At 42.1% G+C, this 72,089-nt stretch overlaps 2 protein-coding genes and 1 long non-coding RNA gene across 6 annotated transcripts; all 3 read left to right on the top strand.

Moving 5' to 3' along the window:
* Positions 1 to 15,776: 15,776 nt before the first annotated feature.
* Positions 15,777 to 60,381, top strand: hoxb3a (homeobox B3a). Of its 4 annotated transcripts, XR_013801863.1 has the most exons (6): positions 18,821 to 19,670; positions 22,634 to 23,325; positions 27,921 to 28,771; positions 56,608 to 58,464; positions 58,902 to 59,076; positions 59,226 to 60,381. XR_013801863.1 is itself a non-coding variant. In XM_079645885.1 (4 exons), the coding sequence occupies exons 2-3, from the start codon at positions 22,749 to 22,751 to the stop codon at positions 28,766 to 28,768; spliced, it is 1,425 nt and encodes a 474-aa protein (XP_079502011.1). In that variant the 5' UTR covers positions 18,821 to 19,670; positions 22,634 to 22,748; the 3' UTR covers positions 28,769 to 28,771; positions 40,286 to 40,486. The 4 variants fall into 4 exon arrangements, 3 of the variants coding, with proteins under 3 accessions (XP_079502010.1, XP_079502011.1, XP_079502009.1); XM_079645885.1 differs by lacking the exons at positions 56,608 to 58,464; positions 58,902 to 59,076; positions 59,226 to 60,381 and adding an exon at positions 40,286 to 40,486; XM_079645884.1 differs by lacking the exons at positions 18,821 to 19,670; positions 56,608 to 58,464; positions 58,902 to 59,076; positions 59,226 to 60,381 and adding an exon at positions 15,777 to 15,843 and having other exon boundaries at positions 27,921 to 31,735.
* On the top strand, positions 35,827 to 41,833 carry hoxb2a (homeobox B2a). Its single transcript, XM_079645886.1, has 2 exons — positions 35,827 to 38,861; positions 40,501 to 41,833. The coding sequence occupies exons 1-2, from the start codon at positions 38,378 to 38,380 to the stop codon at positions 41,280 to 41,282; spliced, it is 1,266 nt and encodes a 421-aa protein (XP_079502012.1). The 5' UTR covers positions 35,827 to 38,377; the 3' UTR covers positions 41,283 to 41,833.
* A 3,894-nt stretch (positions 60,382 to 64,275) lies between the features above and the next one.
* On the top strand, positions 64,276 to 65,503 carry LOC307017250. The gene is made up of 3 exons (XR_013802087.1): positions 64,276 to 64,502; positions 65,215 to 65,272; positions 65,361 to 65,503. It is a non-coding gene; the product is annotated as an uncharacterized lncRNA (long non-coding RNA).
* Positions 65,504 to 72,089: the final 6,586 nt, after the last annotated feature.

Below are 72,089 nucleotides of genomic sequence, written 5' to 3'. Positions count from 1 at the left end.
GGGAAACACTATTCTTCTTCTTCTTCTTCTTCTTCTTCTTCTTCTTCTTCTTCTTCTTCTTCTTCTTCTTCTTCTTCTTCTTCTTCTTCTTCTTCTTCTTCTTCTTCTTCTTCGCTGCTGCGCCTTCCGCATCCCTCTCAGTGAATCATTCTAACAGCGTGGTAAATATGCTCCCCAAAAATACCCATCTTGTGCCGTATTTTCTCATCGTGCATGTTGCTGTCGTGTTGTTTACACATCACCCCCCACCCATCATCATCATCAGCAGTGTTTATAGCGGTGCAGACCGGGGGAAGAGAGAGGGAACAGTGCAACATTAGCCGATGGCTGTTTGTATTTTAGGAAGCACTCTTTGGGATATTCTTCTCCATCTTCCTCCCATCAGTCTGCCTCTACATCTCTCTCTGCCTCCCTGTCCATCCCTCCCTCTCTCTCCCTCTCTCTTCCCCTTTTCCCCCTCCCAGCCAGCTACTTCTCTTGATTTATAGTGAGGCAGGGTGTCAGCGTGCGGCCGCGGCTGCCATTGTGTGTTTGTGAGGGAGTGCTGTTGTTTACGGTGCCGGCCCCGATAAATCACATTTTCTCTCCGCTGTGGGGAAAAATGACGGTCGATGGAGCGATGATACACCGGAACGCGGAAGAAGATGAGGAGGAAGAGATCCCGCCACGGCCGCCGGCTCTCTTCCTCCTCATCTGCCTCCGCACACACACAGCCTTTTCACTTGATTATTACTACGCCTGTTCTCTTGCTCAGTATGACTGTCTGGCTCCGGGTCGCGAATTACTGCGGCGACCAATTAACGAAAGATTTGTTTGAATTTGGCACACCGGGCGCGCCTCCGCCGCCATGAAATCTCATAAAAAGGACCTGCCGGCCATGCAAATCTCATCCATCTACCACAAAGTGTGAGAGGAGCCAATCTGAAGATCGAAATTAGAGTCTAAGGCGGATTAAACTCCATCATCGTCTTGGGTTTTAAGCGTAAATCATTAAAAATGCTTAAGCACTGATAGTAGAATCAACTTCGGAATGTGTATAAACTTTATTTATATCACAGTAACAACCCTCATATTGTTTTAGTGTGGTGTTATACATCTGGTGCATGGTTGCATGTAGTGGAGAACAGTGGTGTCTTCATGGTGTCCAGACTGTACTCTGACTGAGTTCATTTTTTAAGAAGTTGTCTCCATCTTTCTCCAAGCAGTTTTTTTTAACAGTCTTTTCTTTTGATGTCTGCTGGAATGGAGCAAGGCGCCATTATTCATGTCAGCACTCAGAGGCTCTGCCTTAGCTCAAACCCTTCACTGAGAACCTATTCTTCTCTTAACATTAGGGAAATACTAATAGGGATTTCTTATTTCCATCTTTGCTTCATATTTCTGTTGCGTTTCTTCATCACACATGGCTATGTAAACTCAATGACTCATTGTGAATTGGTTAGCATTTTTAGCCCTTCCCATTGAGAGTAGCAAGTGGGGTGGGCTCAGGAGGGGAGGGATGGTAATTTCATCTGCTAATCTCATAACTCATATACTACACATGGTTGTTGTTTTGGTATGGAGCCAGGTGGTAGAATATGCAGTGCAGTCTTTCATAACAAAATCAAACATCATTGAATTAAATAGATAGCATACACAATTAGCTTACAATACTTTATTTATTGGCATTGTTGCAATAGCAGAAACATGGATGGAGTCAGTTTACAATTACTATTCAAGGGGCTGAACTAACTAGCCTTCAATAGCAGTGTAAACCTTAGTGTAACCAAATTAAAGCTCAGCGGAATTCCATCCCCTAATAATGGGCGTTTTTTTCTTCCAAAAAATGTGTATTCCTGCCCGCCGCGTGTCAAAAACAATATCCCGCCTCATTGCTGTGGACATGGAAAGGGGGTGGGAGACCATTGGGGATTGCTTCTTCCTTTTGTCATACATATGTAATTATTTGGCTGCTATAGCCTCGTGTCTGATTGAGGTGAGGTTTAAAATAAATTCCGAACACTCCACAATTTAAGAGGGGACACACTAATTAAATAGTCCCACGGTGAGGGAGCACGGCAGCAGAGTTTATCTTATCTTATCCCAGGCAAGTGTCCACTGTTGAGTGTGTTTTGTCTTCTGTGATAGTCCCGGATCAAACACAGCTGAAATTGTTCAAATATTTGAAAGCGCGTTGAGAAATGATACCACTGCCTGCCTGCCATCCATTATAGCTGCTGGGGGGGAGGGGGGCAACTCCTCGCTGAATTTGGCTAAATACATGTCTGCTGCACTATGATTCACAATCCAGATGTTTGTGAGCTCGGTGTGGGAAACACAGATAGATAGATGGCGTTAATGCTTCAATGCGCTGCGTCTGCACACAATCGGCGTTATATTGTGAAGCAGCAAACTTTTGAAGTCGGAATGAATGTTTACACCGAGACCTGCTGCAGGACAAAGGCGGCATTGTGCATCCGGAGAATAAAGGACACAGATAGAGAACAATAAGACGGGTAGCTTGATCGTCTGTATGTTAGGCCTAGTATGCGTTTTTCTGAGCTGGAGCGGAATCGTTAGATGGAAGCGCTTAGGTGGAATTTATCGGTATTTGCTGAATGAATGTTGGTGATTTTTCGTAGATGTGTACGTTATTGTAATTATTTTTCATTTCATCGTCCCCACTGGTCACGGCTTTAACGGCGATCTACTTCAAAATGTAGCCTTGCTCGTTTAAAATGTGTGTGCATGAGAGGGATTTACAAACACGTATTTTTATATCGACATTCAACCTCTTTTTTGCATGAGTTTAATCTTGGCCTAGTGGAAGACCATTTGGCATTCCCACAGTGCTCTCTTTTTCGCTACGCTGATTTTTTTTTGTCAATTTCACACACAAAAAAGCACTAGTAGGAGTTTGTTGTTTTTGACGGCAAGATTGAGTTTGGTTTTAAATGGTCAATGACAAGGTCGGTGCGGACCCACGCGTCTGACTGGCACGCGCTGTGGCAGACTCTCACAAGGCTCATCTTCCCACTCAGCACTGTTTCTGGCAGCCATATTGTCTTCTTCTCTGTTATTTTCCCACGCAAGACATGTTCGGCGCATTTGAATGCGCCGAGCGGCAATACATGGCCTACTGCTACATAGAGAAAATGCTTTCGATTAAATACAAATAAAACGTTGCTGTTTTAAAGTCCTACTCTGTTCAAATCCATCTGATTAAACGAAGCCCGTTATTTTAGTCTCTGAAACGTTGCCCGGTTTTGCTTAACAAAAAAGTCAGAAAACGGAATTTAAAATCTTGAATACAGCGAGCTTTTCTAACACGGCTTAGACACATGAGCAAAGACAGCAAGCATGCGTTTATTTAAGGCTGTCTTCATATACATTCATAAGCAAAAACCCGTCTTGACCTACATTTTATGAGACATTGTTATATACAATTAAAAAAGAAATCTAGAGAAAAACAACAAAATATAGTGTATAGTGTTTACCCTACATTTCACATTTTCTGAAGTGTTCCTTTGAAATCCAGCACAGGGAAATCATCCATAGCCTATACGTAAACTAAAGATGTTACTTAATCTACTACATTCTGTGAATTTAAGTGAAAATCCAACATCATGGGAGCAGTGAAAACAATTCGGCTTGAAAGCAGGAACGGAGCAGAGATTCTTCAAAAACATAAATGTGAGCAGCGCGTCATAAATCTGCTGCCGGACGTTAACGAGCGAAAGATTTAAGAGCTGGGGAAATAATCCTAACAAAACCCCTTAACGTGTGTTTAAATCAACCTAACAAGGGCCACATTTTAGGAACCATGATTTATTACAGCAGTATTGCTTTGCTAAAAAAAACAATGTAAGGTTATCAATATTATAAAATAAGCATTATTAATATTGCTGAACCTTTATCATGAATTGCCTTATATCTTAAAGGATATCCACGCTCGCGCTCCAGGTACATCCGGGCTCTTCTCCGCGCGCAGATGATTACCCGTTCGGAAATAAATCAATAAGAAGCCTCGCACTAATTTATAATCGTCTGCGCGAGGGCAGTGATTCAAAGCGCGTGAAATGAGCTGCGGAAAGTGTATCCAGAGCCCGCGAGCCTTTTCACTTCAACCCGGCCGCAGAGCAGCATGCACGAGGGCGATAAGAAACTGAGCCTATAGAACCGGAAATGTGTCCGCGAGGAGGGGCCCGGGTGCGAGCCTTTGCCTGCCCGTTCGCTTTCTTTTATCATTGCGGCTACAATCTAAAAATAACGGCTTTCTCTCTCTCTCTTTATTCCTACTGGCTTTGTCTCTCTCACTCTCTTGTCGTGTGTGCGTGTGTTGCAGTGTAGGCATGTCTATACGCGTGGGCAGATAACACAAACAAACACAGAAAGGGGGGGGGGGGTGCAGGAAGATAAGGAGAGCAGAGATTCATTCATGGTCTAAATTTTACCTGTAAATAACGACCAATACCAACGAGACATATGCGCTCAAAATGTGTTTAAATATAAAGAATAACAAGCCAGTCAAATGTCCAAAGTGTCCAAAATATCCTTAAATCGTGTCTTCATGCAAGGCTCAGAAGATACATGTGGCTATTTTGGTTATTTTGGTTATTAAAGCAGCAATTTACAATGATTTGAGAATTGGAAAAATCATTGAGAATACAGCACCATTAACACATATTAACAGCTGACGTGGTCCGGGCTCGGAATATATACTTAGGCCTACTATTAAAAAAAGAAAAAAAAAAAAGTCGTGGTTATGTACACGAATCTATTAAATTACGTGCCCATTTTACGCACTGGCGTGACTGGGTTGATGGTGGAGTTTAGGTCATTGTTGGAAAATGTATTGTGATTACAGAAATGGTTAGGCCTATTTAATTCATGTATAACTCCAAAGTTGAAAAATATATTAGTTAAGTTTGCTTCCGTTGATATTAATGCACGGATTCGATATCTCCCCTCAAACTGTCTGGATAAACTGTGAACGGCTAAACTCATGTGATGTGTAAACACGCCAAACACAGGTCAGATCACAGCGGAATGTGTGCTATTCCTCCCCTCAGCCTCTCCCCTCTTCCTCTCCTCTGATCGCTCTCAGTTTGACGACATGTAATATCCAACATCTGGCCGACGCGCATGCAGCAGGATGGACAGGCAGGTCACACTGAACCGCGCAAACCCCCCTGGCGCACCTCAACCAGACTCACTGTTGAACAGGAACGCGAACCAGAACAGCCCCCCCCACCCCCACCCCCTCCCAGACGCCATAGGTTCTATAGCTGTCAGTCCATAGCCTGGTTGAGGCACAGTTAGCGGTGTCATCCGTAGGTCTTAGCTGCGAGAAACACTGGTGGAGAGGTGCAACAAGAGCCTATGAGGAAGGGGGAGAATCAGCTTCAGTGCCTTAGGGTGTTCTTCAACTAATCAGTGATACAATTTAAATGCAACATAAGTGGAAGTTTCATTATTTTGAAGATGCTCTAGAATATTTTGGCCTGCAGGTCAGCAAGAAAGGCTAGCCAGATAGCAAAACAACCGCAGTGCTTGTTTGGAAAGTTGAATAAAAAAAATAGACAGGGACTTAAAGAAGAAGCGAGGCAAGTTCTGCTCATTTTGGCAAATTGGTAAAGGACGGGAAAAAAGAGGACAAATAGGCGGATAAAGGAAGAGACAGAGGAGAGGAGCCCGGGGAATACGCAGCGCTCTGGAGAGGAAACGGCTCGACCGTAGTACGGTCTGCTATTCGGGGGGAAATTTGCAGCACAAGCGAAAGGGGGGGTGAGCGCGCGCACGCGGTGAGTTCTTTAGGGTGAAGTAAGCACCAACGAGCCCCAGACCCAGCAGTCCCCGGCAGCCTGTGCGCTGTAGGTAGGCTGTGATTGTTGGATATTTATGGCGGAGACGACTCTAGATTTATAGCTGTTCCCTAAACCGGGCGAGTAAAACGCTTTAGAGGCGTGCTAATGGACACACCGGAATTATAACTGCAAGCTCTTCCAACGCCGTGCTATACATGCTATAGTGCCATTTTGGACTCAAAACCACGACAGAAAGTTGCCAAACCGCCGGTCATTACGCACGAAATTACGTCCAAGGATTTCTTCTTCTTTATTCCGATCGTGTCCAAACAGCAGCAGATCCAGGAGGAGAGACGCGGACAGAGAGCAGGTAAGCTCCGCCGGGGATGCTTCTCGCTCAGTGTCCCGGTGTGTGTTCCCGAGGCGTCCCCATCCCCGCGCGTTCCACAGCTCGATATGTCATTAATTATCTGTGTGTGACCGTGGTCTGTGCGCCGAGGCATCCGCGGGGTGTGCCAGCTCTATTGCTAGCCAAAAGCTTCTCTTTTTACTATGCGCGTGCGTGCGTGCGTGTGTGTGTGTGTTTGCGCGTTGAAGTCAGATACTCAGAATAGGTAACGGAAAATGGCTCTTCTCTCTCCGTCCGTCTCACTCTTGTTTGGACAGAGAGGTGTGCGTCCGGTGAGTGCGTGTGCGCGTGACTGGCAGTGAATGGACCTGACAGCTAGGTGTAAAGAAAGAAGATGCATGCTAGCACTGCTGTGATTTATTATGGTGTGAAAAGATTGCTTACTCAAAGGCCCCCCCCCCCCCTTCTCTCTCCCTCTTTCTACCCTCTTTCATAAACCCCCCTCTTCCAAAAGACACAACAAGTCCACAAGTGGTTTTATAAAAACTGATTTCTCAAAAGCGAAAGCTGGCAACGTGGTTATTAATAAATGAATAATTTTACAAGAACTATATATAATTATCTAAATACTGTGGCCATGAGTCCTGAATGAAGCTTCACAGATGTGAAGAGGAAACATGAATAACCTGTTGCCTTATAATAACATATAACGCTTTATTTGTTTAGCACTATTCCTATCGGTGTGGCTCAAAGTGATGAACAACATGGCGCACATGACAAATTAAACAGAAAGAAATCAAGATATTCAATTCAGGTCAAACATTAAATCCTGAATAAACCGAATTTAACAATTCAAGGAACCCATATACGTAAAGGACAGTATTATAATGCAGGATCATCAGCGAATATTCTTTTAATCTTATCTACCTTGTCAAATGCTTAAAGGCCATGGTGATTTTGATTATAAATGTAACAAAAAGAGCTAAACTTGGCTTAAATAAGTAAGCTATACATTGTAACTCTCTGTTAGTGTGCCCCCAAGACACAATTTTTTTTAAACTATTCACCAATAGTGTGTCAGCAACACTAATGGCGCATTTTCATTGCAGGGCCTCGCACGGCTTAGTAAGGTATAGTTAGGCCTTGTTAGGACAGGCTCACTTCTCCGTTTCCATTACAGTTTAGTAGCTGGGGCAGTAACTATAGTAACGCAGTGTAGGCGGAGCCGTGACGTCATCTTCAATGCGAACCACAAAACCAACATCAGCCGTTAGCTGTTAGCACTCAGAGCTCACAGCTCCTCATATCTGTTCAGAAACTAGACAAAAGTTAAACAAGTACAAACTACAGACTGTCTGTGTCATGGCGAATACAGTCGCTGCTTTATTTATGTCTGTAGGCCGTTGTTGTGAGTGTGGACGGTCAGAGCATATACTGCGTTAGCTTAGCCAATCTCCATTTAGACAACACACATTTTAAAAGGTTTTTCTGCAGACTTGTCAAAGCATTAATTCATGGTTTTTACTAACCGGTATTAGTATGTTGTCACTTCGGCATCATTGTGAAACGTGTATTACAATTTAATCACGGTCAAATATGTTCATCTTGTTGTAGCCTAGTTGTAGCCCCCTTGCAAGCTATTCTCTCTCTCTAGTTCAGCATACTGAGCCCGACTCAGCCTGGTTGTTGGCCCGCTAAGAACCTCGATTTTATGGGCCCAGAAAAACTGTGAAATAGTACCCGCTAGCCGGTAGTAAGCTAAGTGGAAACGCAACCAAAAACGGGCCGGGCACAGCACGGCACGCTTAAACCGCGCTCTGTGCTGTATTGGAAATGCGCCATAAGACCCAACAAGTGTTTAGGACTTACAATATGGTTTCCCGTGTACTTTAGGGGTCACTAGCCAAAATATGGAACAGCTGATATCTGGGTGTCATATCAAGTATCCGGACAGCTCCTCTGGATGCTCGCTTGACCTTGGTGGTTTTCACTAATTTCCGGGCAAAGAGACTTTAAAGTCATGAAAAACCAGACCACAGCTGTGATTTAATTGATTTTTTCATACATCACTGAGAAAGTATAGGCAAAACAGCGATCAGATTAAAATAGTGTGGGAAGCGCGCCTTACACTGTCATACTGTATAAGACTGACAGCTCTGGCCCAGATCCATACAGACGCTTTCTCCTCGAAACAGGTCGAATAGCAGGCTGATCTGCTGCTGGGCCAAGTGGCCTGATTATATTACCACCCCTGGCTTCTCTTTCTGATCCATGTGTCATAAGAGGAGCATGTTGTTAGGATATTGATACAGCCTTGTTGTACTGGTACAGGTTGTTCATCACTCAGCATAATAAGGCCTCAAAAATATAAAGAAGCAACTTAGGGAAATCGTTTTTTAAGGCGATGCAAAACCACAAACGACTACAGATACTAAAGGATGCGTGCTAATGTAACTGACACATGAAGTGATCGTAATAGGTAGCCACTATATTTCCTGAAGTTTAACCCGTTGGTCACACAACAAAACCCCTGAAAAATGATGATCAGCCATTGGACAAGGTCAAGGTCAGGCTTATAGTGCTGCAAGGGATGAGGTATTTGTGTAGGTTGACCCGGAAGTTAGCATCGCAAAGGCTCCTTCGCATAAAGCATTGGGATTTTTCAATTGGATTCTGAAATATTGCAGAAAAAAATATCTTTCAAATGTAATTGCCAGATGTAAAAAAAGCTAACGCGAGGCAATAATCGAGCTACATCACAGATGCATCACTTCTCGTCTCCACTGCTAAGCTAAAGGCTGCTAATAATCCGGTGTGATGATTTATAGAAGTTTCATTAAGTCACTGGTTGGAAATTGCCTTTATAAAGCATGCGTCTAACCCAAAAAGTATTACAAAAACATTCAGTTTGTGACAAGACCTGAAGTGGTAACATGCTAACTAATTACTGGGTTTTGGGACTCATTCCTGCCCCTTCCTTTTGGCCTCCAGAGTATACCATATGAGTAACTGCTCACTATTCACAAGACATTCTTAGAGTTAAACATTGACAGGATCCCTCACACTTCTTGTAAAATAAACCGTCAGCTTTCATGATATTCATTGTTTTTTAAAATCAGAACAAATGTAAGCTGACACTGTCTATACGCTTCGATTGCAGCATATAAATACTGTTGGTTTTAAACTTGATTTTACATAGCTTTTAACACTTAGCACACACACACACACACACACACACACACACACACACACACACACACACACACACACACACACACACACACACACACACACACACACACACACACACACACACACACACACACACACACACACACACACACACACACACACACACACACACACACACACACACCACTATGCTTCTAGTGCCTGACAGACTTGGTGAGCTTGGCACTTTTTGTGCCCCAGGAGCAGAAAGGGCAAATTGACCACGTCCCTCTGAACCCCCAAACATCCCCCCGCCCCCCTCTCTCTTTCTCCTGGCGTCAGGGCTTTCTTTCAGTTGGAGGTTAAAGATTAGCATCTCTAATAAAGATTAACTCTCTGTCAAAGGAAGAGCTGAAGGCATGAGTTTCTGGTTCGGAATTGTTGGCGACACAGGGCATGCTTTTGCAGCAAGAGAGGAGGAAAGATATCGCGCTAACATGTTTGCTCGACGCATTATTGTTGTGTCCTTTAAGGTAATTAAATGTGTCCGGCAGTGGCTCAGTCAGTAGGGCTTGGACTGCATGGGAGCTGTAGGGTCGCCGGTTCAAGTCCCCGACCAGACCTAAAATATGGAGTGTGGACTGCTACTTGGAGAGGTTCCAGTTCACCTCCTGGGCCCTGCCGTGGTGCCCTTGAGCAAGGCACCAGACAACCCCCTTCCCCCCTCACTCCCATTGCTCCCCGGGCGCTGTACAATAGCTGCCCACTGCTCCTAGTAGGCCTACTACTAGGATGGGTTAAAAGCAGAGAACACATTTCACTGTGTGTGCTGTGTGACCATTAAAGAGGGGTTTCATCCCTTCTATTCTGTAAAGTTATGTCATACCTGCTTGTAAAAAGAGGCAAATGTATTCCTTTTTCAATATGGTTTGTTTCATAAATAACAATATGCACGTGACTTGTTTTTTATTTAAAGAGGAAGAAACCAGGTGTAACATAACTGAATTGGAGCGTTGATGAAATCAAAAGTTATAACCTAATGTGAATATGCTTAGTTTGAGCTAAATCAAGTAAAAATTAACCCCAAAAAAGAGGCTATGCATGTCCAAATTGGACTCATTTACTTTATTCTCATTGACTCAGCATGATGCATAACATTGCATTAAGTTTGATTCTTTAAATTTAACCTCTTAGAATTCCAATGTTTTCTCTTATTTGAACACTTCCCAAATTAACTGATTGATCGTTCAGTTCTGATTGTTGGTAAACGTGTCCAAACCAAGACCATACTGTAAACAGAATTGGTCGTCTTTGACAGACGCATGTGGCTAACCCTAACCCTAAACTCATTCAAACTGATCTTTTGTGCTCTGGGTGATCATAATGCCTCAGTTATGTGACATCTGCATCCACCAACAACATAGAAGATTTGTTCAGATGCCACAAGCAGAATGAAAATAATATGTTCAAATAAGAGGATGCATATCCTAACAGCAGAAAATGCCTGTCCTCTAACATGCTTCATTTCACCGTCCGGTGTACAACAATATGTAAACTGTCCAGTGTCAGTCTTTAGACACATGGCTGTACGCATCAATAGAGGTTTTGAAGCCTAGACTGGTTGTAAAAGGAAATACACATTTTTCTCATCAGTACATATTGGGGGAAATTAGATTATAGTTAAAAATGCAAATTATGTAATTTTTTACTACTAGAGCTATCTTAATCAAAATAATGGGAAAAGCTTGAGTTTGTGTTGTGGTGAAGCAGCATGTGATGATTGCAGCTTTAGCCCTGAGCTGATTTTGGTTGGGATACCTTCAGTGTGGATGGTTAAGGAGGTTTTTACCCTCTCCTCTCATTAAAAGCTGCAAAAACACTGAACCAAGCAGTTTTATGTAAAGAATCGTTGTTTTTTCCCCGGACGCTCTACTGCTGCCGCTGAAGTTTGCTCAGCTTGTTTTTCTCGGATAATTTAAGAGTCAGACGTTAGAGGTTTTTACCCGGAGCCGAAATCATCCACTGAGGTCTCCTCCTCTCCGAAAAAAACGGAACTGATGATTAAAACATTTAGAAAGGCTAATTAACACAGTTTCAAGAAAAACATCTGTGTTTTCTTATTGCAGTTTGGTGGGCTAAATGCTAATGTTGGAACAGCTTGTTTCTCTGATAACTTAAGATGCAGAAGTTCAAGAGGTTTTTAACCAGAGTATAATAATAATAATATAATTAAAAACAGAGGTCTGCTCCTCTCCTCTGGTATCAAGTGGTAAAAACAGTGAATAAAGCAGTTTCATGTTCAAATCTGTGTTTCTCCCTGCTTGCTATTCGGCTTCCGCTAACAGCTTGTATATGACTGAAATCTTGAAAACATTTATAAAAGTCATTTTCTGACAGCTATTGGCAGACAATGCATGCTCAATGGAGATAGGAAACCATTGCAGGACACCAGTTGACTGTTGACGTTACCTTTATTTAAATTACAGATTGCCGAAAACATTTGTGATTAAAAAAGTATACAACTTCACAAAATATAGGTTGTATTTTAAGAACTTGCATGCGGTTTAGCCTAAAATGAAATGTTTAAGAATTAAAATATTTGAGTGTGTTAGGTTTGAGTTTAGGGTTAGGTTTGAGTTTGGTTAATTGTTCAATTAAATACAAATACTCTTCAAGACAAGTTGTCAGTGCAGAGATAGGTAATTGTTTTATTATAAGCTTGGGCTTTAATTCTGTTGCATTATATAACTTATTACTGAGTATATCTGCCGCTGTGTGGGCAACAAACTGAAAAGCCTTAATTGCTCTGAGACCGACACTTTACTTTAAAAAACTGGAAAGCCAGGAACATCTCCCTCTCAATTCCTCTCTCTGAAAAGCGGTGTTGAAACTTGTTTGTCGTTGGCTCAGATCAGGAGGCAGGAGATGAAATGTGTTTCAGAAGAGATTGTCGTCGCTTGCCCTTTTGGTGAGGCTGTTGGTGATGATGCTGCATGGCCGTTCACCCTCATTACACTTCAAGGAAAGCTTCAGATGGACTTGATGATAAATGGATGGATGGATATTGACTGAGATTTAGGGAAGCAAACTGTGATGGAAATGGGTGCTATGGTGGCTTAAAAAGGTCAACAATCCAATGCAGGGACTGACTTGAGCAAAGGGGAAGGAGAGACAGCAGATTTAGTGTTTTCCTTTTTTCTAAGTTTGTTTGTTTAAGTCAGCAGTTTGTCAAGTGTTTGTTAGCCAATGTATTTCTTATGAGAAAATGTAGTTCCCGAGAAAAAGCTGCAGGGGAAGTTGAACCTAATATATATATTTTTTAAACGTAATACAATTGCTTTCAACCAACCTGTGAAATTTGAAATAATAATAGGCTACGTTTAATTAAAGTCAACATTCAGTTGTTTCAGTGCAAGTACATGCACTCTGAATGTGAAGGTTTTCCTATGTGGCTTTATTGGCATTGAAGTGGGACTGGAACAGGGGATTGAGCTCCTGGAAAACGAAACGTGATTCCAACCCGAGATCATTTGAGAGGAACGTCAGTGGAAATGACGTCACGTCCAGAAATTGGATACACATGGGGGGATGTGTCCAACAGATAGTTTGTTTGAGGCCAGGAAATGTGAAAATCTGTTAAAGGTATTACTATTAACTTTTTGTATTGTTATTATATAATTACTACAACTATCTCCAGGAGTTCTGTTGAGTCAAAGAATGCTCCTTGTTATGTCAATAAGTCTAAAGAAATGCAGTATTGGCTGCATGAAACTTGTTCTCCTGACTATAGACTGTATTTAAAATGTAAGCTAATGGAGCTCTAACACTGTGTACTGCAACATCAAATATAGAATTTTAGTCTGAAAGAAAAGAAATCAACCAGTTTTTAATCAGTATGGAAACAAGCTACATGCAAACATATATTTAAGGTGATAATATTGCACTCAGTATAATTACCACATCAATGCTTTTAGTTTGAGCTGATAGAGAACACTTCAGGAGACGGTGGTTTACATGTTTGTCCATTCTGCTGTTTTACATCTCCAACACACACCAAAACCAATCCTTGGCTCATATTGAAAGTAAAATGTATTTTCATTAAATCCTGTCTTAATTGAAAGGATACCGATTCAAGGATCGGAGCTAGAACATTAAAAAGCCATTTTTCAGCACTTGGCCAGTGGGTGGATCATAAAAAAGCTGAGCTATTGCTCCTTCAGGTCAAAAGTCACGTTTGGAGAGCAGTGCGTCGATATAACAGTGAGTGCTCGAGTGTTGCTGTAATACCACAGGATACTTTTTACACCATCTGTAAAATAGCAGCGATGATACTGAAAGGTTTGTGTGTGTGTGTGTGTGTGTGTGTGTGTGTGTGTGTGTGTGTGTGTGTGTGTGTGTGTGTGTGTGTGTGTGTGTGTGTGTGTGTGTGTGTGTGTGTGTGTGTGTGTGTGTGTGTGTGTGTGTGTGTGTCTGTGTGTCTCTGTGTGTCTCTGTGTGTTTGTGTGTGTGTCTGTGTGTGTCTCTGTGTGTGTCTCTGTGTGTGTTATGCAGGCCGGTGACAGCACCACCAGTCGAGGCAGAGATAAGAGCAGGGAGTGGTGATAACGTTTGTCCAGGTCATGTGAGACTTTAAAATGACACCACAGCAGAGTGTAGCATTGTAAATCCATCCAAATCCATCTAACTAAGGATTTAACGTCTCAAAAAACGGTACAGTCTCAAGTTCCTTTGAAAAAAAAACGTGCTTAATTTGATTAAATATACTTTGGAATGGTGTTTTCCAATCCAGTCGAGTCCAATACACATTTGGTTAAATTACTCACGGACAGACCCTCTGCTGCTTCCGCATATGAATGTGCCATTACTTCATGATTTCAAACTTTCACTTTATCTATCCTGAGAAAAAAACAACTCTTTAGATTCAGGATCCTGATCCAGGATCTCATGTGAATCCCCCTCTCTCCCTCTTCCACTCAAAACTTGGCTCATCAGCTGTTCTGGGGCCCTGGAGGCGGCCTCCTCCCTTTGTCTCGGCCTATGGGCTAGCTGGCTAAGCTAGTCGGCCCCTGCATCACTTTCTGGGTAACTTTAGACTAGTGCACTCCTGCTCCGGAGCGCAAAGTTCCGACTGACCCGCGGGGCTAAAGGGGGGACGCAGGGAAGGAAACCCCGGTCGGTGCTGTAAGGAGATGGACGGCAGCCAGAGCTGTGCGTGAGTGCGTGCGCGGAAACATTAAGTGACTTTATAGTAGTAGGAGTGGAGGTGCTGATGGTGGTGGTGGTGTAGGCTGGTACGGGGAGGTCGGGGGATCCTTGCTTTTGATTTATGTGTTTGGGGGAAGCTGTCAGGAGCAGAAACAGAAGCAGGAGATTTTATTCCAGCACTTTAATAACATTTATCAGCAGCTATGCAACAACACGGACAGCCCTTTTCATCCTGCGGTCTTGGATACTATTATACAATTATTCAATTTACCTTTAAAGGATGTTTACCACCACGGATGGATGTGGGTCCGGCCCGGGAAGCGTTCTCCCGCTCTGGGTGCTCTGGATATACCCGGGCTGGAGCTCTTCATGGTGTCCGGGTTTTCTCTCTGAATCAGGCTGGAGTTATTTATGGGCCCCATGGATGCAGAGCCGCTGGGAAACAGCTGTTCTCCTCATGGGCCGCTTCTCATTTTTGCTTGCTCGTGCGGCCGTTTGGCAACATTTGGGATTGTTTTGCTCATTTGTGATTGTTATGGATTTGTTCAGTAGTCAATTGGAGAGTTTATGGGTGTCACACTAGGCTTTGGATTATATTTATTGTGCTTTTTGAACTTCAAAATAATCCGAATAATATGTGTTCGATTGTAATCATTTCCACCCTTTGTGCTCGGCGTATTAAAGCACCACTTAATGTGTTAACCACTCCACCACAAAGTTCATCCATTAAGTTATTAATATACAAATAATTAAGTAAGCAGCCTGTTTCATATTTTAAACTTTTATATTATATTTTAGAAATATCAAACTATATTTACTTATTTCTGAAGTAGCCTAATTCCACAACATTTAATTTTTAGATTATTTCGATTCTTTCTGCCTCTATAGCCTACTTTCTGACTTTGATCTGGATTACATTTTTCCTTGCTAGTCTAATTGTTTTCCATCAGCAGGCAGAGCAGATATGCACACGGTTTTTAAAACGAAGGGGAAACACGGTGAATATGAAAGGATGTAATATGATAAGCAAAATCAATAACATGTCAGATCACTCCACCCAGCCCTTATTCCTCTCTCTGCTCTTATTGCTTTTATTCCGGGAAATCACCAGGAATAATTTAGGTCAGAAATACCTGTCAGCAGTTGACCGTTCGATTAGACTACAACAGATTCTGTGCACTGTATCAGATTTTAGCGAGACCTTCTGATTGCATCTCTCTATTTTTTATCCAACCTTTTTCCCCCTCCCTTCCCCTTTCCCCCAGTTCTTAGGAGCTTTCTGGAAGCCGTTTTCTGCCATCACAATATCAGAAAATAAGAGGAAATCTTTCGGTGAGTGCTACTTTTTTTTTTTTTTGGTGATGCTATACAATATGAGGAAGATGTTTACGGCATGTGAATCTGCAGTGACCGTTAATAGACTTTCGAGGATGTGAATATCGATCACAATCTTGGTTATGCAGAATTATTTAAGAGCATATTATTAAATCTGACAAAATTACAGCACATCTTAAAATGGGGACGGTGATTTTTTTTAGGGTTTTTAGAGCGCACCTTATAGTTCTTGTGCGCGCAGTCTTTGTATGATGGTGCCATGTTTTACGCCTTTGTCCAACACTAGATATTATAATTTTTGAGTCATAATTATTGTTAATATTCTACTTTTACATTTTGATGCAAGATATTATAAATCCAACGATTACAGAAAAACTAAAGCAGATAATGAGTGTATACATGTTGGTGGTTCTGTCCCATTAATAGGCGATTATATCATTTGTTTCACAGCCTGAATTTGTAGAGATGGGAGATGAATGCATGGGAAATGTGTATGTGTTTGATTGATGAAAAATCATGTCATGACATGTGCTAATGTAATATGATCCAGAGGATGACTTCATCATTTGATGCGACAGTTATTAAAACAGCGCTTATGACCCCCACCACTATACCGGTATTATCAACCTAAGAACAGTTTAACAGGTCACAGTCAAAGAAAAGTGATTTTCTTTCAGAGCACACAAACCTCACAAATACTGATTCAACCATCAATAGTATGAAATATTGTAGCCTAAATCAAATCGAATTTTATTTATATCTAGCCCAATATCCCCACAACACATTTGACTCGTGTCTTCTGTTGTTTTTGTAGATAGATCAATAAACATGAATGAAAGTAAAAAGTTATAACATAATAATAAATGAAGGAAAAAAACACAATTGAAATATAGACAATCCTATTGACACAATGGTAAGGCTAAATAAAAAAAAAATATATAGGACCCAGGAGTTCAAGGTAAGCCTGAGAACGCACTTTTTTTGTTTGTTTAAAAAACAACATGCTTTAACCATTAAAGCAACACCTTTCCGCACAGTGCGTAAAATAGGCTTTTAAAAAATAAAATAAAAGTCCCGTATAGGAAATTCCTTTGTGTCATCTTCCGTGGCCTAAATGCCTGATGTCCTGGGGGAGAAAAGCAAAATTGAAAGAGGATTTCCATTCCAGAGAGTTTCAGTTGTGAAACCCAATACCCGTGACTCAATCCGAAACACGGAGCCTTGTATCATGCCTTCCAAGGAAAATAAAGCAGAAGCTCCGGCATGATTTTGCAAGTCAACATGTAATCCTCTGCTGATTTAACCACGTCTCTTCACACACTGTTGCTCAGTAGGAGGAGAGAAAAAAATACAGAGACAATAAAATAGCTGATTAGTGGTTTGGTTAATAAGTAATGGTGTTGTTCAGCAGCAGTTAGCAGATCCTTTAGTCCTCACAAAGGATGGTTTGAAACTTGCAGACAGACACATTTCAGGATCCCACCTTCCTCCTACACCGAGCTCATCCTCTTTCAGCAGCCCACAGCAGTGCTATCTGTTTAAAAGTTGGCTGTTTACACACACACACACACACACACACACACACACACACACACACACACACACACACACACACACACACACACACACACACACACACACACACACACACACACACACACACACACACACACACACACACACACACACACACACACACACACACACACACACACACACACGTCGCTGCTGGGTGCGAGAAAACTCATAAATCTTACCATAAACGACAGGGGTAGCGTCCTGTCCTGAATAATACAAATAGAGGGAGTGGATATGTGTGCTATGACAATATAGGGAACATTTATAGTTTCATTTATAGGCTTTTCTCTTTCCCTCTGGGTTTTATGATCACTTTTGCTTCCTTTTTAAGTCACATTTTTCTGCTAATCTTGTTGCACCTTGCCCCTGTCTCCGATCGTATTTCCCTTTATGAAGACCTTGAAGTGCACTTTAAGTCATGCATATTCGTTTTACTCTTTAATGGAAATGTTACATTGTTTATGTACCTTAATGTATGTCTCGCTCACTGTGACCTCCTTTTCTTGTTTATTTAGCCTACCATATTTTGTGACTATGCAGCAGCAGCGGGGGACAAGGTGTTGACATATTCGGGAGGGGGGGGGTGGCACGGAATGAGCTGCAGAAGGGGCTCTGTAGATAAAATGGTCATACAATTTAAAAAAGTCTAATTTCCTGGCAAAGTGGAAACAAGATCTTCTCCCACTGCCTGTAAACATGCCTCCACATGATATCAAATGAATTTGCCAAATTGCCACAAACAGTGACTCTTAAGTGATTGGCCTACCTCCTAAATAACACTAAACATATCATCTATGTCTGCACTCACTTAACTTATGTATCTGGCTCTTTAAATGAATATGATTACAGTAAAGTATTATTTACATTTCCAGTGAAAGTCAAATGTATTGTTAGCCATTCGTTAAATATAATCAATTACCATATTTTGATGCAAGCCTTCACAATGCCATCGAAATAGACAGTAAAGGCATCAGCTGTCAGCTTTAACCACTTTAGTTTGGCACAACAACAAAAAAGATCTTAATTATATTCTGAGGTTAGCCTAGCCTACTTGTAAGAATGTGTATTTATTATTGGCCTACTTTGTTTTCTTAATGTTAAGAGGCATAGTTGGTAAGATTGAACTTTGTATAGACCTATCTATCAATTGTAATCACATGGTATAGCTGAGTTTAAACAACCCAAACCACGACCTCCTCAGCAAGAAGTCCTGCCAGCTCCTGATTGGAAATACAAATATGGCTGATATAGACCCAGTTGTGGGCTGTTTGTTGACTGGTTATGGAACAATTAGGATTTGAAAGGCTATCAATTAGTGTTGCCACGTGAAAAGAAGCTCCATGCTTTATGCCTGGCTGCAGCCTGGTAGCCTATATTAGCATAATGTGAGAGTGACGCTCAGATGTTTGATGGGGGAATCAACGCGTCCGCGAGTCAAGCCCCGTTATTTCCTCCGTTACCCCCGTGAGCGTTACCCGGGCTGATTGTCAACATGATGAGAACACCTACTGGGAAACTAGCACCACCATTAGCCTACTCCTAGGCCGGCTGCAGACTGCCAGTGTGGTGTGGAATAACGGCTTCCAGAGACCGAGGAGAGAGCAGGTTACACACCGAAGACAGAGAAGAAGACGCTTAGGCGGGAAGACGGAAAATAATAGCTCGCGTACAACCCAAACATGCAATGGGTTGACATGTTGTGGCGGGGCAGCTGCTCACAGGCTGTGCGAGAGCTAAAAAAGTGAAACATTTGAGGCCATTGTTAACAGCCAGCAGCGGTGCAGGCAGCGCTGGTGCTGGGGCGGGAGGGTGGGGGGCGGGGGCGCGAGCTGGCAGCAGGCAGGCTCCCGGTAAGCCTGAGCAGCTCGTGCGCTAGCTTGCCTGCCTGTAGCCCATTAGCTACACCGAGACCCGTCTTTTAATTCGCCCCCCCCTCATCATTCACTTCTGGGCACCGTCGCTCTCTCTTATCCGACAGCCGTTCATGCCACACGGTCTCCGGCGCGAGCTTGGTCCGCCGCCGCTGTCAACTCCAGGAGGTGTTGTGGTGCTCGCGCTAGTGTCGAGACAGCAGCGGAGAGAAGAAGAGAAGAAGAAGAGGAGAAAACGAAAGGGAACGCAAGCGGATTTGTTATTAATTCAGTCTTTTATTATTTGTTATTGATTAACCTGCGTGAGGACTAATCTGTAATGCGGTGTTGCTGGGTCCGTGCCGGACTGGACCGGGACCGCCGGGGCTAGAAAAGGTAAGCAGCCTCACCGGCAGGCAGCAGGCCAACAAAGCAGAAACACGGAGTTAGTTCGCTGTGCACTTTGAGTTGCTGGCTCAGTGATTTATGGCCCGTATGACTTCAATCCCGGTTCAAGAAGAGTTCACAATGCTTTAAGCTGCCGCAAGCAGCCCCCCCTCTTCTACCGGCCTTCCAACTCTGTCCTTTTTCTTTTTGTGCCTCTCATTTCTCCCCTGCTCCTCATTTAGAGCTATTTATTTACATCATATTTGCTGTTTTGGATGGACTACTTGTGCCTGGTATTTATCGGCTACCTATTTCTCTCCCACGGCCCTCCTTTTTTATTATTATACTATTTTATTCCACACTTTGTGATGCTGTATTTGGATTCATATTCACTGTTTGTAACAACAATAGCTCTGATGTGGCCAATCTTTTATTGTTTCTGGCCTCTCTCTCCCCCCTCCTCCCTCTCTCTGTGTCTGTTAATGGGATAAGGAATACGTGGACTGTCCAAGTTAATGCATTCTCTCTTTGAGCTTCTCATGGCAGGCGCCATTTGTAATTTTATATCCCAGGATAAAACACAGACACTGGACACCACAGGCTGACCTCTCCATCTCTCCCTGTTGTTTTTGTTTGGGTGGCTGTTTCTCTTTCAGTGTAAGTGGATTATTCGGGGAGGAGTCTAGTAAAGTTGGTGATTGTAAGCTACAAGCAAGAGCCACAGACATTACGTGTCCCGTTTAATGGCAAAGCAGCAATATGATTTAATAACATATTCCTCCTACACTCAGTGCCACGGCCTCCCTCCCTCTCTCCCTCCTTGGGACTATTCCTCAGAGTAAATAATTAGGATTCCAGCTTGTCTCCCAGAAAGATAAATGGCTGACATGTGTGACGTGCTGAGAGCTAGAGTAGGGCTGGACTGTCTAATCACCAAAAAGAAGAATCGTGGGCTAATCTGCATTTTTTTAAACGAACGAACATATTTGTAAAGGCTAGTTTGCACAATTCCATCACAATAGGAAAACATTTGCACCTTAAATAATCTATTTTTCGCATTCAAATAAATCAAAAACGGCATCTGTTTGATTAGCAAACGAAACATATGTTAACCTTACAATTAATTACATTGTAATGTTAATTAATTGGGTCGGCCTTGTAAATGTTACATTAAATATTATTTAAGAAATATTTCATATAGCCTAGGCCTCGTGCTCTGCTGTTAAAAAAAACAAATCAAAAATAGCACGAGCCATTTGCTACAAGTAGACAACTTTTAAAGTTATTTTTTTTAACGTAGGCCTATTTCTTTTCAACGTAATGGTCTCACGTTATTTTTGTCACACACTTCAGCTGGACACTTCACTGTAGTTTGGTGGCTACTAGCTTAATATCTGTGTTATCTGAACACATTAGCCTGTTAGCTGTAGCTAGCACACAGCGGCTCAGTGAGTGTCAGATGGCAGATCTTCTTCTTCTTCTTCTTCTTCTTCTTCTTCTTCTTCTTCTTCTTCTTCTTCTTCTTCTTCTTCTTCTTCTCCTCCTTCTCTCCAAATGATTGCCAGGTGCTCTCTCTGCCTGATACCCGGCCACAGGCCCACCCCGGCGGTGAGGCAGATAGGAACCCTATCGGGGCTCACGGCTGGTTTTTTCTACTTGTCCTCTTTTTCTCGGGGCCGTGATAGAGCACTCGACACTAATGAATCACTGACTCGTGAAGCTTCTTCCTGGCTGTCTTGCTGTCCTATCTGTCCATTGTTGGCCTGTTTTGTACCCAAGTCCAAGTGTTTATTTTTGTATTCTTGGAAGAGTCTAGGAATTATTGACCCCGATTCAACCTTCCTTTGCCTTTAAACAGTCAGAAATCCTTTATTCGTTTACAGCGTTATAGCCTACATCTCAATAAAGCATTTGGTGTAGCCTTTATTATTATAAATCACGTGCAATAATATGCGTTATTTCTACTCAAACATGATGCAGGAGTATGTTGTTATTGTGTTTCCGGAGACTCTGTGAGTGAGGTAACAGCCGAGCAGACGGAAAACAGTAAATCATGTGTGGAAGGCAGAGGTTGACAGAAATAGGCTACCTACATCAGTCACAAAGGAAATATATACAGGCCACATAAACTGCCGCCATTACACAACGAAATGTCACGTTCAGCCTGAATAAAAACAGACACGGTGGGGTAGTGCTTTATTATAAAAACATAATTCTCACTGAAATTAAATGATCGAATAATACAAATGGATTACTTATAGTTATGTTAAGTAGTGAACACGGTGTTATTCCATTTTTATTTTTAAATTGAAAGGTGAAGCACTGTCATTATTCTTGGATTACATGATGGAACCGAAAAATAATTAGTGATAGATAATAATAACAATAATAATGTATAAGTATACTTATACTTAACTATTAACCAGGATTCATAATATCATTAAATGGGCAAATATGTTACTTGTAATTGCTAAGTTTGTAATAATTATAATAATATTACAATTAGGATTATAATATGAATAATAGCAGTAATAATAATAATAATAAAGCTGCATCATTTGAAAAAAGACATAAACAAAAACGAAATAACAATAACAATGGTATTAATAATAATAATAATAGTAATGATAATACCACATTTAAATAATACAACAAATAATAATAACATGTAATGTGTGCATCACTGTGAATAAATTATTGTGTGTGTGTTAAATCATGTGTGTGTGTGTGTGTGTGTGTGTGTGTGTGTGTGTGTGTGTGTGTGTGTGTACGTGTCTTTGTTAATGTGTGTGTGTGTGCCTCCTCCATCAGAGCATCTGCAGGCTGTGCACTGGGCTCAGAGGGGAGGGGGAGGGTAGAGGGGGGGTGAGGAAAGAAAAGCAGTGGTTTCTATTCATGTCATGGTGCCTTTCATGGCGGAAGATGGATTTATCTCTCTCATTTCTTCATTCTGCCTCTCCTTAACCTTTCAGGTCAGATTGCAGGAGACCGTTGGAGAGACACCGTCACGTGACCCCCGGTACCAAATGGTCTTCCGGCAGTGGCTCTCAACAAGGACCGGAGCACAAGACCCCACTTCTCTCAGAAATGCAGAAGACAACATACTACGACAACTCCTCTGCACTTTTCGGTGGCTACTCGTCCTACCAGGTGCAGGGGGCAGCGGCAGCCGGCAACGGCTTTGGGGGCTACGATGCACCGGTCCCAGTGTCCCACCACCAGCCGGCCTTCCAGTCAGCCCCCCATCTGGACGTGGATTCGTACCAGCGCTCTGCCTGCTCTTTACAGTCACTGGGCAGCAACAGTGGCCATCAGCAGCAGCAGCTAGCCAAGACCAAGGAGCTGAATGGCAGCTGCATGCGGCCCAGTTTGCCACCTGAGCACCTCCCTGGCCCCCAGGTGTCCCCCCCACTGCCCCCCAACCCCAGCAGCAGTAGTACTGGGGCTCTGCAGCCAGGGGGCAGTGCCGGGGCCTCCTCGCTCACTAAATCAGGCCCCAATAAGTCGTCTAATTCCTCTTCCTCCACGTCATCCTCCACGTCTTCCTCCTCCTCTTCGCTGCCCCCCAACCCGACCATGTCCAAGCAGATCTTTCCCTGGATGAAAGAGTGTCGACAGGCAACCAAGCAGAAAAACTGTTCGCCCAGCAACAACTCTGGCAACGGTGTGTGAGACCGCACCTGTCTCTGTCTCTCTGTCTGTCTTTGCTTTGATTTCCCCCCATAGCCTCACTGAAACCACATGCAGAATACTAATCCCCCCTACACCAAACTCTCTCTCCTCATCTCCCCCTTCCTCGGTTCCTTATGTCCTCCTTCTATTTCATTTTCCTTCCTCATTAGCGCCTCTTTCCTATTATCCTGCCTTCGCCTTCCAATCACCACACCCCTCTTTCCTCACCTCTCTTATCAACATCCTCTTTCAAGCCACAGATCCCCAAGGATTTAAAAAGGTTTCTCAGACTGTTATAACAAAACAGGTTTCCACAGGCAACCGGTCATGTTGGTTATCAGTAGCTGGGGAGTGTGTCTGCTCTGATCCAAGGTCATCCTCAGCATCTAATCCGGCTTTAAGGTGAACAAAAGTGACTGGTGAGCTAGATTCACTATAAAGCTTTTTTCATCTCCCTGAGAAAGTATGATCAAATGGAAGCTGAAAAGCTTGAACCTAAAATTTAAATTCTGCTACACACTTAGTTAACTGAGTCTTTTGATGACTCAAACATCAATAAAGTACCTGAATGTTCTGAGCAGTAAAATAGGCCAAAGGTCAGAGGCATGGCACCATACAAGTGATCAGCAAGAGAATACAGTAAATATACACTATATATTCATTCATATTTCATTTTTTAGGAAGAGGATGGTTAGTTTATTTTAATGTATGTATTGTACCAACAAAATATTTTCTTCCAATATTTGCCAACAAAAAAGAGCACTTTGTTTTCTAGGAGATCCATAATGAACACTGAGCTGTATGTCTGTATGTAGGGCAGAGGGGCTGGAAACAAGGACGCCTGGTTTTCAATCCAAGAAACACACCGAGCAACACCTCTTCATCTCACCGATACCAACCAATGAGCACTTTGTATCATTTTTATTTCATCACTTCATCTTGTAAAAACAAATAATTGTTTGTTTTTTTAGAGGGAGCAGCATGATAGAACCATTTATTGGCAAACAAAAAGCCTGGTGCAGATTTCCCTGAGGCTTATCATCATAATGAGGCTGGTTCCATCATGCCTGCATGGAGATCTTTACTAAACCTGTGATGGGTGTGACAAACTGAATCAGCACAGACACACAGCACGTGGATACACTGCTCTTCATCCATACACAGTTTGACATAAATCTCCCCTTAAAACCACCAGCGCTGCAAAGCACAACAAGGAAACCGTAAACATTTGAGAAAGTTGCATCTAGGATAAACAAAGTAATTGGAGGAGATATAGATCTGGTGTTCCGACAGTAATTAGTCAAATCTTGCGTAGAAGGACCTAAAAGTAGAACTGGATAAAGACACAATCAATGACAACTGATCAGTGCATCTTCCTTCATCACTTACCTTCCTCATCACCTCCTACACCCTCTGGTTATCACTTGCCTTCTGATTGCTCTCTCTATCTCCTTTTGGCACCTTTTTGGTAATCCACAGATATTAACAGAGTGAATTTAAATGTCATGTACGATAACAGATGAATAGATCTTTCAGAGAGAGGAAGAATGACGTTTGCACGTTTGAAATGAAAGATATTAGCAATGGGGAAGAATACAGCATGATGAATCTGAATATCATGTCTGATAACAGGAAAAGAAAACAGTCATTGAGGCAGACAGATCTGTTATTAGAATTGGTAGTTATCAATGAGAAAAGAATATGTTGTGCCATAATGAATATAAGTATTAAGAAAGCTTTCAGATGACTGGGAGGAGAGTTGGAAAGAGATTAGTCTGTTTATTAACGAGAATTTGATACAATCCTTTTGAGAATGTCCCCGTTCTGTGATGCCCCTTTCACACCAACATGGTTCCAGGGCCTTTTCGCAACTAGAGCCTGATAAACACCGGTTTTTCCTGTTCACACCGCGGCAGAGCCGGTTCTAAGCACCGAAAACCGGTGCTTACCAAGCACCAAAATTTTTTCGGTCTACAAGCAAGAACCGCATACGTCACGCTTACGTCGGGTCAGGGGCGGGATCAACCTGAGCTAACAGTTTATGGCGAGTACGGCAAATGAAAGTTGTAACAAGCAGTAACGCTGAGCAAAGTGACGAAAACGCTTATTAAAAAAAACCACAATTTATAAAGTCAGGCAACACTAACCAGGCTTCATGTGATTCTGTTTATTTGTACCTTACTTTGACCATCCGTTTGCTGTTATTGATCATTGTGGAGAGCAGGCAGACGTTTTGTTTTGTATTATAGCAGCTATCAGATGGAATCAATACATGGGCTGCACAGGTTGTCGTGTCCGACTATCACAAGTAGAATCATAATGAAAAATACGCCGGTAAAATGTGCCTGTAGAAAACGGCTTATGCCGCAATAGGATAGCAACAAGTAGTCAAGTAGTCAATTTAGCTTCGGTTGCTATGCTAACATCATCCATTTTATACCAGAGAAACTTTCATAACAGCGTTGTGATGCCAAACAGCGAGCAGCACTGCAGCGGTCGGTAAATGCCGCTGAAACACATTAATAAACAATGAACCACGGAACTCTAGAGAAAAGTACAAGGGTTGAGAAGTAGTTATTTAATTTAATCTGGCTCCGTATGATTAAAAGCAACATGATCACAACCTTGATTCTGCCTTTGAGCCGCTTATGCTCTTAATACGTGCTTCGTATTCGCTCCCTTTGCACAACAATACTGTGAGAAGATGAGATATAATTCATTGATCTCAATTTGGGATCTGTTTATGAATGGAGGACCCTTTAATGTTTTGAATATTTACCAGGAGTGGGGTTTGAACCCACGAGGGCATATCCCCATTGGATCTTAAGTCTGGCGCTTTAACCACTCGGCCATCCTGGTTATTTATCACACAACTTCCTGTGTCCAACACTTTTCCTTCATATTAGCTCCCTTTGTGCTTCACAAACACTTCCTATGCCCTTAGCATTCACTTAACTTGTTCTTCCAATGCACTTACGATTCAACATGCAATTTTACTTTGCATGCACTTAACATGCCTAATATTGTTCTTCCACTATCTATACGCTGCACTTCCAATGTTCATCATTATGTTCTTTCTATGTGCTTCTTACCCTTTTACCAATAGGCTTTCCTAACCCTAACCATCTAGTGTACCAGTTACCGCTGCACACCAAATAAACTATATGTGCCTGTTTGTTAGGTATGCAATAGCTACAATTAATTTTATGGAACTTATTATATTAAGGTGTTGGAGGATGTGATTATACTTCAAGGTGTTTTATTTACTCTACCCTTATTGATATATTTGGGGTTGGAGATAATATTAGAAGCACCCCTCAGAGCACCAAACTGCAGCCTCCGAAACAGCCGAGCAGTTGAATCAACAGCTCTCAGATTTCAACAAAAACTGAACACCATACCCTTCAGGCAGGACTGTTGCATAACGTGAACCTGACTGACTAGCAACAGAGCGTAGATAATCCGGTTTATCAGGCAGCTTCTTCACAACCTGACTGATCAAACAGTGACGCTTGTTCCTATTTGTACTAATGTTGCTCCTTCCAAGAGCTCAGCAGTTAAACCTTTCCATTTTGTATACAGGCTTCTTGCAAACTTTTAAGATCTAAACTTCTTTTGTTAAATATTTAAGCCAACATTATTTTTCTGTCTTTTCTTATTGTTAGAGTAAAAGGGCATGTGTGAAAGGGGCTTAACAATAGTCAGGACAACCCGTCTGTTGTAAGGTGTACAATTTTTGTTACTTGCTGCCAAATTATTTGAAGCACCTTGCAAGAATTTCTTTTGAATAATTTCTTTGCGGAAATAATGAAAATATTTGAGGATAACCATAGATTGTGACGGATAGCCAAATATAATCTAGTTGTATTCCTATTAACACACCAAGTCATTATAGCAGCGGATTACTTTGATGTTAATGGACTCAATGGCCTTAATAACAACATTGTTTCCTTCTGAAAAGAATGTATACATTGGCATTTTGAAAACTAATGTACATGTATTTAGTGGTAACAGTTGAAGTGTATGAGCAAATCTCAATATTTTCCAGCTGTATTAGTAGTTAGTTTATACTAGGGTAACTAGTATCACATACATGTGGTGAGAAGCGTGACTGCAGCTGCTGACTGATCAGCTCACAGTCTTCAGCTGCAGCTGCTGGTGCTGTGGGGGGTTTGTCTTTTCTGCTAAGATGCAATTTAGCTGCCCTCGGCCAGTGTCTCTTAATAACTGCCACTGTTATGAAGTGTTGACAACTAATATCAGGGGATAATTCAGCCAGCGCCTGGACCCCCCTCTGCTTTATTAAGAAGCTGAACGCTTTCAATTTCCTCCAACATGCAGCCTGAGTGGCTTTATTCTCTCTTCCTTTAGGCTCTTTTCATCTTCCCTTTACCTGTTTCTTACTATATCCTGCTTTTTGCACATTTCCACTCCTCTTTTGCACATTTCTCCCATTTCCATTTTTTTCATTTCCAAGGCCTTTGGTGCTCCCTTGTTTTTGTTTTTGCTTGTATCTTATCAATATCATTATGCCATTTTATATTGACTTGCCCTTTCTCTGTTCAACCCTTGTTCTTCTCTCCTCAGTATCAGGAGGAGCAGAGAGTGGCAGCAGTGGGGAGAAGAGTCCCACCAGCGGGTCGTCAGCCTCGTCTAAGCGGGCCCGTACAGCCTACACCAGCGCTCAGCTGGTGGAGCTGGAGAAGGAGTTCCACTTCAACCGGTACCTGTGCCGGCCGCGCCGCGTGGAGATGGCCAACCTGCTGAACCTGTCCGAGCGGCAGATCAAGATCTGGTTCCAGAACCGACGCATGAAATACAAGAAGGACCAGAAGTCCAAGGGCCTCAGCTCCAGTTCCGGAGGGCCCTCACCTGCTGGCTCCCCCCCCCTGACCATGCAGTCCTCCGCCAGCTTCCTCAACTCCATGCACCCTATGGGAGGGGGTGGGGCGGGCTACGACGTCCCATCTCCGCCATCCTTCGGCAAACCCCACCAGGGAGTGTCCTACTCCATGTCCACTGCCTACTCCAACGTCCCCATGAAGGGCTGCCCCCCCCAGCATAAGTACGGCTCCCCAGACCCGGACTATGGCGACCCTCACCACGGCATGGCCAGTAACGCTGGCTACGGAACTCCCAACAACATGCAGGCCAGTCCAGTGTACGTGGGGGGGGGCAGCTATGTGGAACCCATGCCTGGCTCTGGGCCCTCCATATACGGGCTAAACCACCTCGGCCCCACGCCACCCCACCACCAAAACATGGACTACAATGGTGCAGGGCCCATGTCGGGCGCCAACGGGCACCATGTGGGTGGAGGGGGCCCCCCGGGCCCCTGCGACCCGACCCCCCACCAGACGTACACCGAGCTGTCGGCGCACCACACCTCGACTCAGGGCAGAATCCAGGAAGCACCCAAGCTCACTCACCTGTAGCAGGTTTGCAACAACACGACAACGTAGGAAGACGACAGACTAACAGACTAACTAACATGTGGGGACCTGCTGCTGCACGGGGACAGCAGGGGGGCCACAAGGAGACAGACAGGAGCCATCCAGTGGTTTGTCCTGTGCCCTACAGCCTCAGAGAGCCCCCCCCTGTTTACACTGCCTGACCAGTATTAGGGATTTCACTGCTACTTTGAAAGTGCAGTTAACTGTAAAAACACAAAGGTAGCCTGTAATAAGCCGCAGCAAGGGACAGACACTTTCCAAAAGAGACACTAAAATCACTGCAGTGTAGAATTAGAGGAATCAATGGTAGTGGCTAAAACACTTTATATTTCAAACAGGGACCAATCTTACTATCCGCTCCTGAAACATTACATTATCCGACAGGAAATTATGATTGTTCATACGAAAGAGGATGAGTGCCACGTTGACAACATTTTTGACATCTTAATTTATTATTTTAAGTGCTGAGATTAAAGACAGAATTCAGACTTTTCTCAGAACTAAGAATTCATCATTTTTTTCACAGGTATCCCTAATTTTCTTTCGTATGTTCAAGAATTAAAGCGAGCATTATCAGATTTACCCATGAATAATTTAACTTACACATTAAAACTGCCTAATATTTAAGTATACTTTATCAGTGATTTTTCCATTAGAACTCTTGATTTTGTACCCACGTTTAAGCATCTCACATGAACCCTTTTTTAGAGCAGTTTACACTCCACTCTGTCCCAGGGCAGTGAGGCATATTGTACATTACATTACATTGCATTTAGCTGACGCTTTTATCCAAAGCGACTTACAATAAGTGCATTCGGCCAGTAAGATACAAACTTGACCAACAAGATACAAACTTGAGGCGTGGGAGAAGAGGTTTACAGTCAATTGTCTCCCACGTCCCCTGGGGACAATACATGTCAGGAAGCTCATCTTGTGGTAGTGTAGCAGAGACATATCGGCAGCTGTAGAGCACAACAGAATTTATGGTGAGCACCATTGTTTAGTCAGTGTTAGACTGATCATCTGCACAGTCAATCAAAAAAAAACATATACTGAGTACTAGATATGAAAGACCATCTCTAAGTATGATGTGTCTGTGTGGGTGGGGCAAATTGCCGCCCAGCTGGCATGCTGTTAGAGCTTGGAGTATGGGGTTTTAAATGTGTATTATGATAAGGAAATCTTCCCCCTAAGACACACATATACAAACTCCCGGCTACTAAATGAAATAGTTTTTAATGGGCAGTTAACGAGGTGGTTAGATTTATGGCGCCGGGCTCTCTCCCCCTCCAGGCTACACATGTTGTTGTCAGCCAGGCTGAGCTATGTGGAGAACCGTCCTCTCCATCAGCTGAGAGAGGGAGAGCACAAATATGTCTCCCTCGTCCCACAGAGCATAAAAACTACTGGATGTTCTCCGTCTCGTTCTCCTCCTGCTGTCCCCGCCTCTCTCCGATCCACTACTAACACTCTCTCCTGTCTGTGGCAGCAGCACATGGCTTCTGAAGGAGGCTACACATCCCACAACCCGCCACAGACCGCCCCCCCCACACACACACACACACACACACACACACACACACACATCCATCCCCACACTTGCACTCACCACCCCTCCCATCAATCTAACAGGGTTTAAGAAGCTACACAAGGCTAAAGTAGCTCCCATAGACACACTTCTGTGCTAAGCTACTTTAGCTAATCACACACACACACACACACACACACACACACACACACACACACACACACACACACACACACACACACAGCAACGCTAAGCTAGCTTCCTTTCGTTGCCACACACCCACAGCGGGGTCACGCCAGCTGTTGACATCTTTGAACAAACACATGACAGGACAAGGAAGAGACATTTTTAATGTTCTTATTTTAGCACATCATCGACACAGGGTAAATAATAAGAGTGGAGAACAATATTTATTTATGTTTGGCTACGTCATTGTCCTCTGTTTCTCCCTCTCTTTCTCTATCTCTCTCTTTCTATCACCTTATAATATTGTTTTGTTTTGTTCTCACATATCTTGACTTTTAACGTGGATACAGGGTATATATTTGAACAGAAATGCATGTCCCAGGAATCTGAGCTGATGTATTTCACACATATTTAAAACAACTGGGTTTATTTGTCAGTGAGGACAGTGGGGGAGAACACACACACACACACACACACACACACACACACACACACACACACACACACACACACACACACACACACACACACACACGCACACACATGAAAAGTGTGTGTGTTGGACCCCTATTTCACTCTCTGCTCTTCTAGAAATAAACCCTCTGTATGGTTTTAAAGTGCAGATCTACACACATGCTTTCCACATCTGGGCATCATTGTTGCACTTAGAGTTGACATTTTGATGGTTAAAAGGTAAAAGATAATAATAATAAAATCTTATTTTGGAGACGGAAGGCCCTCCAATCAAAGCGTCTTTCGTCAATGTGTGTTCGAGTGAACATTCATATATAAATATTTATTTGTTATAGCCAGTTTAAAAAGACTTTCTGTTTTGTATTATTATTATTTATCCTTCATGTATTTATATCGAGAAAAAATACTGTACTTTTTTAGTATTTACCTGTTATGGAAGAAAAAAAATGTTGTGTTTCTTCTTGTCCGATGTACTGAAGTTACATTTTTTAGTTCTTGTATTTTAGAAGAAGATAGGTAGTTTTTATGTTCCTAAAATGACCCTTGTACATACATGTCTTGGCTTGTACAGGGAGCAGGCTCGGTGGGGATTGGTGACTCATCCGAGCTTAGTCGGAAAAATGTAGACAAACTATTAGCTGGAAAAAAAGTCTTTTTGGAGAAAAACAACTTCTTTTTTGTCCTTTGTAGCTCCTTTTTCTTTCACTGTTGAGAGAGTTGTCTGTCGAGCAATTCTTTAATAAAATGTTACGTTATTCAGAGCTATCGTCAGTTTGTCTATGATTCTCAGGTGTGGTTGTAAATAATCATTAAAGAAATGAAAGGGCATTTCTGATTGGTTAGGCAGTGTTTCTGTCAGGAACACAATAAGAGCGATGCGTTGATGACGTGTTGGCCAAACAGGAAGTTAGCATCCCAAGGGCTCCCACAACCAAAATATGGGATTTCCCCATTTGATTTCAGGATATTGGAGAGAAAATAAGCTCTGTGGCAAAGACACCTTTATGATACTTCTGAATACTAAATCACCACATATTAACGCCACGTTATGATATGTTAAGGTTAAATGCAGTCGGCTGAAATAAAAAGCTAACATAATGCTGTAAACCACATGTGTCAAACTCAAGGCCCGGGGGCCAAATCAGGCCCTTGGTGGATTTAATTTCGGCCCTCACGATAATTTCTAATTACCATTAGATCTGGCCCGCCTGTATATTGAACGCACACCTTCACTCCATCCTGAGGGTCTCCTCATCTCAGAGCCTGAGCCCGAACATTGATGAACTTGCCCCCAGATGAGATACCAAGTATCTGAACTAGCATCACAGAGCAGCACACTGAGTTTACATGGATGTTTCCTTCTGCACTTTTTCTCTCACGACAAAAGGGCATGTTTGGTTTTCTCTTTGAGGGAAATCGTTTTTTTGAAGCTGTTGTTGGCCTGTGGAAAAATATACTCATAAGAAATGACTCAGGAGAAGCTGCAGATAGAGCCATAAGAAAGGAATGCAACTGATTATTTAATGTTTAATATTGTTTTTATAGGCAATCATTTAAGCTTTGTTAGTTCCAGCTTTAATATGTGCAATAAGTTCATTTCAATACGTTTTGCAATAGACATTGAACCAGTCTGGCCCTCGACTAGTACCCATTTTGAAATGTTGGCCCACTGTGTATTTGAGTTTGACACCCCTGCTATAAACAAACTACAACACGTACATCACCACGCACATCACCACGCTTAGCAAAAGGCGGCTAATGTTTGGCATCATGGCGTTTATCTTATTTAGTCACTTATTAGCAGTGGGGTATTACCGACGTGTTTTATGCTGTAGAACAAAATGTTAAAATCTTGTGTTAACCACAGACCTTGTAACCAAAAACACGTAAAAAAAAAACATTGACTTCATAACGAAGTGGTAAAATGCTAACTCATTCCCGGGTGTAAGGACTCATTACTGCACCACTATTTTTGTGGCTAACATCATTATTAAATATGCTAATTATTGAACAGCGCTATCAGAACTCAAGTCAGGTTCTGTAGTGGTACATGTTTTTATATTATGTATTTATGACCAATACAAAAAAATCACTACACTCGAAAATCAACCCTCTAAAGATCATCTGGCCTCAGTGATAGCAAATAATAAAGCCTTAATATGCTATCTGTGTAGACTAATCCTTTTAAAGATAAATGTCACCATCAATATTTCACCTATAAATCTTTTCAACATTCAAATGACTTGCTTTGAGATGTTATATGATTTGTGTGGGTCTGCCGGCCATATTGGACCTCAAGTTAATGATGCATACCTTTTTGAGGGCAAAATGGTACATGGTCCCAGGCAGAAAAAGGTACAATAGTTTTATAAATATTAAGGAACAATATACAAATACAGTGTGGGTTAGGCTAGGTTTCAAGCAAATCTTAACAAAATATAAATGTCTTCCAATTGATATAAATATTTTCCTATTTGCTTAATATAAACGCCAACCTTTGAACTGAAAAATACTGAAATATTGACTTTAATTAAATGTATTATGTCAACAAATGTCACATAACTGTATTAAAGGTGGGGTAGGTTTGGAGAAACCAGCTAGAGTGCAGTAGAATTTGAAAATACACAGCCGGAAAAAATCTGCCCCTTCCTTACAGAGCCCCTCCTCCAACACACACGAACGCGCACATGACCAATGAGGGCACGAGATAAGTTTGTGCACAGATGGAAGGCTGACAGGCAGGTAGGCCATCCAGTTATTTTAGCCGGGCCGGCTCAGATGATTGGTCGTGCTTTATACAGCACCACGGCTTCCACAGATGAAATTTTTTATGGATTTTTTGTCAAAGCACTTCAGATATTCATTGCTATCGGGATGTTAAGAGCATTCCATGGAATATAACAAAAAGTGTATCTCGAGCTGGTTTCTCAAACTTACCTACCCCACCTTTAAGTTAGTTAAAAGCAATAATAATAAGTTGAACCTAATATTTTGTATTTAAACGTAATAGTATTGCTTTCAACTAAACTAATACAGTTGTGTGAAATCTGTTGACATAATACATTCAATTAAAGTCAAGTTGGAGTTTTTTCAGTGAAGGTATATGCTGAGTAGAATATGTGTTTTCGGAGTGTATTTGATCAGATGATGTGGCTCAGGTCCATGTGCTTCCACGATGTGCTGTTGAGGATCTGTGTCGTTGTTTCCAACAGCTTGTGTCTGCTGATGACCTGACACTGATGCAGGATTGAATATCAGATGGTACTGCAGGCTAAAGCATGGCAGCACTGTCAGAAAATATCTACAGCCTAGAGCGACATATAACATGTCAGAAGTACAAAGAAACGTCAAACTTTAGGAGAAATACAAATCTGCTTCTGGTCTCCTTTATGCTTTACAAAGTAGAAAGGAGTACACAAATTGTCGATTGTGCTACTGTAGCTATGGCCGGTGTTCATTTAGCGTACTGATTAGTAACACCAAGATATAGCATCCAGAGAAGGTCTAAGGTCGGACCCAACAACTATTCCTGGACTGAAACCTAAAACCTGCTGTGGCTGGAGTCCTCTTCTTACTTTAGCTCTGTTGTGATTGGCTGATTCCTCCAAACTGTCTTTACAGAAAAATATCAAACTCTGTCAGAACTATTCTTATACAGTTTAGTGACGAGTGCTGTAAATTATTGCATCTAAAGAATCATGTTTACCTCTCACAAATGCTGAAAAAAACATTTAGGACCCAATTTCTCTATTCAAAACAAATACACTTTCGGAAGAATGACTCTATACGTGATGATTTGAAATGATTCAATAGATATGTTTTCACAAAGGGACTGTTTAACGTTTTATTACTCAAGATTGTTAAGATGGGAATGTTGGAGATATGGGCCGTAGAGATATCGATGAAGAAAACAGTTCCAACATGAGATTGCTCACAACAAGCTTTGTGGAATGTTTTGAGTAACAAGGTCATGATTTCTGTTGAGAGATATGCTGTTGAGCTCTTCCAATGTATTTCTTTGTAAACAAGCAAAGTGCTGGTTCCAGTCATCTGGACAGAAGGCTGATAGTGTATCTCTGTGGTTAATATGACAAACACATGGCAACTCACACCAGACTATCTATTAGCACTACAGGTATTGACATACATACTGTTGTATTTGGGTTGAAACTGTCCCTTTACGTTAACTTACCACTTCTGTGAAACATAAATGACTCAAAATGGGGCAAGAGTTTTGGCTGTGAGTGAGGCCTGAATGATGATCATTTGTTTCAGTTTTATTTTTAAGTAAGGCTGCCTTTGAGACCAGCAGATGAGTGTTGTATATATTATGCATATATGTTGGCAATTTCCTTGACATATTTATAATGTCTTAGTCATTCACCCCAGTATCATGTTAACTACAATCTATTCATATTTCCAAAAGGGGTTCTATCATTACTTCTTGTGTGTAAAGTAGCAAAGAGGTTTTTCTTTTCTTCAACCACAGATATCCGTTTTAGGCTATTATTTGACTATTCAACTATTCCCCTGTTTGTCACTATTAAGCAATTCCACCAATTTCATCCATCAACTTTTTTTTATTTCCCAGTTGTCTTTTTTATACTCTTATTCTTCATGAGAAGTCTTATTTAAGAGACTCAAAATAAGTCGTCCCCCCCCCCCCCCCACCCCCAAGTGTGGCCATAACCAGAGAAAAGTCAGGGAACACAAACAGATCAGACTCCTCTCTCCCAATGTTTTCACCCCATTCAACTTTTCGTTTCTGTGTCTTGTGTTGCTGTTTATGTCTAAAAAAAAGCCCTGAAGCCTCGGCCCGGTCACATGGTCTCTAACCCCCCCCCCCCCCCACACACACACACACACACACACGCACGCACGCACGCACGCACGCACACACATACACACACACACACACACATCTCTATCTCTTGAACGCGCTCTTGCTGAGGCCTGAGAGCAGCATAAAACATAAATCAGGCTCCCATAAATAATGGCCGTACTTCCCTTTACATCTCTGTTGGACTAACAGACAATAAAAACACCAATAAGCAGAGATTGGATCTAATTTATTGCCTCATAAAAGCAGACGCAGAGCTCAGTGCAGCTATTACTGCAGAACACACACTCCCAGCCAGGTTACAATTAAAAACTAATAAGGTTACACTCTTTAGGTGGATTAGACTAATTAAGGTAAATATATACCTTTAAGATGTATTTTAAGGTAAAGAGCACACCTTATTTTTTAGCTCATAGGAACATATTACCTTAACTTTTTCACACATGTCCTTTAAACACAAATACAAGTACGTATTCAAATGTTTTGGAGTTCTTTGAAATAAATAATACCATCAATAATAGTAAGAACAATAACAGTCAAACTATTAGATCTCAAACTTTTTTCTTTGTCTTTTAATGTCTTTTTCAAATGTATTACTATTATTTTACAATTGTATTTACAATTTCTACCCGGAACTTGAACTAATTAAAAATATCAGTAATTAATGTTACATTTTAAATTAGATAACAATAAAACTGGAATGGAAATACGTGTGTTACCCTCTCCGAAACAAAAGAGCTCACTGATAAATAAAATAATGTAAAAACATATTCCAGCACACCCGGAAACAAATATCTGTCCCTGGCAAAACTTCCCATAAACTCCTCGGAATTTTACAACAAGAAAAAAATGGATAAAAAAGTAAGAAATGGTATAATTAAAGCAGTTGCTGTGGTGTATTGTGGTGTAGGAGCTCAATCAGCAGTGTGTGGTGTGTTCATGTCGCCTCGGCCTACTCACTGCTGCTTTCTGCTGCTCAATGACTTCACTCCCACTCACATTGCTGCTTCTGTTGCCTCTTTCTCAGAGTCAGAGGGCAAACCAAATGGCATGGGAAAAAGAGGAAAACGACTGTGTGAGCTAAATGACAAATGCATTTGTCTCTGGTTTATTTCTCAACAGATACATTATTTCTCCATGACATACGAGCGTATTTACTTCGCGGAAAAGCAGCGTAAAAATATGGAATACTAAATTTAAAAGGGGAGAAATGGAGAGAGAGGTTTGCTTGTTATGTAGGCACAGAGAGGGGCCGCTGTCAGCCTCTTTGCGGGGCCTGAAAGATTGATCACCGCACTTCTTTTCCCGGGCTCCTCTGGACCTCCCTAAAAATACGCTCCTCCAAACTCCCTGATCTTTATAAAAATCTACATGTGCGTCCTGTGGAGTCTGAATGCCTCATCAGCACACTCTCACTTAGTATTAGCGTTTACATTATTGCTGCTGTATTATTATTTTTTTACTAAGAGGAAAAGGAGGCCCGCCTCTTCCCCTCCTTCCATGCAGGAGCGACCTCGCTGTGAACTCTGTGCGTAAACACAGCGAACATTTTAACACTCATGCATCACACTGTGGAGCGAGTGTGAGAGAAGCTAGCAAAACATTGATAGTGTGCAGCAGAGGCTATTCAAGGTGGATTTTATTTAGACAACATAAAGGCTTACTATTTTAAGCATATACGCACACTTAGGGAAAGCCATTACATCACAAATAAAAGAAGAGGTCTATTAAGAAATGTAAACGTTCACTTACACCAACAGGCTGCCTCCCTCCCCAGTTAAATCTAAATGTTTCTCTCCTAGAATCTGCAGAAATCTTCTCCATCCTCTCCTCCTGAGCGGCTGCGCCATCTAAAACCCTCCCAAACTTTCTAAATTGAGGATTTTCAGCCTCTGTCACACTTTATAAGATTAATGATCTGTGTGGTGTAAACAGTAGTTTTTTTTTTAAGGGAGCCATATTGTAAACGGTGGTGGCCAGCCTAATTTTAACAGTCATTACATCACCCAGAGGACCGAAATGTGTCCGGGGATGCGCTATTGTTTGTGCGTAACGCGGGGCCGGGATGTGCCGACCCGCCGCCCACACAGCGCACATGGCGACCGGCCGCCTTCACATTTTTCTCCCTGGACTTTACCCCCCGTGAGGACTAAACAATAGCAGCTATCCTACGATATAGCCCCTCTCTGCCACAGAAAATAATAATGCTGCTTCCCACAGCCATCACTGCCGTCAGGCCCGGGCTCCTGATTGGTTTGCTTTGGTCACGTGACCAAGAATTGGCTGCAATTTCGCCCCATAGATCTTCAGTTTAGCCTACCCAGGTCCCCATACGCTAGTAATATCACCAATATACAATTATTAAATAGCCACCGCATTTACGCCATTGCGGTCGGGACCCTTACACGCTCGTGGTTTTTTTTTCATTTATTTTTGTACAAAGCCCTATTGTGTTGTGAGCGTGTGCGGGCGTGCTTGCATGTGTGTATGTTTTTTTTTATTTTGGGGAAGGGATTGTTTCGGGGGTCTCGCCGTTTGAGGTAGAAGCCGGTTTGAGGGAGCAATGAATTTTGAATTTGAGAGGGAGATCGGTTTTATAAACAGCCAGCCGTCCCTAGCAGAGTGTCTGACGTCCTTCCCCGCCGTCCTGGAGTCATTTCAAACTTCATCAATCAAGGACTCGACAGTAATTCCGCCTCCCTTTGAGCACACCATCCCCAGCCTCAGCCCCTGCACAGCCAGCCAGCCGAGACCGACTGCTAGGAGCCAGCAGAACCGGAGGACCTCCGTCACTAATGGCCTCCATACGCAGCACCGAGCCGCCCAGCAGCCCTGCCCGCCCGGCCAGGCCCCTGCCCCGGCCACCGCCATCCTGGCCGGACCGCTGGCCCACGAGTTCCCCTGGATGAAAGAGAAGAAGTCATCCAAGAAGCCCCCCAAGCCTGGGAGCAGCTCCAGCGGTGGCATATCCATCATCCCCCCTGCCTCTTCCTCCCCGTCACCGACCGCCTCCGGGTACGCTTCGGCGGGCATCGAGTCACCCACAGGTCGGTATGCTGGGAGCGGCTGTGTGTGCTTGTGTGTGTGTGCTTGTGTGTGTGCGTGTGTGTGTGTGTGTGTGTGTGTGTGTGTATGTGTGTGTGTGTGTGTGTGTGTGTGTGTGTGTGTGTGTGTGTGTGTGTGTGTGTGTGTGTGTGTGTGTGTGTGTGTGTGTGTGTGATGGGAGTGTGATATGCAGGTTGTGCTTTATTTTTGTGTTCATCTTCATTTCACATCCACTCTATAACTTACCATTCATTACACACAGCAAGGATTTGGTTAGATGACATTGTCTTTTTCCAGTGTGTGTGTGTGTGTGTGTGTGTGTGTGTGTGTGTATGTGTGTGTGTGTGTGTGTGTGTGTGTGTGTGCGTGTGTGTGTGCGTGTGTGTGTGTGTGTGTGTGTGTGTGTGTGTGTGTGTGTGTGTGTGTGTGTGTGTGTGTGTGTGTGTGTGTGTGTGTGTGTGCAGTGCAGTGCTTTGATGCTGTGTCAACAGGGAAGCCAAATCGACACCCCTGCATTATGCTGCAGTGCTTTGCTCTAGTCTTCATCATGCATGTACATATGCACCATTTAACGCGATGTTCCAAATATATTGGTCATTGTTTTTGTTTAGCATTCAGAATTAAGTTTTAAGAGTGCAAACCAGGCACAGGTCTGCATCATTGTAATTATGCACCATCTAAAGCTTACACTTCCAATCGTTGTTCTGATACACTTCTTTATTGTGCGTAAAGACGTACAGAGGCGGGTTTTTTCATCCATTCTGCAGATTCTGTTGTTTGGGTGCATGGTGGGGCTTCAGCAGCGTCGCCATGGCATTATATATTCATAACACAACTGAGGGGGTAGCCATATTGGATGGAGGTAGGGAATAGAATGGCGAGGCAGAGCAACAGAATATGATGGGGTGGGGGTTGGGGGAGGTATAGCTACATGCACACAGGATACAGACTGCACACAATCAGATTGTCTTGGGTTTAGGCCATTTCTGTCTTTTTCACTGCCCTCCATTGCAATCACTGTATTTTTTTTTCTCCACACACATAAAGTCCCACCAGGTCTCGTGTTCCTTTCTCGCCCAATTTCCTGCCTTTTCTGCCTCATTCACAAAGCTATTCATGGTTTAAGTTATGTTTGGTGTCACATCGACATTCCTACATCTCCCTGTACATTTCCCCATGATTTATTTATTTTTCTTCTCTTTCGATTCTCTGATCTTATACTGCAGCCTCTCACGCTCCAGACTTTACAGAAGAGAAAACCAGTTTTACCATTATCATCTGCCTTTATCTGCCTTTTTACTATATTATTATTTTTTTAGCATCAACAAATTGGCCCGCTCTGACAGTTATGGCTTTGGCTGCTACTGTAATCGGAAGGAGTATTTTTTTACGAGAGTGTTTGTGTTTTATTACTGTTTTATTCCAGACAGAAGAGCCGAGGGGATTTCTGCTCGATGCTGAAGCAGCTTATTTCTTGGTTGGAAATCTCGCACGCAATAAAATTGCAGAGGTTTTACAGCTCTCATGAAATAGATTACAATTTGAAGTTTAAACGAACTATAAAATAAAAAAGGCAAAAGGTTTTACACATAAATCCCCAATATTATTTTGCTCTCCTTTTATTTGTATTTGTCTCTGCAGACCCGAGCCATGCGGGTCTGGATGGTGGAGCCGGGTCCCGACGGCTGCGCACCGCCTACACCAACACCCAGCTGCTGGAACTGGAGAAGGAGTTCCACTTTAACAAGTACCTATGCCGGCCCAGGAGGGTGGAGATCGCCGCGCTGTTGGACCTGACCGAGCGACAGGTGAAAGTTTGGTTCCAGAACCGGCGCATGAAACACAAGCGCCAGACTACGCACCACCGGGACGGAGGGGGGCATGAATCCATCGACCCGGGTGGGTTTGAGCCGCTCGAAGGCGCCGATGCCTCCTCTCCGTACTCGAGCCAGCCGCTGGAAGCATCTGGCACAGGGGAGGCGACGTCGGACGGTGAGGCGGGGAGCTGCAATCCATCTTCGGCCGCCTACGCGAATGACAGCGGGGATAATACACAACCCACGCCGGAGGAGGGAGGCCGATTGAGCCGCCCTGAACGCCCACCGCTACCAGGGGCATCTGGCTCCTCTGACTCCCCTCCTGCGCCTCAGAACTCCGCCGATATCCCGGGTCTGATGCAGCTCAGCGAGGCCGGGCCCGCAGCACCCGATCCGTCCTTCTCCGAGCAGCGGGATTCCTCTACTCCTGCTGCCGCGTCCTCATCCACCTCCTCGCTCCCCGACCTCACCTTCTTCGCCGGGGACTCCTGCCTGTCTCCCAGCCTGCAGAGCTCCCTGGATAGCCCGGTGGATTTCTCCGAGGAGGACTTCGATTTATTCACAAGCACACTGTGCACCATAGATCTGCACAACCTCAACTTCTGAGAGAAATAAAGAAGACTAATACAAGAGGAGGACGGGTGAACAATCGAGCGGAGGCGACGGTTGTTTAAAAAGCATTAATGCTTCGAGGCAACATTACTGAAACGTTTCTGAATTAATTGATGTTCTTTTCAAAAATATTGGTTCGTCTTTTTGCTGGTGTTATTTTGCGGCTATATATAGAGATAGCCTAATTACATTTAAACATCGAAGGAACATTTGATTTTTCCACCATCGAAACGTTTTTTTTCCTTTCCATTCTTCAGGTAGCCTATGTATTGCCTCGTTTTTGTTCAAATGATTAGCCCTTTTCCGTTTGTGTGGATTTTTCCCCGTGCATTTTGGTTCATGGATTCTAAATAACTTCTCAGGAACTGTTCGATGCAGAAAGCTGGACTGCTTTTACACAATCTCAACTCCAGAGAAGCCCTGCTGATGACCCGAGTTTTAGACCCGTTTATTTATTGAGATTCTTTAATAGTGAAAATCCAAATTATTTATTGTACATATATTTTCATAGTGGAATAATAATAATAAAAACACACAAACATTTACGATGTCTTTGTTTTGGCTAAATTAATTAACGGAGTGCCTAATAACACCTAGGTCTAATAATTGTGTGAAAATATAGGCTACGGCATGCAGTAGGCCTAAATATATTTTTGAATGAAGTGAACGATAATAGCTGCTTACATACAGTGAATTTGTAAATAGCCTAACAAACAAAATGAGCATCAGTACCTATTATTATTTTTATGCTAATGTTTATTTTTAGTAGTTTTACAATATTTTGCCAAATTGGACATTTTGAATCTGTTTAAATAGCATAGCCATAGGCCTATATGTTGTTCCATAAGAGGTAGCCTAGTTTTAAACCAGGTTGTTCTTTTATTCTAATAGTCAAGATAAGGCTTAAGGCTATGTCATGAGGCTATTTGTTATTTTATTTTTTTGATCGTCTGATATCCTATTTTAATGTTGTATCATGATGCTAGTTTCCAGTTTAAATGTCCCATCTTGTTTTCCCACACTTTAGGCTAAAACATAAACATATAGCCTGATATAGCCTGGCATGGCCCAGTATGGTTGTTTACATAGAGATAACCCTTAAGAGCGAAATATTTTCCAGAGCAGATAAAAAGAGGAGAAACAGTCCGAGGCCACAGCGATTATTTACACACACACACACACACACACACACACACACACACACACACACACACACACACACACACACACACACACACACACACACACACACACACACACACACACACACACACACACACACACACACACACACACACACACACACACACACACACACACACACACACACACACACACACACACACACACACACACACAATTGTTTCCCTCCTTCCCAGTTAGCTTAGTATTACATTGGTAGCCCTCTGCCTCTGAGCTGGAGCCTATGGTTAGCATAACATGGCCTAGCTTCCACCATGTCAGAGCAGCAGAGATGCTACAATAGTCTTTGAGGAGGCCCAGAGCTAACATGAGCTAGCTACTTTAGTGAACCTAACTGTAGCTTGTATTGCTAATTATCCTCCTCTATTAAGATAGAAGGGTAAATATCGAGCAAACCTTGAATTAGCATGTTTACATGGTTAAGAGAGATAGAGTGTAGGTTTGTGTGTGTTGCTAACTAGCTGCCCCTCCCCCCACAGTCAAAATGGCGCTGAAGACAAAGCAGGATGTGAACAATGAGCAGTGGCAGCCATTACAGGATGACTGCTCAGTGTGACAGGCATGGTGTTTACCCTGCATTTGCATATAATAAGGATAAGAATAGTAATATATAATAATATATAATTATAATTATAATAGCAATAAGAATATATTTGCATATGCATATTTTTTGATATATTTGTATAAATTGGCAAAAAAACATAAGCAGGCTGCAAAGTACGAGAAAATAGGAACATGCGGGTTGATATTGGTAACACAACCAGTAAACAATGGTGTTATATTGCAATGACATTGTCTAGTGATCTATTAATGAATGCCTTTGAATAGCCTACATAACACATAGGGACTCTTGGTTTAATAAACCCTGCCTAATCGCCACCCCATCACCATGAGAAAAATTGAGGCCAATTACAATTAGATAAAGATTATAAAAATCCTTATCTGGGAGAGCCTTATTTAAACATGGTATAACTTAGTGTTTCCATGGAATTCCTTAAAATGTGGCATATAAAATAATAAATCAGAACCCCACTCATATTCACTGCATGCGACTGATACTTGTTTATCAATGCAATAACATAATGAAAACACATACAGAGACAAACTCACCTGATGCATTTGAGGACAGGTTTGAAAATGGAGTCGATTTAAGTCCTACGGAAACCAAAAGAAAAAATAATATAACAATTAAAATAGTTACAAAAATACTACCACAAAGAGTAATGATAACAACAATAATATAACAACTACAACAACAACAACAATAATAATAATAATAAAGCACAATATTTAATATTTGAATTTTTAGCCACAATAACATAATCCTCATGCTGTTTCATATTTTCTATGTCCTGTAAGGGCATTACATGTAATCAATGCAGTGACATATTATGTGAATTAGATTACAATATAATAGAATAAATGTTTTTGACCACCATGCACCATACCCCAGTATAGAATCATGGGAAACTCCACTGATCTATATATGGCACGTCACAACTGTCGAAAAAACAGAGCTAAAATAAGATGAGCTAAAATGAGCTAAGCTAAGCTCAGTTGAGCTAAACTGGCTAAACCCAACTAAAATTGGCTAAAACAAGCTGCTACTGGCTTCAGACGAGTTAAATAACCAAATAATTTTATTTCCCGAAATGTTCAACTTTTAATTCGCAAAAAATAGGTAGGCTATCTATTGGGCTGGTAAACTGAAGACAGTCACATAAAATAAATATAGTAAGTAATATTTAGCAAGTAACCAATCATGTCACATCTGATATGTTGCCCTGTGATTAGCTCTCAACATATTTTTCATTTGTGCATAATAAAATAAGTTAAAATATAAATAACACAAGGTGAACCGCTCATTATTTCATCGTGCCTCAATGTCTGTTAAAAATCAAATGCAGTAATACCCATATTAAAATAACAAATATTGTATGGCCTTCAAAAAGCTTCATCAAGAGAAGTTGTTAAAGATCTTTTTTTTGTTGTAAACATAATTTAGGAGAGACTGCCAAGTGAAGCAGAGAAAAGCTGCTACTTATAACTGGGCCTCTGTACCTCATTGAAAACTGGCCTTGTCTAAATTAACACTTTGATATTTGGCCAGATTCTTGAGAAACAGTCCTGGCCAACGAGAAAGGTCATCTAACTCTGCTTCCCCTCCAGCAAAGCTAATGTAGATTCAGCTATCAGCTCTAAAATCAAGTGGGCGTCCTGCAAAGGGAATTCTCTTTGCTTCATTTCTGTATCAACATTGTTTTTTGCAGAGCTATAAAGGAATACTTGCCAGAACAAAAAACAGCAACGATTAACTTTGCACATATTCGATTATTATGCCCCATTTATTTGTCAATTTCAGAATGCTAAAGCCTTTTACCTGCTTATGCTTAACGGTTCAGTTGATAACTTTTAGTCATATTTGACTCCTGATTTGCACACTTGCAATGCATCTGGGGAAAACAACCAATCAGAGCAGAGGTGACTAAAACAGTGTGACACAGCAAACAGTTACAATAGAAAAATAAGAAAAACATCAAAAACTAAATCAAATCCTTTATATCAAAAAAGTTTGAAATTAAAAGTTTAGTTTAGTGCAAATGAACCTGATCTTAAAACTATAATGACATACTTTGTCATAGTTTCTTGTTCCAGTGTTTGGGTGCTTAACAGCAGGCTAAAACATGTTTCTGAAAAGATTTGAGGAAATAAATAGGCAATGCAGTAACAGAATGTTCATATATATGTGATCTTGCGCTGCCTAGTTTGGATGTTTGATTGACACTTCGTCATGGGCCCCTCAATTTGTTTTTGGCAGTTAAACCTTTAAAATGCCATCAAGAGCACTATTGGAAGCAGCGGAAAAAAACAATGAGTCTAAAGCCAATCTGTCAAGATGTGGTAAAGGTTGAACAAATACTGTAAAAAGGTAATTTTCAGTGCTAAGCTTTAAGTTTAGTGTATAGTCACAGAAAATGTAAACAAGCACTTTAATTATATATAAAGCTCATATTAGTTAATTACCTTCAATGCACGTGGCACGTGATGAGGAAGGACTTTAAGGAAATATAAACTATAATTAAAAAACAGCAAATATGGATGTAAAAAAACAACTTTATGTACATATAAAGCTTATATTGAACTTCTTTTAAATAATGCCTGTTAACCAAACTGAATATATGGCATCCACTGCAACACATACTCTCCATCTGAGTGTATCCTAGACAAAGAGATTACTGCAGAGTACATATGCTGGGAGACAAATCTCACCTTCTGAGTGCCTGTGTGTGTGTGTGTGTGTGTGTGTGTGTGTGTGTGTGTGTGTGTGTGTGTGTGTGTGTGTGTGTGTGTGTGTGTGTGTGTGTGTGTGTGTGTGTGTGTGTCAGTAATCTCTCTCTCTCTCCTGGCTGTCACCGCCTGTCGGCTTGCTGCCATGCTGTAATATGCGGACTGCTCCTTTATCTCCTGCATCACCGTCACCATCACTGTTATGATTCTGCCTCTTTGGTGTGTGTGTGTGTGTGTGTGTGTGTGTGTGTGTGTGTGTGTGTGTGTGTGTGTGTGTGTGTGTGTGTGTGTGTGTGTGTGTGTGTGTGTGTGTGTGTGTGTGTGTGTGTGTGTGTGTGTGACATTTCATAACTCAGGCGTGACAGATCACCCACTTAGCAGCACTGGTGAAATACTGAATATGTGAGCGCTGGATTTGTATCATCCCGGGCGTCAAGAGGAAACTTTACCCTCACAAACACTGCTCGACTCACAAACATTAATGTTGCTGACACACGTCTCAACCTGGCAGACAAAGTGGAGGGATTATAAGGACGACTTCAAGGTAACTCTTGTATACTTATAGGTACAAAACTGTTTCCAAAACGCAGCAGAAAGGCAAAGTATGGCTCGACTTTCAAATAAAACAACACTGAAAAAACTGCAATGTTGACTTTAATTAAATGTATTATGTCAACAGATTTAACGTTATTGTATTAGGTTTATTAGTTGAAAGCAATAGTATTCAGGTTAAATAAAGATAAAGGTTCAACTTAATATTATTGCTCTCAACTACCCTAATACTGATTTGATTGATATGAAACTATAATAAGAACAATTTGCCACATTTTGAAACATGTATTTTCATTTACTAAAAGCTTTTTGAAATGTACAAGTGTGCATTTGATTACTTATTTTAAGTTAAATATTTATATGTGACTTCATGATATTTATAATTTAAGAAATTGTGAAATCAATCAATGGATGACCAATATTCAAACCTGCATTATAACATACCAGACAGATTTTTCTCAACCAGGCAAACCAAAAGTGTATTTTTGTCAGCTGATCTGTGTGGTTTGCTTAATTGTACCTAATTGTAATGTTACATTACATCTAATTTGGATGCTGGTATCCAAAGTGACCCACAATAAGTAGCCTACACTCTTAGACTTGGTTGTAGTTTTTGCAGCAAAGTAGGCTACTGTAAAACCCTACAGTACAATGCTATATTTCTTTATTACAGTAAAGTACTTTAGTTTGTATTGCATTCTGGGTAGTTTTGATGAAGCGGGAATATTTTACATGTACTGTTACTGTAACTTATTGTAAACTGAATGTAACTTGGATATAATCTGCCATGGCAATTATACAGCATTGTAGTAAATGACTGAGTTAGCCCCGCCTCCCCTGCACACACAACACAGACAACACAGTGAACACACCCACAGCAGCTTCCTGAAGAAGGGCAAAACAATGGCAGACAAGTGTGGACTTGGAGTTGTGTATATTCTGTAAATTTGTTTTACTTGTACATGTTTTTCATCCAGACATTTATAAATCGTTTTTAGGACTGTATGTTCTAGTGAACTATTGGAGATAGATAGACACTAGCAAAGTCGTTTTTTGTGTGGTGAGAAAGCACCAACCTCTATGAGTGAATGAATTGTGAATGAATTGTTGAATGAATTGTTTGATATGAAATATTCACGATGCATTTTCGGGGTCGTTCATTGCTCGTTAACTAATTTAAACATGAATTAAATTACCCGAGTGATTTGTGTTCAGAGATAGATTAGATATTGTAACTCTTAGTAAGTTTGCTTTACATTCCGGAATTGGAGGACATTTCATGTCCCCCATATAAAAAATCGAATAATCCATGCCCCAAAAGCTAAAACATGCACTTGTTGTGTTAAACATACTTGTCTTGAGACAAAATGTATATAAAGTTGGAGAAAAAGTGGTTTCAAAATATTATTTAAATGATCAAATAGCTCTCGAACATCCCCTAAAATTGCATTTTTCTCTTGTCCCCGCTTCTTGGTGACCAACTTGCATGTCAAATATAACATTTAAAATAGGGATTTTATTTACTTTTTTTGGTATTATTCTATTGATAGGCTATATGTCTCTTGTAATGGTAAAATCAATTTGTTAAATCATAAACATATTTTAAATAACAGTAATTTTGCACAGAAGTTGTGTCCCTCAACATGCGTTCAACCCTGTTACCCAAACCTTTTTAGATTGGCACAGGAAGTGAAAAAATTGTAAGTCAGATGACATAGTGGAAGTGACATCAGCAAGCCATGTGCTAATGCCATGGGTAGACCAAAACTAAGTCCTCTCTTTTATTTTTCATATTTGTACAATATTTTCAGTCTTAAAAGAGTGTGGCACTCTGACCCACTCAACCCTCTTACTGATATTATCAGAATAAAGCATATTCATTTCAAAGTTATCTTTCTTGCATAGATATCCAAGTTTGTCCTTACCTTGAAAGTAGCAATAATTCCTGAGGTTAAAGAGCATCTTGCAGGTTTTTTTTTTCTACATTTATGCTTAAACTTGCTTGAAAATTACAATTAAAAAAGTGAATGTAGGATTTGATATGTTTTATGAGACATAAGGGCAGGAATTCAGAGGGAAAGGAGCAATTTTGAGCTCTGCTCTTAAAAATGGCTTTTTTTTAAGGTCATACGTCAAACGCTTCATATTACATAACAAAGGGAAAACATCTCCGCTCTCTGACCGTGGGTATAGTTAGTAGTTGCGTTGAGTTGAGCGGTTGTGTTTTATTGAGCTGGTATTTTTCGGTAGTTTTACATTGTATTTCACCATTTGTAATCATGGTGCAGTATTGTGTTTGTGCAGGTTGCACAAATACCAGCCTGTCAGGACATCGAGTCCACAGTAAAAAGGACCGGAGCTAGCGTTCGTTCCTGGGTGCGTTATGCATCCACCTCCCTGCAGCACATACTCTCCACAGCTTTATCAGTAAACCATATTATTTCTCTCTCCCTCCCCTTCGCTGCTCTCTCTCTCTCTCCCCTCCGGTACACGGCACCGTAAGATGTAGTGTGGAGTTGCATTAGGTAACGCTGTGGTGGCTGTACTGCTCCAGCCGTCTCCTTTGTGTTTGTTTGTTTCCCCCTGTCTGTGTTGTTTGTGTGTGCGTGGTGGCTGTCACTCCTGGCTCCCGGCTCAACCTCCACTCACCTGCTGCAATCAGCTGTGCACCCTCCCTGACTACACACCTGCTTTCCATCAAGCCATTTACAACGGAATATCAACGGAGGCTCCACAACCTTTCTCCGCCAGATCGTCAAGTATCAGCCGTATCTCGCGTCTCCCCTCCGGTACACAGCACCGTAGTGTGGAGTTGCATTAGGTAACGCAAGATACGGCTGATACTTGCACATTAGTTTTTGTTATGGATCAGTATCAACAGTCCTGCCAGTAACGTTACTATATTATCAATGCTACGTTAGTTATAGCCTGATATAATAATAATAATAATAATAAATGGGATTTATATAGCGCTTTTCTAGACCCAAAGACGCTTTACATTATGAGTCAGGTCGACAAACAAAACAAGAACAAAAACACAAACAAAAACAAAAAACAAAACAAAAACAGAAAAGCAGTCAGGAGGATGTTGGTTCAGAGGGGGGAGGGGCGGGTTTAAGGATAAGCAGAGTTGAAGAGGTGGGTTTTGAGACGGGACTGGAACAGGGTGAGGGAATCAGACTCACGGAGGTCTTGGGGGAGGGAGTTCCAGAGCTTCGGGGCTGCCACAGAGAAGGCTCTGTCCCCGAAGCTCCGGAGTTTGGCCTTGGGGATTAAGAGCAAACCGGCTGAGGTGGATCTGAGGGACTGGGGTGGTTGGTAGAGGATGAGGAGGTCAGTGAGGTAGGGGGGGGCCAGATGGTGGAGGGCTTTATAGGTGAGGACCAGGAGTTTGTAGTGAATGCGGTGTGAGACGGGAAGCCAGTGGAGTTCTTTGAGGACCGGGGTGATGTGATGCCATGATTTGGTGTGGGTGAGGAGTCTGGCGGCTGCGTTCTGGACACGCTGGAGTCTGTTGAGGGATGTTGTGCTGATGCTGAAGAGGAGTGAGTTGCAATAGTCAAGGCGGGAGGAGATGAAGGCATGAATGAGTCGCTCAGCTGCGGGGCGGGTGAGAGAGGGACGGAGTTTGGCAATATTGCGGAGGTGGAAAAATACGGTTTTTACAACTTGGCGGATGTGGGGGTCGAGGGAGAGGGTGGGGTCGAATATCACGCCAAGGTTGCGTGCCTGGGTGGAGGGGGAAATAGGGGTGCCATCGATGGTGAGTGTCAGGTTGGGGGTTTTGCTGAGGGTGGATTTGGAGCCGATGAGGAGGAGTTCAGTTTTATTGCTGTTGAGTTTGAGGAAGTTGTGTTGCATCCAGGATTTTATTGCAGTCAGACAGGATTCGATGTGTGTGAGAGGGGGGTTGTGGGGGGATTTGGTGCTGAGGTAGATCTGTGTGTCGTCAGCATAGCAGTGCAAGTCCAGGTTGTGATGGCGGAGAATCTGACCAAGGGGGAGGATGTAGATGATGAAGAGGAGGGGGCCGAGTACTGAACCTTGGGGAACACCTTGGGTGACTGAAGCTGTGGTAGAGGAGTGATTGTTGAGGGAGATGAAGTGGGATCTGTCGGAGAGGTAGGACTGGAGCCACCTGAGTGCAGTACCTTCGATACCGATATCCCGGAGTCGGGTAAGGAAGATGGTGTGGCTCACGGTATCGAAGGCTGCACTCAGGTCAAGGAGGATGAGGATGTTGAGGGAACCGGTGTCAGCAGAGGTGAGGAGGGAATTGAGGACTTTGATGAGTGCCGTTTCTGTGCTGTGGTGAGGACGAAAACCAGACTGAAGGGGTACAAAAAGGTCATTTTTTTGGAGATGGCGGTGGAGTTGTTTGGAGATGATGCGTTCTATTGTTTTAGAGAGAAAGGGGAGGTTGGAGATGGGGCGGTAATTACTGAGGGAGGAGGGATCCAGACCGGGTTTCTTGAGGATGGGAGTGACAGCAGCAGTTTTGAAGGCAGAGGGAACGGTTCCTTGGGACAGGGAGGAGTTGAAAAGGTTGACAATGTAGGGGCAAAGGACGGGGAGGCAGGACTTCAGAAGAGGGGTGGGTAGAGGGTCAAGCGAGCAGGTTGTGGGTTTGGAAGAGCTGATCAGTTGGAGTATTTCAGGGGGGGTAACCAGAGTGAACTGGGAGAGAATGCCATGGGGAGGAGGGCTCGGGAGGTCAAGGGAGATGGAGGGAGGAATTGTGGCGGTGGATGTTGGGGGAGATGTTTGTGTGTCAGATGCAGCGGATAGGGAGTGATTAATGGCAGTGATTTTGTCAGAGAAAAACTGGAGGAATGAACTGCATGTGGAAGTGGAGGAAGAGAGGGTGTCAGCACGGGGTTTGAGGAGCTTGTTGACGGTGGAGAAGAGGGTCCTGGGGTTACGGGAGGGGTCGATGAAGATGGTGGAGAGGTAAGCAGATTTTGCTGCATTGAGGGCGTCTCTGTAGGTAGTGAGATGGAGTTTGTAGGAATCATGGTGAACTGTGAGGGATGATTTCATGGTTAGGCGTTCAAGCTGGCGGCCGGTTTGCTTCAGTTTACGGAGTGCAGGGGTGAACCAGGGTGAGGAGGTTTTAAAAGTGAAATTTTTCCTTTTGAGGGGGGCCAAGCTATTGAGGGAGGCGAGTAGGGTTGAATTAAGGTGGTTGAGTTGATCATCGGGTGAGCTGAGGTTCGAGTCCAGGGGGAGAGTAGAGGATAGCAGGTCGGAGAGGTGCTGGGGATCAACAGAGCGTAAATTACAGAAAGTGATGTTCCTGGATGGGGGGGGTGGCGGACGGGGGAGGCGGTGGTGAACTGTATGAGTTTGTGGTCAGAGAGGGGAAAGGGGCAGGGGTGGAGGTCGAGTACTGTGAGGTTGGTGGAGCAGACAAGGTCAAGGATGTGTCCTTTATCGTGGGTGGGGAAGGTGACATGTTGTGTAAATGAGAAATTGTCCAGAAGGGAGGAAAATTCAGAAGCGTGTTTGCAGGTAGTGGAGTCCATGTGGATGTTAAGGTCGCCGAGGAGTAACAGACGTGGGGAGAGGGATGAAGCAATGGTTAGGAGTTCAGGGAGATCAGAGAGGAAGGAGGGGTGTGGTTTAGGGGGGCGGTAAATGAGGATAACTGTCAGTGAGGGAGGGGTTTTGAAGGCGAGAAATTCGAAGGATGGTACTGAGGGGAGGGTGAGTTCTGTAGTCCGGATGTTCTGGTTGTAGATGACAGCCAGCCCACCACCACGGCGTGAGGGGCGGGGTTTAGTGATGTAATTAAAACCAGGGGGGGATGTTTGATTAAGCGAGAAGAAGTCACTGGGTTGTTGCCAGGTTTCAGTGAGCAGAAGGAAGTCGATGGATTTGTCCAGGATGAGTTCGTGAAGGATGTGGGCTTTATTGTTGAGTGACCGTATATTTAGAAGGGCAAAATTGGTCAAGTGGGGGGTTGTAGGGGTGGTGGCAGGCTGGAGAGGTATGAGGTTGTCTAGGTTAGCAGCGCGGGGGTGGGCATGAGAGGGGGGGCAGTGGAGCAGAGGAGGGGGGCTTGATGGTGGGGAGAAATGGCTTGTTATATGTGTTGGGAGGCGGAGGGGAGTGGGATCCGCTCCAGGTATTCCGTGCAGCTGGGAGTGTAGGTGAGCGGGGGAGAGTGTAAGAGAAGCAGTAGGAGTTGCGTTCTGATGACGCGTCAGGTCAGGTATGCAACAGTGCGTTGCGTGGAGCAGATGGATGCAATGGATTGTCCGTGCTGAAGGTAAACAAAACTGCGGCGGGTTCTTCGGTGAATGTAGCGGGGTCGACGAAGGAGTCCAAGATGTCTGATGACTGAGATGGAAGACAGAGTGGAGGAGTTGGTCAATGACAGCAGCTGTGAGATGGAGTATTTCAGCATGAAGACAGGCGGAATGGCTGGGAGCAGTGTGATGGCAGCGATAGCAGCGATAGCAGCTAGCAGCAGATAGCAGCAGATAGCAGCAGATAGCAGCTAGCGGGCTAGCTAGGTTCACAGAGGTGGAGGATTGTTTTGGAGACGAGGAAGATCCACGACATGGCAGGAGTATGTGAGCAGTGGGACGGGACAGATGCACCCCAGAGATGAAGGCAGGAGGCAGAGAGAGTCCACGGTTGTTGCGTGGGACGGAGACAGACAGTAGGCAATGTAGCAGATAGCAATAGCCACCCGGCACGTTGATGGCTACGTGAGGGCAGCCGGCTACAGCCAGCAACGGAGGCAGAAGTCCAAAATAAGTTAAACATTTTTTTTTAAAAACAATGTGCATTGCATTAAAGATGTGTAAATGCAGGGCAGTGGTCCAATTCGAAAGATTGAAGAACGAATGGTAGTTGAGGGTGATAGAGAGTGACAGAGGCGGAGAAGCGGCGAACAGTCAACGCCAGCGTCCTCTCCAGCAGCGGGAAAAAGCTATGATATATAGCTATGATAGCTATGATATATCATCAGTGCTTGAATTGGGCCGGTACTCACCGGTACGCAGTACCGGCACTTCTGATGTTTACCCATGTAGTACCGGCACTTCTTACTGAGTACCGGCAAGGTGCCGGTACTCACTAAAATGCCGGTACTCAGCCGCCGGCAATATACGTATATATTGTAAACGCAACGCAGCGCAAATGTGGGTCTGACTCTGCCTCACAGAGGGTGACTGGCTGTCTACATGACGTGGCCTGCCGACATTGCCACTTTCATACAGATCATACTAATGCCCTCGATTGGTCTCTGTGTGTCATTCAAGCTCGGGAGGGTGTGTGTTGGTGTATGTGTGGCGCGAGCGAGCGAGAAAGCGCGCGCACCGGTTACGTGTATTGTTGTTAGCATCTGGTGCTAGCTAGCTGCGCTAACGGATATAAGGAGCTGTTTCAACAACAAGGTGGAGGGAAAGTCCTTTGCTGTCAGACTGAGAGGCTGATAACTACAGCTCTGGTGCGGTAAATTACTCTCTGAGTCTTTAGATAGTTAACTTAGTTTAAGTTATCTCAGTGGGTCTCAAACGGTTCGGTCACCATTTATGTAAACACATATTTCCATTTGAGGGGGTAGTGATTAGTAAAATATGCATGAATAATACAAACAAAATGTTAACTAGATGAAAAAAGGTAAGATAAACTTGTTGAGAGCTAAAACTAGTCTTTGCTGTTGCCTCAAAGAGGAGCAGGGGGGAGAGGAGGGAGACAGGAGAGGCCGATTCAGGAGCCCAGACAAACTCACAACTATAAATGAACCAAAAACAAATAAATAAACAAGTTTCAATGTTTTTTCATATTGGATATTGTATGTTATTGGTTATGGCCATGTACTTATGATTGTATGATTATTTAAATGTATACATTTTTGTTTCATATTGGTGTAGTCTCTTTATTTCCCCCTCAAAATGCACCAGATTGATGCATTTAAGTCCAACATTTAAAAAAAAATCTTACCGGGGGAGCATGCCCCCGGACCCCCCTATAGGATTTGAGGCCCGGCCCCACTGTTCCCAAATAGATTTGCAATTTTTTTTAGATAGTAACCCATCTCCATATGTTTCTTTTGGGGTAGTAGATTTAAACTAGAGGGCTATCACTTTGTGCAGCAACGCTATTGACAAATAAATCCAGCAAAATGGCACAAAAAACTGGTAGTGGCCTCAGGGACGAGGAGTCATTTAACCAGCCAGTAGGAGTCAAGCTTTACTTTCTTTTATATCCATAAAGAAAAAGTAAATCTGTTTACAGTTGTTTCATTATGGATGTTGAGAGGTATCCATATATCTCTTCATTTTGCTCTCAAAGTGCACCAGATTGATGCATCTAACTTCAATATTTAAAAAAAAATGTTCCTGGGGGAGCATGCCCCCGGACCCCCCTAGACTAGAGGGTGTCAGGTCCACTCCCCACTTATAAAAATAGCACTTTACCACTGCACCCCCTCTAATCTCAGATGCACCCTGAGTCATTTTGTTTAAGTACAGTGAGCCTTTCTAAAATATACAGTAAAGAGACAAACCCACCAGCATTATAGGATATACTATGACTTTGTGCGAAATACTTGTTGCTGATTTAGAGTACTGGCACCTTTTTTATTCCAATTCAAGCACTGTATATCATATATATATATATATATATGATATATATATATGATAGCTTTCAAGCTATGATAGCTATGATATATCATAGCTAACTTCACAATGTTGGGATGTGACGTTAACTAACATTCTGTAGCTAACGCCGGTCACTCACCAAGATAGCTGCCCAGTTCTCCACTGGTTCTCCTCACACCACAGCTCAATTTCTCTCCGATGGCCGTTATTTCTTCTAATCCTTGGCTGCTCCTGGTCTCTTGGACGCCTAGCAGGCTCATAATTATAAGGTTGTGGTCCGTCATATGCATTCGAATATTCATGTTCAACTTCTTCTGTGTCTTCTGTGTCGAAACCAGCATTGGGATCCATGTTTATGAATACGTTACACCGGCCGCTCTCCCCCTTGTTTCCCCCATGTTACGTCACACGCGGGAGGTCACGTGCCGAGGCTTTTTTATGCGGAAGTGAACATTTCTTACAAAAACGAGGCCAGACGTCACTGTAGTGTATATTTCTGTATATTTTTTGGAAAATCTAGTGTATTCATCATTTTCCTACACATTTATTCACAGGTGTCTTTAACCTGGAAGTTGCTCTTTAAAGCTCAAATTAGCATAGATTTTCAACCCTGTTACTTTCAACCCTGTTACTATAATTAGAGTAACAGGGGTAATTCTTCATTGGAAAATATACATTTGATACTTAGCTCGGCAAATCACTTTTTTTGATGGTTTATTATCTGTTTTTCCTAAATACATAAAATAAATAAATAAAATAAAAGGTTCATTTTTCAAAAATGCTGGTGTCTAAATTGTCCTCCAATTCTGGAATGACCCTTAAAGCAAGTAAAGCCAGTGGCGTTGGAATCAGGATTCATTGTATTTGCAAAACTCGATTTTGATGATAAGAAAAATATGAGCAGGGGTTTAGGTTACTGATTAATCTAACGGATCTACGTGTACAAGCTCACAGTGTGAGTTGTAGATCGGCTATTTTCACTATTTTGGAATATTTTAGAATTAAGTTTAACATTAAGCATTGTTTTGGCCTTATTTTGATGATTGGTACTGGTCATTTCTTTGTATATTTAAGTCATTTGTAATTTGGCATTAGTAGTTGAATTTTCTGCAAATATTTACTATACTTGATGATCCATCCATCCATCCATCTTCTCCCGCTTATCCGTGGTCGGGTCGCGGAGGTAGCAGTTCCAGCAGAGAGCCCCAAACTTTCTTTTCCCTGGCCACATCAACCAGCTCTGACTGGGGGATCCCAAGGCGCTCCCAGGCCAGAGAAGAGATATAATCCCTCCATCTGGTTCTAGGTCTACCCCTTGGTCTCTTCCCAGCTGGACGTGCCTGGAACACCTCCCTAGGGAGGCGCCCAGGTGGCATCCTAACTAGGTGCCCGAACCACCTCAACTGGCTCCTTTCGACGCGAAGGAGGAGCGGTTCAACTCCGAGTCCCTCCCGGATGACCGAACTTCTCACCTTATCCCTAAGGGAGACACCAGCCACCCTGCGGAGAAAACCCATCTCGGCCGCTTGTACCCGCGATCTCGTTCTTTCGGTCATGACTTGATGATCCAATTGTATTTTATTTTTCTAGAGAATTGTATTTCACTTTTGTGATCTCTGTCAATCTCAAGATTTAACAACTTTTGTTCTACTTTGTTACAGTGTGTGATCTGAGACCAGTGAGATCCGCAGGCATTCAAGTTGACTTGACCTACAGAAGTCATCCCAGCCAAATAATCAGTATGTATAGCTACAACTGCAAGTCATGCAGTTTCTCAACCTCTGTCTTATATTCTTTCACCACACATGTAAAAGTACACAGGAATGAGGCTAATCATTGCTTTTCATGTGGTATACCTGAGTGCCCTTGCACTCTTAAGAACTTTAAGTCTTTCAAGTCTCATATGTATCGCCAACATCGCAAGGCAAAAATTGTGCCAATTGAAGATAGACCTCAACCCCAGAATGTTATGTTTTCATGCCAGGTTGATGCTTGTAACTTTCAGAGCACCCTTTTTTCAAGTCTGTGTGCACACTTGAAATGGCATATTATGGATGGTAACTGCACCAAATCTTTCTGTGTTAAGTCAACCTTTTCTTCTCATTTAAGTCGAAACCATAAATGTTCACACCATGAAACTATAAGTCATGATGCACCTAACAGCCAGCAAAATGAGCAGTGTATATTGTCTGATGAAATGTTCCCTGAAGCTATGCCTGATGTGCAAGATGCAGAGCAGGATACTGTGCCTGACCAAAGCCAGTTTTTGAACAATTTGGCTCTTTTCTATCTTAAAATGCAAGCCAAAATGTTACTTCCTGCTAGTACTATTCAGACAATCATAGAGGAATTTCAGGAGGTGCACAACTCTGGCATGAAGTTAGCACTTTCAAAGGTTCATGAGAAGCTTACTATGTTGAACCTGCAGGACAATGAAATCAGTCAGATACTAGATGATGTGTCAAAGGAAGATATCTTATATCCCAAAACCTTTGGTGATGAAGTCGGTGGAGTCGTCATGGGTAATGGTTATGAGGGCCTTCTGACTCAGATCAAAGCAAGAGTGAACCATGTCAACAGGGACAATACACTCGCTAAAATTCGAAGAATGAAGATGCTCCCCAGTCCAAAAAAAGCTGCAGTCGAGTGGACAGTTATGGATGCATCAACTGGCAACCTGACAACCTGCCTGAAGGAGAGACGGTAGATTCTTTTGAAGTCAAGAGGCAGATGTTGGTCACACTTTACAGAAAGAAAGGACCAAGAGGAGCAGAGAGGGCGATGGTGGACAACATCATGCAGATGACGTACCTACAGCAGCGCAAACTCATCAACTCCAGTCCTCCTCATAGAATCAGTGATGTTGTGCAAGAGTAGCCCTTTCTTCTCCAGAAAAGATGGCTGTGTTCTCACTTTGAAAAGCTGGCAGGGATCGATATTCTCTCAAGACTGACTGAGGCATTGCAGAGTAAAGGCAGGCGAGTCATCAACTACTTCCAGCATCAGAGGTTGAAGTGGAAAGGCGAGATCCAGTCTCTGCTGACTGAAATGGAGACCTCACAAGATCAAGATGTGATGGCAACTTCAGCTGTCCTGCTTTTTATGGCCTTCTTCAAAGAGTCAACAGAGTCCCTGTTCATGCTGGCCGATGTAAGTAGTTTTCTTTCACAAACAGACTTAGTTATTTGCCAAAAGTGTAGTTATTCTGCCTTTTTAACTAACACAAGGTGATACCAGATCTCTGTGGATTTCAGAGTGTGGGATGGATTCAATATCAGAAAACATGAGTACGAGGAATGTGGGTTCACTTATGGATGGATTGAAGATCTGGACCCATACATGCCATCCATAAATAAACCCACATGTCCTCACTATTATATTGTGTTAGTACTGTAGTTTCTTCAAATCTAATTATCTTTTTTGGTGCTTCTTCTTTCGTGTTGTTTGTTAGGTCACAGCAATCCAGGCAGACGTAGAAGCACAGTCGCTACCAGACACACCCAGGCTCATAATGCTCGGTAACATACACATGCTCTATCAAACTCTTACCCCCACCCTCTTTCTTAGTTTTGTCTTGATTGATTGTATGATATGCTTATGTATGGACACACACACACACACACACACACACACACACACACACACACACACACACACACACACACACACACACACCCCCCCCCCCACACACACACACACACACACACACACAAAGCTACCCTGACATAAGCACTGTTAAAGTGTCTATTTTTTGTCGTCCATCTACTTACACACTTGATTCTCTGTTCCCTTGTTTTTGTATATGACGTTTCTAGGCATTATACTGATATAACACTGAATGTATACGAACACCAATATGAAAATGCCATGCAGTGACGTTAATTTTGCTATTGCAGAGTTGTTCAGATGAAAATATTTTAGGTAATTGAGTAACAATTTGTTGTTTCTTTTTCAGGACATTCAATCCTGACAGCATTCAGGTGGATGCTGTCTATTGAGGGAAGTGTGGTCATGACGCTGGACAGCAGTGACAACTTCACAGATGCCTTGGCTGTGCTCTTTGCAAGCTTCTATGTGTTCAATATGGAGTGCCAGGAGGCTGCTGCTTGTACACTGGAGCTTGTTCAGAGGCAAGTGAATGCCTTTCCATATTACACTTATGTATTATAATTAAAGTCAAAAGCAATATGAGGACTGATGTGAGTATATTGTATTTTTTTTTTATTGTGTTCTTTATAAAGTATATAGTATTTCTTAATTGGTATGATATTGGTAACAGGTTTCTGGTCAGGATCAACCCAGAGGATGGGACCAAATGCTCTGCAAGAGAGGGAGTGAGCAAGAAGACCAAGAAGGTGGTGCAGAGGAAGGTGACGGCCATCAATCCTCAGGTCAACAGTTTAATTCGTTCCTTGTTGGAGTTCGAATGGAAGACGTCAAACTGAGGGCTGCACATACGGAATGCATGCCCCCCCCTCCCGTACTTAGTAGTCAATAACATAGGAAACATGGCCAAATTTACTCCATTTATACTCGTTATCAGAGTACCCGTTGTAACGTTTCGTCTCTCTGTCTGTCTGTGTCCCTTTTTATGTTCTTATGGAGATCTCTATATGTCTACCCATGTCCCCTTTATGCCCATATAATGGTTTCAGAGCTGTCATGCCAAAGCTTTGAGAAGCTATTACTGTTGTTATTGTTGTTATTGTAGAAAATGCTTTGTTAAGAGGATCCCCCTCGTCTTTGACAATAATTCTGTCAATCCTCTCGGTTCTGGTAAAAAGTAGCATAACATATTGGCAGTGTACTTGACTCTTGGTGAAATATTGCCAAATAATCGCTCATGTGTTTATCCAATGCAGTTGGTATACTACTTTGTAGGGAAGCAAGAGAAAATATTCTCTCCCCTTCTAGCTGATTTGAAGGATATAGAAAAGTTGGGATTTGCAACTGAGGATGGTACCAGTCTGAAAGGAGCATTGATAGCCATATCAGGGGACAATCTTGGTTCACATTGTATCGGAGGATTCACTGAGAATTTTAGCAGAAGGAACTACTTCTGCCGTTACTGCTTGATAGACAGGGACATGTTTAGAAAACAACCTGAATGTTGAGCAAGTCAGTGATAAGCAACCTCAAGCTATAACTGTTGTTATTGTTGTTATTGTATTGTTGAATACAAGTTTTGAGAAATAATGTTAATGTAAAAAAAAAATGCTGCTGCAGTGTTTTGAAGATGTTTACTGAAATATATTTTATGCAAAAAGTTGCACTGAAGATTGCTGTTCTGTGTACTCCCTGGGCATTAAGAAAAATGTTAATTCATTTTATTTTTGGATATTTTTGAAGCAATCCTCCTGTTCTAAATGCTAAATGTTCAAGAACATATATTAACTGTGACTGTGTTGAAAACAGTGTTAACTATTTTAATGTGAGTTTGGAATAAAATAAATTCTTTATAAAGAACCTTTTGATTTGAATTCAATGTTATTCTGAAGTGCAGTAGTTAAAAATAATCAATACAGTAGTATAGTAATATTGCAGTACAATATAATAAAATACAGTAATGGGCAACATTACAACAAAAAATAAAATTACAGTAAAATACTGTTTTGTAGTACTACAGTAGAAATGGGCTACATTACAACAAAAATTTAAATTACAGTAAAATACTGTTTTGTAGTACTACAGTAGAAATGGGCTACATTACAACAACAAATAAAATTACAGTAAAATACTGTTTTGTAGTAATACAGTAGTGTCCTATATGCTGTAAAATGGATTACAGTAGTTTATTGTAATTAGGAAATACAGTACATTACTGGCCACTGAGCTGCCAGTAATGTACTGTAAATATACAACGCAAAGGCTTAGAGTGTACATTAAACCATGAATATACAAGCTCAAAAAGCAAGAATCCTGCAGGTACATTCACTTTCAATAATCAAAACCATTTGAAGTGATATACGTACGGAAGTGAGACTTTAGATTTGCCAAAGTGCAGACCAACAGGTGGGTTTTCATTCTGAACGGATATAGGATCTCTGCTGTCCTGATATAAATGAGGAGCTCTAATTCTTATCTGGATTTTGGAGACAGGATAGCAAACAGTTTGAGCTTTACTGCAGAATGAAGACCCAGTTGGTTTCACATTTTCATCTACTGAAGGAGGACGATTCTCTGTGCACTTCTCAGATTAACACTTGGATGTACCTGCAGATGACATCACAGAGGTTAAACCCAATCCTTGTCCAGTATGCAGCTTTCACAGGAATGATGAATGCTATGTAAAGTCCCGGTCATGAACCCTGAGAAAGCACTCAGTAAGGACATCTTTAACATTTTAAAGTGTCCAACGGTAAAAAGTTAAAAGGTATTTAAAAGGTACTTGAACAGATTGTGAAATCAGACAAATTATCATTCAGAGCTTGGTATTTTCCAACCTGATCTCACCAGAATGCGTGACTCCACGAACAAACTTTGCTTCATTTACGTGTCTGCACCACGCAAATGTAAAGTGAATGAGGCTCCTTTGTCATGGTGCACACATGCATTTCTACAACGTCCTGTGAGCTTTTTATTCTATAAAACGTTTTTAAAGTCTACTTTATAGCTTGTAGTGACTCACGGGAGGCTTCTTTTATTTAATTTGTATTCAGAATAATTTGTATTTTTCGTCAGAATGTATTATGGCAACCCTGTCTCCTAAAAATTACGTTCCCTCAGAACTAAACTGCATTCTCAATTACAGAAAAATCAGCAGGACTAAAGTGTCTATATTAGTCCACACTGTTTTGAGTTAAAAGTAAACTACACTTTTGAAAGTGTTAAAAAGTTTACACTAGGACAGAGTTCCAGCAACTCTCTCTATAGTTACAATGTAACTCCGGTCAACACCGGTCAGTGTTACATTTACGCAACACTAGCTTGCAGAGTCAAAAGTTAACACCACAAGTGTATTTTTTTAACACTAAATAGAGTTAAAGTCATATTAACACTATTAAGGATATACAATGTAACTCAATATTTAACTCTTTAGAGTTGATTTAGAGTTGATTCATAAGCTCTGTAGGGTGTCAATTTATAATTTCACCTACACACAATGCAACATTATTAATACAAATGATATAAAAGAAAGACACAAGCCAAGTTTCAAAGTTTGCAGTTAACATAACTGTATTTTGTGTAAAAACAACACATACAACATAGGCTTACATTAACATTCCACAGTACATCCATTCAGTCCTTAACCAACACACTCTCACTCCATAAACGTCCAGGAGCGACGCTTGGTCAGGGTCCCGTGGCGTGCAGTTGTGACGCTCCTAGGCTCCTTCAGCTTCATAAAGGGACGCAAATAGCTTTCAACTGATTGCAATGTATTCCCATCTGCGGCGGGATTTGACGCTCATGGAAGCACGGCATTCGTTTGTGTCGGCTGCCATTAAAGGCAATGTGAGCGTCCATTCCCATTGGATAACGGAGAATTGTACACCCGGAAGTAAGTATTCCCCTTACTGTCGATTGATTTTACAGTGATATCTGCACTACTCATCGACTAAAAAACACCAGATCATCCTTGTTAATTACACAACATTGATTGGTTTAAATGGTGTGCAATGCTTTTGTATTTTTCCCCTTCGATTCGGAGAAACAAATATTTTTTCGGAGTAAAGGATGGCACTACCCAAAATCCCCAGCTATCGTTTAGGACTACACCATTTGCTCTGTTTGACAAGCCCCGTGATTAGTTCTCAAGCTCTGTGATTGGTTGACCTCCAACTGCATACCATTCATTCCAATGGCTGGCGTCTATGTCACGTGATCTTCAAATTTCTCCCTGCAGAAAAAAAAAAACATGGCTGAACTTCGTTTTATTCTCGGTGGAAATGCCTATTTTAAAGTTAGTTTGGCCATTAAAATGCGTTTTGATGTCATTTGATGCGCACACAGCAGCAAGCTCAGACAGTGGTGACAGTTTAATTTTGAACGTGTCTGAGAGCTCATATGAGTCTGAATGATCGGTTTATTTTGTATCTGTTAGAAGTTTAGGAATTAGGTGCGTCAATATGGGCGATCATTTGGACATGTAGCCAGTGGTGGACTGGGACTAAAAATCATCCCGGGACTCTCGACTGGCCCACTTCGGTACCACAAGTAAATTGTCAACGGGGGGAGTGGGGGATGTGCTAGTGACTTATCCGACCGGCCCACTTCGGTACCGGCACATCGGGATTCGTCCCGATGGCCAGTCCGCCACTGCACCCAGCCCAGCCCACGTAAACTGTCAACGGGGGGAGCCTCGCTGCGGGGAAACGGTGGACCTAGTGTCCCGATCGGAGTGGGAATAATAATAATAATCCGTGCATTTTATCCATTAATTTCCCCAACATTGTGGTAAAAAAAACACACGTTTAATCCATGTTGGTGTACTACAACTACAAAAAGCATCGGTTTGTTTTCTCATCAGGAAATGCAGACCGGCTCAAACAAAAGATTTTTAAATCATCATCCTCACGATCATTTAATGTATCATATGTTCGCCGAATTGACATGAAAGCACTAATAACCGAGGCCATTCTCATCGGCACCCCACACCAAGTTAAATCATCCCCCATAACAAGCATCACCTTCTCCGACCAGGACCTTCCCCTCTCATCAGTTGTCACCAACCTGGGCGTCAAAATGGACCCCTGCCTCAACTATGAGTCCCACATCAAACACCTCTGCAAAACATCCTTCTTCCACCTTAGAAATATAGCTAAACTCCGCCCCACCCTCACTCTTCCTGACGCCGAAAAGTTGGTCCACGCCTTTGTCTCCTCCAGGTTGGACTACTGTAATGCACTTCTCGTCGGGATCAAAAGCTCCAATACGTACAGAACAGCGCTGCTAGGATCCTGACGAGAGTGCGCAAATACGAGCACATCACCCCCATTCTCAAATCACTGCACTGGCTTCCCATCTCCTCCCGGACAGAATTCAAAATCACCCTGTTAACACACCAGTGTATCCACGGAAATGCCCCCCCCCCCCCTACCTCAAGGAATTGATTGAACCACAAATCGCCACCCGCAGCCTCCGCTCGGGAAATACTAACAAGCTGAAGGAATATGGCGTTATATTTGTGCCTCTATCCTGAGCACGCAATAAAACATGTTGAGCATAGAAAATGTGATTGAGCGCGCACTTGAACATTTTTGAGCACAGAGAAATATATTTTCTCTCATAAAACTCCTGCTCCGTGCGCAAACAGACCGCTGCACGCGCTCTCTCTCCCTCGCTCGCTTGACCTCTCCACCCTGTGCGCGCTCTGCTTTGCCTGCGCTCGCTCAAGTTGTCACAGCGTTACAAATGTGCCACAAAACCAACCAATCGGAGAACTCGAGAAGATCAATTCTGATTGGCTGGTCGTCTCCAATCATATCTTCTATCTGAGATGAGAGAGGGATTTTCGGTTGCCATCAGGCTGTTGACGTTCTTATTACACATCCATCGTTGACATTTACAGGACATGACAGACTCGAATGAAGAGAATAGCACGCCACAGTGTCAGGTGAGTTATACATTTCTAGTTTTCTGATATCACGTTATTGTTTGCAATGCCTGAGTTTGCTAGCCGGCAACATAGCTACAGGGGTAGTTTAAGCAAACAGCTAACAAACCGTAGCCTACATTTACATGAACCCTTCTGAGGTATTGATTACTTGCTGTAAGCATTAGAGGTGGCAGAATGACAAAACATGTTTCTCTCTCTATCACAATTTGGGGTTGACCAGAACCTGGACCAACTTCTGTTTCCTGTTCTACAATGGGCATAGCAGAGCTTGCGTTAATTTTCAGATTAGGCTAGGGCCGGATAAAGTTAGCAACACACGTTAACCATGAACAGCCTATTAATCCGTTCTCTTAATGTTATTCTGTCCAACGTTGTGGAATTAGAGAGAAAGGGCTTCTTAACGTGCTTTTATCCGGGGTGGAAGGAGTTACATATTAGTTCAAACATTGGGGCGTGTGATTGTAGTGGGTGGAGGTGGTGAAATGAGGATATACATTTTGGAGTTCAAGCTAGCATAATATAGTTAACGTTACACAATAATAAGGAAGAGAGCTATTTTTGTGATACATTGCTATTGATATGGATTTAGAGTGCACATTTGAGACTTCCAAACAGTAAACAAAAACGTAACTTATGGGTGAGTGTTTTTATCAGTCATATTATGTCCTTGTGATTCTGTTGATTATTACCTGTCTGTATTATGTTGCAGCTCAGCTGATGTTGGGTTGATGGCAAAAGGAGAGGGACTTAAGTGAGAGTGAAAAGTGGTAAGTTTCAAATAGGCCAGCCAGTTCCCATCCTATAGGTTGTTCGATGGATCTAACCCTTTCTCCTGTCTTTGTCTCCCTCTTTCAGCACAAGAACCCCAAGGGGATTCAATGGAGCCTGAAGACCTGCAATGAGACCCTCACCCTGCACCTGAGTCTCAACTCCCAGAGTTTTGCAAGCCTCTCCCTGTTCCTTATTTTCATTAAACAGACGTTAAGCTTCCCAATGGTGTGGTCTTCGTGTGAAAAATATGATTACCTCATGTTGTTGCTGTTGTTGTCTTTTGTGATGGTTAAATTGCTCCTGCTGACTTGAGCCGGCCATTCTTTCCTCCTCTCTGTGTCAGTGGGGAAGCCGTACATTCATACTCCTTTCTCTGAGCGCTTGGAGCATCCCCAGGCAGCACAGCAAACCATAGGGGAGACTATATGCCAGGACAACACGGAGGAAAAGGCACAGACAAACTGCATGACATGCTATTCAATGATTATTGAATTCCATCCATATTTACAATGGATGTTCCTAAAACAACACATTTAACATCTTCATGCTGTTGCTGCTGCTGCTAGTCCTTTGACTCATTGTGCTGTCAGTTGACAATCATTGATAGGCACCTGTCGGTCTCCTGTCCTTTCTGAAAGTCATAAAGATTACATTAGTCATTTAGATTACTTATGTCCTCAATTACAAGGGGATTACTGAAACTACCATGAATTAAAGAAATGGTAGAAATGATTCTAATCAGAATTTTGAAACCTTCCTTCCCATCCCCTCCTAAATATATCAATAAGGATGTGATGTTCTTGACTACCATACAAGTTTAAGAAGATAATATTTGTTTTAAATAATTCAAAGCAATAAACAACAGTAACAGGCTCTGTAACCAAGGCAACGTTAGCCTAACATGTATGTTAACAGGTAAGATAGCTGTTCACACTATCTATATATTTTCTACTTTTTGTAATGCTATTTTATTTCTATTTAAGATGTTTACATTTTTGATTGTTTAATTCTATTCTTTTAACTGTCTAATGTACAATGCCTTGTCTTTTGCTGCTGCAGCGTAAACATTTCCACAATTGGTATCAATAAAGTACTTCTTATTTTGTCTTAATCCTCAAATATTAGCACATTTTACTTAAAAAAAAAAAAAAACACATTGATGTAACTACATACACATATCGATATGTTCTGTACATATTGCAAATCAAAACCTTTATTGACCACTAACTACCAAAAATTGCATTTCTATCCTGTTATTAATGCATTCAAATCGTGATTCAAATGGCCCGCCACAACTCCGGGAACTTTCTGAGTCTCCATGAACCACATGACGATCAAGCCTTTTGGACTTCCGCTGTCGCAACTCTTCTCTCTACATGGTGCTGGACTGGACCAACCAATCAGAATTGACCTTCCCGAGTTCTCCGATTGATTGGTTTTGTGGCACATTTGTAACGCTGTGACAACTTGAGCGAGCGCAGGCAAAGCTGAGCGCATACAGGGTGGAGAGGTCGAGCGAGGGAGAGAGAGCGCGTGCAGCGGTCTGCTTGCGCACGGAGCAGGAGTTTTTTGAGAGAAAATATATTCTCTGCTCAAAAATGTTCAAGTGTGCGCTCAATCGCATTTTCTATGTTCAACATGTTTTTATTACGTGCTCAGGATAGAGGCACAAATATAACGCCATAAAGGAACGGCACACCAACCTCCGCACTATGGGAGATCGAGCTTTCTGTGCAGCTGCCCCCCGGCTGTGGAACTCACTCCCAGACCATGTCAGAGCTCCTCAACCTGTGAATACTTTTAAGAGAGCACTAAAAACCTACCATTTTAACAAAGCATTTGGTTAGCTTTTTAAGCCGGTTTTAATAACCCTGCCTCTCCTTTTTAAAACGTGTTTTTAAACTTGTTTTTTAACCTGTTTATACATTTTGACTCTTGCAAATGGTTTTCTTTATCTTTTTTTGTATTATGTACTGTAGTACTTTGAGGTTTGTTTCAAATGTAAAGTGCAATACAAATAAAACGTATTATTATTATTATTATTCATAAATGTAGTTTCATCCACTTGAGTTTAAAACTACAAAAATAATCGATTTGTTTTTATATCACAGCCTACGGGAGGAAATTCAGCAGCTCTCACTATCGATTTTTAATCCTAATTTAATCATCATCTTCACCACGATCATTTATGTTTATGTTCGCCGAATTGACATGAAAGCACTGACAAATATGAATATACTGTAGTCAACTTCATTAAAACGTTATTAACGTGCCCAAACTCAGTAATTCACCATTTATACGCATGACAACACACTTTGTCCGTGGTTGGCTCTCTCGCCGCACAGTGAAGCGTTCCCACATTGACGTCACTTCCGTCTTCCCCCAAAACTTCAAAATGAGTCGAAGGGATTTCCCCGCGAGGTTCGAAATTATTGATATTTATCGGAACGGTATCGCACCTTCTTTTTTAAACTGACTGTTCGAGATGACTAGTAGCCCAATATTTCATTGCACAACAGTTGTTGGGAGGCTGTCACAGGCTCTTTAAGGAGTCGTGGTGGAGTCACGCATTCTGTTGAGATCAGGTTGGTATTTTCATAGGATTTGTCTAGAAGGGGTTTTGCAATTTTTATTTTCCACAAATAAAGCCATAAGTACAAATGATAACCCTTTTATAAAGGGATTGTTTTTCTATTATCAGATTTGATCTATGAACACCTTTGTCAACATCCCACAATTTGAGGTTTTATTTGATAATGTTAAGTTTAATTATACAACAATAACATGAAACCAGTAAAGGTATTAAAGACAATCAAATACATTCATTTATACGTTTATTCCACTCATGGCAATTATTATAAAACAAAACATGAACACTTCAAGCAGTTTTTCCCATGATGAAACAAGAGCAGGGAGAAGAAAGTTTTATTTAACCTGCCCGTTTTTCAAATTCAGTCACAGCTGCTCATAAATACTTAGAGCCATATAAAAAACTAAATGACAATCGAAAGTCAACACAACTATCTACCATCAGCGAAGCAGGCTACCTGACATGTTCATACAGTGTAATTATTCTTTCTTCATACATTTTCTCAAACCAAAATATGTTCATACTGCCCTTTAAAATCATTTGGTAAAGGAGGAGGCATGTGGCGCAGTGGCCTATAGTGCATTGCTGTTCGGATCAGGGGAGCACAGGTTCAAACCCCGCTGCAGTCAGCATGTCGTAGTGTCCGACACTTCACCCCAAATTGCTCCTGTGGGGATTGTCCACAGTATCGAATATAAGTCGCTTTGGATAAAAGCATAATAAGTAACATGTAAAGAATTCCCATTTAACACATTTGTGTTAAAAGTATGTGCAAACTGGCACTTAAAGTTACATTTCCTTCTATGCTGCTCATCCTCTGAAGTTAAAACTAATTTGTGTTGTATATTTTCTGGAAGTATTCTGTTTTTTGCTGTATGCATAACTAAATAAGTCTTAATCAGTTAAATCTTTGGATTTTAACAGCCATGACTCAATAAACAGTGAATTTGTGGGTTCTCATGCAGGGGTGTGCAATATGCTTTGAATTTGATTGTATTGGGGTTTCACTGTTAACCAAAACGAGACAGTTACATATTCACAACATCACATTTGTATTTTGAATGGGGCAGAGATGGAGTGAGTCCTGGACTCTGACTCGAGTCGGACTCGAGTGCCGATTTTCGGGACTTGCGACTCGACTCGGACTTACGACTCGACTCGGACTCGCTCACTGATTTACGCGGACTAGACTCTGACTCGTGAATTCTCGCGCACGATGACTCTGACTCGTTAATGTTTCACCCACAATGACTCGTTCTTGACTTGTACATTGATGCTCCGACTTGGACTCGGACTCGAGCAAGTTTTGTCTCGAGTCAGATGTAGGCCTACTCTGTCCTGGCGAGTGCCAGGCCAACTTGGGGCCCCAAGCAAAATTGTGAGATGAGGCCTGTCCGCCCCCCAACCGACAGGAGTGAAACAATTTTTTTTGGAAAAGAAGTACATTGCAAATATAATTCCTTTTTATTATTATTATCAACACAGTTACTTTTTTATACAGTGAGGTAAATGGTAAATGTGCATGTACTGTATGTCGTTCAGTATGCGTTTACAGGTGAATACGTTTGCATTTCCTGCCAAATACTAGCCTCAAAAAGATTAAAATATAATTCATGCAAATAAACTACTTCTACTACTAATAACCAAAATCATAATCATAATCAATTCAATAATATTATTTTATTATAATATAGTTGTAATTATAGTCAAGACAAAACATGCTTATGACATGCTCAAAAACTGATATTTCTTAAATTTGTATTCAAATGTAGTTCCCTCTGTCAGCAATGTATCAACAACTACACACACAATTCTATCAATTTTTCTCTGTGTTGTGGTTGACATGATGATGACTGTTAGGAGTTAAGGGGAGAGGCTGAGTATCACCATGAAATGTGCAAATTGACATAAAAATGAATAAAAGGGGGAAAATGCTCCATGTTTTTTAGGCTGTAAACTTTAACTGTTATGTAAGCAACTAGAGAGACAGTTTATTACTCTTCCTCCTGTATATATATATATATATTGCGCGGAGAACTGCGCTGAGAACTGTGCACAAGCCGAGCTCATAAGCCGAGGCCCCCTGTGCGAGGCCCCCTGCGCAATATGAAGCCCCATGCAGCCTGCATGATCGGCCTATAGGGAGGGACGGCCCTGCGTGTGCACCTGCGAGGCGAGTTCACTTACTGGGCCCCCGCTATTCCGGTCTAAAGATGTCCAGAGACACACCCCGCCTCCTGCTGTGTGCTTTCACACATTCTGCTTCCGCATTGGAAAAGAGCAGCGCAAAATGCTCGTTACGTGGAAAAAAGATAGACCAGACCAGACCAGGCTGTTAGCGCTTTACTTTTTTCTGTGAGTGTTTAGCATCCACTAAGCTAAGTTACCATCCGTTCTGTAGGGGGGCACAGGCAGATGATCAATGCCACAGCCTCTGAGGGCCCCATCAATTCACACACACTTATACACACTCACACTGTATATTGAGTTGTCAGGTAAGCCTTGGAGGATAGCCTACACACCAAACACAAATTCCTCAGTGTGTGTGTGATGCACTCACTCTCTCTGATAGGTCAATAAAGAGCCATTCCCCAGGATTTACTGGTCTAAAGGTACAAACTCAGACAATTGTCAGTCAATCCAACTGGACCAAATAGCAGCCAGCGGACTGCTGAGTGCTAAGGTCAATGCTAACAAGCAGCCATGTTTATCAAGCTGACGACTGACATAGCTGAAACGGTCCAATCAGGAAACTGCTTGGCAGGTATAAAAGTGACCCATAAAACATTTGGAAAAATATTGTATTTTCTTATGGTTGCAAAAAAAAACATTAGAAAAAAAAGGAGAATTGGGTCCTGAAATAGCTTATAGACATTGGGACATAAAGACAAGTATGGCACAATATAACTGTTTGAATTGGAGAAGAACGTTGAAAATGGTGAGTGTTTGTGACATGACATGTAATTAGGCAATTTAATATGACTGCATTCATTGGCTTCAAATAAGCCAAACATTTAAATTGTTATTAAAGTATTTTTTTATTTCAGTCTAGGTACAGGGGAAACCGGTGGGTTTTCTGTCTGTCCTGATATAAATGGAGAACAAGTGGAAAGGGGAAAATATAAGACACTAATTATTGGTAATCAAGCTAAATCATCCAATATGATTGTAAAGGAAAAGAGATACTGGGCTGAATGAAATAGATGGGGGTCAGGATTATTCAAGGCATTCCATCATAATCAACACCTTCAACACCTTCAAGTTTCTCAAACTTCTCATGTCCAAATAAATCAACCAAATTGCTATGGTTCGCCAAACCATTTTTGCAGATGTTTATCAGGTCTGCACCAGCAGAAAATATACAACATTTGGTCAAAGCGTCTTTGGAACTTCTTTGAATGCTCACATTGAAGGCCATTTGCAACATGAGTTTGATCCTTGAGTAGTTCCACCATGAGGCCCATTGTAAGTAAATAACTTTTATATCTTGAGATTGCATTACAATACTCACTGTCCACCATCAGCTGTGTTTAGCTAAGGATAAATAAGGCTAATATTTTATTAACTATCATACTTGGGTTACTACAGTCTGGAGGACAATGTTATCATGTTCACAATAGCAATGATGTTCCAACAAAGCAAGACATTTATACATTTTATATGAAAAAATCAAATGCATACATAAAGTGAAACCGTACAAACAAACCGTAGTTACAATATAAGTAATCTGTGGATTTATAAAATACTCTGAGCACAAACCCCTGTAGCTAATGTTGAATCTGGGCATTTAGAGCAACATAATGGTAATGAAAACAGGTACATAACTCCTGCTATAGCTATCCTCAGGAACAGCACATGACAGAAGAAGACCTTTAGCTTGCAATGCTAACTTACAATATTAATATTAATGCAACTCCTTTGGACAGTGCCCATCTATGGGTATGTGCGGTCCACCCAATGGCAGCAATAGCGTTTTTAACATTCAGAACTTAAAATGCCATTTAAATATAATCTTACATTCTGTAGAAATAGCTTTATGTCATCATGGGCTGCAGTGCTGGCCATAACAAAGATATATCACCAGCATATTCTTCATATTAGACATTAAAGGAACATTGATATTGATCGATATTCTATCTGTCCAGTGGCTTCATCTACTGAACACCTAAAAACATACAAACTGTGGGTTTGTGTGAGAGTGATCATCGAATAACGCAACACAG

The sequence above is a fragment of the Notothenia rossii genome (assembly GCF_949606895.1).
Source record: "Notothenia rossii genome assembly, chromosome: 8".
NCBI lineage: Eukaryota > Metazoa > Chordata > Actinopteri > Perciformes > Nototheniidae > Notothenia > Notothenia rossii.
Note: the sequence above shows the minus strand (reverse complement) of the source record. Positions and strands in the feature narration are given on the sequence as shown.

Excerpts from the sequence above, each read along its gene's own strand:
- hoxb3a (XM_079645885.1), top strand. The coding sequence starts at position 22,749 with ATGCAGAAGACAACATACTACGACAACTCCTCTGCACTTTTCGGTGGC. Across the intron at positions 23,326-27,920 it reads CAGCAACAACTCTGGCAACG|TATCAGGAGGAGCAGAGAGT; the intron begins GTGTGTGAGACC and ends TTCTCTCCTCAG.
- hoxb2a (XM_079645886.1), top strand. The coding sequence starts at position 38,378 with ATGAATTTTGAATTTGAGAGGGAGATCGGTTTTATAAACAGCCAGCCG. Across the intron at positions 38,862-40,500 it reads GGGCATCGAGTCACCCACAG|ACCCGAGCCATGCGGGTCTG; the intron begins GTCGGTATGCTG and ends TTGTCTCTGCAG.